At 39.2% G+C, this 72,089-nt stretch overlaps 1 protein-coding gene and 1 pseudogene across 1 annotated transcript; one reads left to right on the forward strand and one right to left on the reverse strand.

Annotated features, from left to right (window-relative positions):
* The first annotated feature begins 7,370 nt into the window (after positions 1-7,370).
* On the forward strand, positions 7,371-7,471 carry LOC129651884 (uncharacterized; annotated as a pseudogene).
* A 14,004-nt stretch (positions 7,472-21,475) lies between these two features.
* Positions 21,476-30,694, reverse strand: FAM240B (family with sequence similarity 240 member B). The gene is made up of 2 exons (XM_055580305.1): positions 30,552-30,694; positions 21,476-21,569 (listed from the first exon to the last, which is right to left on the reverse strand). Exons 1-2 carry the CDS (start codon positions 30,692-30,694, stop codon positions 21,476-21,478), a joined length of 237 nt encoding a protein of 78 aa, XP_055436280.1.
* Between the last annotated feature and the right edge of the window lie 41,395 nt (positions 30,695-72,089).

The following is a 72,089-nucleotide window of genomic DNA, read 5'->3' on the forward strand; positions in this document are numbered from 1 at the left end:
ATCCTTTTATCTGTGGGAAGTGATGTACTAATCTCATGGCAGCTGAGGAGAGGTCTGAAACCTAGATTGGCAGTCATCAAAGCCATGATAGACACTTTAAAATAAATGTCTAGAGGGGTGGTAATTTTAAAAAAAGATTTCATGCAACCAGAGCCCTCAAAAAGCCTTTGAAATCCTGCCTACCAACTGTTAATATCACTGGCTTTCTCCCTTAAGAGAACTTCAGAAAATTAAGGAGGTATAAGCCACACTAAAATACTTCTGCAGCTTTAATTTCGGAAAAATCAATCTTGCTATTAACTTTCATGTTCCATGGGATGATCCAATCAATGATTTAATAACAACAGTAATAAAAACAGAGCAATAAGCTCTTCTAGAATGTTCAGAATCCAAGGAGTAATGGCATTCTGGCTTTGATGACTTCTTGTTTACACAGCAAATGAGACTAGTATTAACAGCCTTTGGAAATATGCCCTTTCATATTTGACACTGATGTCATTTGGCTCAAATATTAATAAAAAAAACTTTAAGAAAAGTGAGTCTGTCTTCTCTAGAGGCTGTCATTTATTCTTTAAACATGTAGATTCCCTTCATTGTCCTGCTGGATCTTTATGTCATAGTTACCCTGGCATATATCCAGCCCAACTAGTTGCCCTTTTATCAGCCCTTTGGTTGGATCCACAGTTGCCTCACTTAGAAATGGGATCACCAGGCCTCTCTGTGCCCTGATGTCATTCCCCTCTGGTGCATTTGAATGTACTTTGCTAAATGGGACTTTGGTAAATGGAGACCAGAGACATGCTTCACCTGCTCACCACTGCCTGTGTATCTGGTCTCAAAAGCATCCTTGCAGAACACCTTATACTGTAAAAATCAATCTAACATCTAAAATGTGTACATCCTTCAGTGCCTTATATATGCTTTGTGTTTTTCCATTTGAAAAACAAATATGTTCTCAATATCTATTACATAAGGAGGTATTAGTAAATTGAGATTTGCTTGCTAATGACTTGAATGTCCAAGGCAGGGCCTTGCATATGGCAGTGGGAAACAGATGTGCTGATATGAATGAAATGACGATGCTGAACGATTTTCATCATTATTATTAGTCTTATGGTGGGTAACGTTTAAGACACTTGCCAAATTATAGAACTGTTTCCTTATCAGCTTTGTCCCAGTTTTATACCTTGTTACCTGAAACAGAATTCCTTTTTTTTAAAGACATGTCAAAATTTATTTGACAAGTGTTATATTGATAGATGTTTTGGAGCAGAATTTCTAAAATGTGAAAAAGTACATACATGGAGGTGGATAAAGAAGCAATTTGTTCAACCAAATGGCTAAATGCACTGTGATCAAGGCTCGGGATCTAAAAATAGTCATTTTTAGAACAGTCGCTTCAATTTACATCAAAGTAACATCTAAAGTTACATTAAGCCCTTGGCAGCGTTGCCATCTCTTTTGAGGGCCTGCACTACAACCCTCACCCTTCCCCACCCCCAAGCTATTAGATGCCAATATCTGACCGTGGACTGGCAAGAAGTTTGGCGGCTGTGGGGCTGGGTATTGCAGCTCTTGGATTTGCAAGTTGTTATGTATTTCAGATCTGGAAACCTCTAGGACAAGTAATCACAGAAACTGCAAAGAAGATATCAACTCCTAGCTTTTCATCCTACTATAAAGGAGGATTTGAACAGAAAATGAGTAGGTGAGAAGTAAGTCTTATTTTGGGTTGCAAGCCTATCTGCCAGCAAGGCCAAGATTAGAGCAGTTCACAGGAGAAGTATGACTTTGAATCACCCAGATAAAGGTGGATCTCCTTACTTAGCAACCAAAATTAATGAAGCAAAGACTTACTAGAAGCAACCACCAAACACTGATTGATGCTCAAGGACCACTCTGAAGGAGAAAAAGGAGGACTTTATAAAAAATGTCTTTTAAGTTAATCTAAACCATGGTCTTCATAATTTTCATATATATATATATATATATATATATATATATATAACCACAATCATTTCTTCCACTACTACAATATATAATAACAAAAGATGAACAATCTTTTTTTGATGAACAGTCAAAAAAATTACATTAAGCATGACACACCTGTTGCAGGAATTAAGAGAACACATAAAAAATGGCAATCCGTTGTCAACATGATGCAATGAAGTTTGCATGCCCTAAGTCCTGGATCAGGTCTCGGGTGCAAATGTTCTAGCCTGGGAGATCTTTGGCAAGTCACTAAATGTCTCTAAACCTCAGTGCCCTTATCTGTTAACCTCGTAGGGCTGCTATGAAGAGTAAATGTGACAATCAATTTGGAGACCACTTTGTCAGTGCTATTCCAATGTTCTTATTTTAAACTTTATTGCTTTTAGAGCTATATGTGCTGGGTGCTGAGACATTTAAAAATTCTTTACCACATTTGGTGGGCTTCAGAGAGCCCTGATTCATGTGATGCTAATTTGTAAATGGCAGCCACACCCAGCTTTGGGGTTGTGTGGTAGTCTGTGACAAGAACTGTCTTCTCCATGAGCTGTAGCTTCTGCTGCTGCTTTCCCTCTTCTTCCTTCCATTTCTCCCCAGAATTCCACCACCATCCCCCACCAGTAGCTGTGACAGTAACTTTGAGCACAAGGTAGATTAAATACACTTTTCTAGTTGGCTTATATAGTTAAGTGCCAAACATAATTAAGCTTCCATGTCAGAAAATCTTGCAGTTTACAAAGGACTGACAAATACATTTTTGAAGACTGGTATATTTGGAAATTGAAGACTGCTCTGGCAATTTTTTTTTTTTTTATGTGTAGACCTGGCATGATTTTTCTCTAAATTAGATAAGGGACATTTGCAGGTAAAGGCAATACTCTAGCTAATGTTTAATGTTTAGGAGCAAGTAGTAAAGTCATGAGCTCTGATTTTTCTTTACATGTCTATAGCCAAAACTTAACCAAATTAGGAATGGAACTTCCTTAATCTGATCAATATTATCTACAAACCACTTAAAGGTAAATATGGTGAAATATTGGGCTTCCTAGGTGGCTCAGATGGTAAAGTATCTACTTGCAACACAAGAGACCTGGGTTCGATCCCTGGAGAAGGGAATGGCTACTCACTCCAGTATTCTTGCCTGGAGAATCCCAGGGACAGAAGAGCCTGGTGGGCTACAGTCCATGGGATCACAAAGAGTCAGACACTACTGAGTGACTAACACTTTACTTTACCTATGGGAGTTGAGAACAAGACAAGGATGTCCACCCACATCACATCTATTCAACTGGAGGTCCCAAACAGTAGGGAAAATCAAAAGTAAAGGCAAGCTACAAAGATGAGACACAAAGAGCTAGAGATGTCTTTGTTTGTACATGGTGATTGTGTACATAGAAAATTCAGTGTAATTCACATAATGAAACTTTCTAAGATAATGCAAATATTATATATTATACACAACAAAAATCTATATTTTGATCTAGGTGGTGATCACATAGGTATATACTCATGTAAAACTACTCAGCTGTACACTTAAGATTTATGAATTTTACTTTACATAAATTGTACCTCAAAATAAACTATAAAGCTTTAAAATAATTTGCATCTCTATATAACCATTGATGATTTTAAAACATGCCTGCAAATTATAACATCTGTCCCTTCAAAATGTACAGCTTGATTCCCATCCCCTTGAATGCTGGCTGGACATAGTGACCTATTTCTAATGAATAGAAGTGATGTTATGTGACTATTGAGACTGGGCCATAAATAGGATATAACCTCCACCTCTCTCATCACATTTGCTCTGTGGGAAGCCAACCATCATGTCATGGAGATATTCAATTAGCTTTGTGGAGAAGCCCATATGGTGGAGAACTAGGTACCAACTAGGTAGAGGCTAGGTACCAACAACCAGTACCTGCTGCCAGCCACATGAATGGGCCAATATGCATGTTGGTTTTCCAGCTCATCAAGCTATCAGATCCTGACAGCCCTTGCCTACTACAACCTTGTGAGAGACGGAGAGCCAAAACCACCCTAAGTTCTTTTACCTCAAATAAACTGTAAGAGATAATAGATATTTATTATTAAGTCAGTAAGTTTTGGAGTAATTACATAGCAATAGATAATATATGTGTTCAGGGCCAGTGATTATGTTTCAGTACGATACCTCGTGATTGTAAATGATGGAAATCTTTGAGATTCTTTATATCTTATATTCTAAATGTCTTATATTCTCTATATTTTATATTCTAAACTGTAAAACCAGTTTTAAGTGCTATATATAAGGTATTACTTAACATAAATATGACTTTTCATACTGTTGATGGGGTTCTTGAGGCAAGGATACTGGAGTGGTTTGCCATTCCATTCTCCAGCAGATCACATTTTGTCTTTTAGTAGAAAGTTGAGACCACTGAAGTAAGAGATGAAGGAACCCTGGAAAGATTTCTTTTTTAAACAAAGGAGCTTTGGAATACCTAAGATGGAGATAGATAATAAAAGTTTGTGGGATGGGTGCATACATTGCTGAGTGAGTAAAGCTGAATTATTTACGTTCTGCTCCAGTTAGATTTCATTTATTTCTTTTTGGCTGTGCCGGCTCTTCAGTACTGTGTGTGGGCTTCCTGTAGTCGCGGCAAGCAGGGTCTACACTTAGCTTTCTCCCGTGTGGAACACGCACTCTAGGGTGTGGGGCTACAGTAATTGTAGTACGTGTGTTCCATGGTTGTGGCTCCCGGGCTCTAGAGCACAGGCTTGGTAGTTTTGGCACACACGCTTGGTTGCCATAAGGCATGTGAGATCTTCCCCAATCAGGGATTGAACCTGCGTCTCCTGCATTGGCAGGTGGATTCTTTACCACTAAGCACCAGGGAAGACCTCCAGTTAGATTTTTGACAGTTGATACTAAAAAAATGAGCTGTGGCCAAGGGGAGAGGAGGTAAGGGCCATAGGGAGCTGTGGGGAGCATGTGGCAGAGGTGACAAAAGGCAGATTTATAGATATGAAAAAAGGAAAACCTAACTGGGAGATGGGAAATGCCAGACTGAGGGACATTTTTGGTCACTGGAAACTTTGGCTCAGTGGGGCCAAGTATGAACATGGGTGGTGGTGGTGACGGGACAAGTGTCTGAAGGTTTTGGTCCATGACCTCATGACAGGCGCCTCTCTCCCTTTCAACACCTCTTCAGCCAAAAGCCAACAGGGTTATCTAAGCACGCTCTGATCCTGCAGTGGGAGAATTATGCATTTTGTTCTCACTTTGATCCAAGAGATTAGTGTGTTTTTCACCATGTTCTCTATGAAGAGGGTGGGAACAGGCAAGATTTAGAGGAAAACCAGCAGACCCAGCCTATCCGAGGCTGTGCTTGGAGGCAGATGGCATTAAGTGAAACTTTGCAGAATGCCAGGACAGGAAACAGCTTCAAGCCTGTACACAGTGGAATCAGAGCCTGGGAATAACTCATGGACCCAGAATTTTTAGGGTTTTGTGTGTTAACAAGCAGTCTTGATCATCATGTGATACCTCTAGACTTTTGATCAGCCAGTGAATCAAACACACTTATTGAATAACCACAAAGTGTGCAATTAAAGAGGTAGGTTAAGTCTTTGAGCACATTGTTGTTGTTCAGTCACTAAGTCATTACTGACTCTTTGCGACCCCGTGGACTGTAGCATGTCAGGCTTCTCTGTCCGTCACTATCTCTCACAGTTTGCTCAAACTCATGTCCACTGAGTCAGTGATGCCATCCAATCATCTCATCCTCTGTCACTCCTTTCTCCTCTTGCCCTCAATCTTTCTGAGCATCACGGTCTTTTCCAATGAATTGGCTTCTCATTAAAGGGCTTTATAAGTACAGGCCACATTTGTTTCTACTTTCTATGAATTCACCCATGGTGCAAAGTGGCCAGAGGAATTTATTTATACCATTTCTAGGATGCTGTTGGCATTGACCTTGCCTTTGAAAAAATGTGGTAGTTATTGACATATTGAGCAAAGTAGAGTTAATAAAGCAAGGGTTTAGGCATCAAAACTACACGCTAAATCTGACCTGGCTACTGGCTGAGGGATGTTGGACTAGTTGCTTGACCTCTGAATGTTTTCCCCTCATCTTTAAACTGAGGATGCTGTTGTTGATGTTGCTCCCTAAGAGCTCCTGATGTTATGAACAACCCATAAAGTATGAAAGGTCATGTGCATGTCAGCTGTTCTTTCTATAATTCAGGGCTGTTATCCTTGGTATCATGAAATCTCAAATCTATCCCAGTCTGGCCCATTGCAGGGCTTCTTGAAGTCAGGAATGACAAGTTCTCCATGAACTTGATGGGTGCAGACGTACCTCAGGTTCTAGAGAGAGCCATCTCCAGACCCCACTATGAGCCCCATTGAGTGGTGGGGACTTCTCTGCAGATGTGGTGGGGCAGCATCATGATGGGTATCTTTCAAGCTTTGGCAAAAAAAAGCTATAGTTTACATTAGTTTTTGTAAATTACAAACTCCTTCAGAAGTCTGAGTGTAGATTCAAGAAGTATGAAACCTTGATGAATAGAATCAAAGGAAAACCTACTGTTTAAAGAATATCATATGATATTGCTTATATGTGGACTCTTAAAAGAAATAGTGTAAATGAACTTATTTACAATATACACACTGTTATATATAAAATAGATAACTAATAAGCACCTTCAATATAGCATAGGGAACTCTACTCAATACTCTATAATGACTTATATGGGAAAAAATCTAAAAGAGTGGATATATGTATATGTATAACTGATTCACTGTGCTGTACAACAGAAATGAACACATCATGTAAGCCAACTCTACTCCAATAAATATTCAAAAAATAAGGATCTTATAGAAAAATGGATACAATTATAAGTATTCAATTAAATATATTCAATTAATATAAAAAATAAAGACTATCAGGTATTTTCCTCTTTTATGAGAGATAAAGTCTGAATTAATAAGTCTTCTCTTTGAGAAAAGGGGAAAAAACACACTTTATCAATGATTTTAGTTTTTCAAAAGTCAAGTTCTTTCTCTGGAATGGAGTTCAAGGCAATGTAGAACTACAGAGTTTTCTATAATGTCAAAGATGGTCTTCACTGAAGGTAGAATTGCATTTCTTTGTTTATTCATTTAACTAGGATACACTGAGCTTCCACTGTGTACCTAGCATTCGTTTAGACAATGAGAACTGCCTTCAAGGAGTTCATAGTTTAGTGAGAGAGAGCAGATGTCAATGGAACAAGCATAAAACTCACACTGGGTGCTGGGCAGTCAAGGGGATGTATGACTTGTGATGGCCCTGGTCTTGGAAGGCTTCCCTGAATAAACACAGGATGAGTCAAACTTTACGGTCAAAAGGGAGAAAGTGCTCACTTCAGAAGCACAGAGACTAAAATTGGAACAATACAATTAGCATGGCCTCTGTTCAAGGATGATATACAAATTTGTGAAGTGTTCTATATGTTTGCATAACAATGTGAAAGTGTTTAATGCTAATAAAGTATATACTTAAATTGGTTAAAACGGTAAATTTTGTGTTAGGTATATTTTGCCACAGTATAAAAAGGGGTATGGTGTTGGGATGGTTCCGTTGCAGACAGAGAGAACAGCAGGTACCAATGTCTTGTGGGAATAGAGAGCATGGATGAGAGGAAAGCCAGCAGGGCTGATATTGTAGGTGGACGCTTTATCGTCTGAGCCACAAAAGATTCCCCTTTCCATCCTAGTCCATGGCAATTTTTAAAAACATATTTCTGTTGCTGTCCTGTTGAAGGCTCAACAACAATCTCCCAGTGATCTCAGGACAAATATCAATATCCAGATTTTCTATGGCCTTTTCGCTGCCTGTGACCCCAGCCTCATCTCAGGCCATAAAACATCCTCCAAATCTTGACAAACCAGCCCTGCTGGCTTTCCTTTCATCCATGCTCTGTCTTCCCACAAGACATTTGTACCTGCTTTTCTCTCTGTCTGCAATGGAACCATCCCAACACCATACCCCCTTTTTATACTGTGGCAAAATATGCCTAACACAAAATTTACCATTTTAACCAATTTAAGTATATACTTTATTAGCATTAAACACTTTCACATTGTTATGCAAACATATAGGATGGAAAGTGGGTAGTGTGGCAGTGGATGTGGCTGGCCAGTTGGGAAGTGTCGGGGTTCTTCAGAAGAGAGATGGAAGTCGCTTGAACTAGGGTGTTGAGGCAGAGGTGGAGAGAAGTGGATATTAATAAATCTGAGAAAAGTCAGAGGGCCAATGACTGAACTTGTTGAAAGGTTGCTATGTGGGATGAGGGGAGAAACCAATCAAGAAAGATCTCCATGCTTCTGGATGGATGGTGGTGCCAGTGCCTAAGTCAGGAACCTCAGATAGAAGGAGTTTGGAGGGGTGATCATAATTCTTGTTTTGGACTTGTTGAGTTTCTGAGTCTCAGGAAGTTTGCAGCCGCCAGTGCAGGGGATCCTACACGTGGGGCATTGGTGCAGGGTCAGCCGAGGCTCACACTGATTTCTGGGAGGGTTTCTAGTGATACTCTCTGGCTCACAGCATGACTTGTTCTCTGAGGCACGTTTGTCATGGGACATGTGAGAACCCATGACCACTCCCAAGACAGAAAACAGGTATAATACCCAGTCTGCTCCACTTGGCAGCTGACAAAAATAACTTTTTCTTCTTCTGAAAGGCTGCTCTGTGAGAAAATCTTACTAAACCATACATGGTGTGGGTGGTAGATAAAATGGGATTAGGTGAATATAACTAGGAAAGCATCCATGTCTTCAACTCTAGTCTTTTAGACCCATGGATTACCAGTCTTCAGAGTGCTTCTGAAGCATCAAGCATAAAAGGCAGATGCTATGTGCTAATTCACTGCAGCTAAATGCCATGTTCAATCACAGTCCTTGAGTCTCTGAACAGCTGCCTTTTCATTTACTGATTTTGGAAAATCAAAAACATACACATTTGAGATCCACCCAAGGCAGAAGTAGCATCATATTTTTGAGCTTCTCTCCTCACTGCTTTAAACTTCTCTGTAATGCCTGCCACCATCCCAGTCCCATCTGAGGTAACACCATTCTTTATTCATGCCCCACCAGTGAAAGGCATGTAAAGGCTTCAAGTGAACAATAAAATGTCAAGAAAACACCATTTTAAAAGGTTCTAGCTTGTATAGGAGGTGATGGAATTCCAGTTGAGCTATTTCAAATCCTGAAAGATGATGCTGTGAAAGTGCTGCACTCAATATGCCAGCAAATTTGGAAAACTCAGCAGTGGCCACAGAACTGGAAAAGGTCAGTTTTCATTCCAATCCCAAAGACAGGCAATGCCAAAGAATGCTCAAACTACAGCACAATTGCACTTATCTCACACGCTAGTAAAGTAATGCTCAAAATTCTCCAAGCCAGGCTTCAGCATACGTGAACTGTGAACTTCCAGATGTTCAAACTGGTTTTAGAAAAGGCAGAGGAACCAGAGATCAAATTGCCAACATCTGCTGGATCATGGAAAAAGCAAGAGAGTTCCAGAAAAACATCTATTTCTGCTTTATTGACCATGCCAAAGCCTTTGACTGTGTGGATCACAATAAACTGTGGAAAATTCTGAAAGAGATGGGAATACCAGACCACCTGACCTGCCTCTTGAGAAACCTATATGCAGGTCAGGAAGCAACAGTTAGAACTGGACATGGAAAAACAGACTGGTTCCAAATAGGAAAAGGAGTACGTCAAGGCTGTATACTGTCACCCTGTTTATTTAACTTATATGCAGAGTACATCATGAAAAATGCTGGCTGGAAGAAGCACAAGCTGGAATCAAGATTGCTGGGAGAAATATCAATAACCTCAGATATGCAGATGACACCACCCTTATGGCAGAAAGTGAAAAGGAACTAAAAAGCCTCTTGATGAAAGTAAAAGAGGTGAGTGAAAAAGTTGGCTTAAAACTCAACATTCAGAAAACGAAGACCATGGCATCTGGTCCCATCACTTCATGGGAAATAGATGGGGAAACAGTGTCAGACTTTATTTTTTGGGGATCCAAAATCACTGCAGATGGTGATTGCAGCCATGAAATTAAAAGGCACTTACTCCTTGGAAGGAAAGTTATGACCAACCTAGATAGCATATTCAAAACCAGAGACATTACTTTGCCAACAAAGGTCCATCTAGTCAAGGCTATGGTTTTTCCAGTAGTCATATATGGATGTGAGAGTTGGACTGTGAAGAAAGCTGAGCGCTGAAGAATTGATGCTTTTGAACTGTGGTGTTGGAGAAGACTCTTGAGAGTCCCTTGGACTGCAAGGTGATCCAACCAGTCCATTCTGAAGGAGATCAGTCCTGGGTGTTCTTTGGAAGGAATGATGCTAAAGCTGAAACTCCAGTACTTTGGCCACCTCATGCGAAGAGTTGACTCCTTGGAAAAGACTCTAATGCTGGGAGGGATTGGGGGCAGGAGGAGAAGGGGATGACAGAGGATGAGATGGCTGGATGGCATCACCAACTCAATGGACGTGAGTCTGAGTGAACTCCGGGAGTTGGTGATGAACAGGGAGGCCTGGCGTTCTACAATTCATGGGGTCTCAAAGAGTCAGACACGACTGAGCAACTGAACTGAACTGAACTGAGCTTGTATAAAGTCCAAATTCTGGGGTAAGTTCAAAAATTTATGGCCCTGGAATTGGCTAGTCATAGTCAGTTTAAAAGTGGATACAAGTATGAGGTGAACCTGCAGGTTTGATGGTAAATATATATCAAGGGAAACCTGTTAATCTTCAAAGGTCAACCTAGATGACCTTTGAAGTATCCTCAAGAAAGTACAGTACAAATGTGAATGAGGCTACATGTAAACAAATATTACAAGTGTATCTAAGGAAAGCATTCCATCATGAAAATAGAAGGGTAATAGTATACCTGGAGTGAAAGAGAAAGGGTCAAAAAATGAGAATATAGGGCAGTTTGCCACTGTTCTGATTCCTTAGTCACCAAGCACCATTCTCTTGTTAATTTGGCCCTGAATGTTAGCTTTGGTCTGCAACTGGAAGAAGGCACCAAAAAGTTGGTACAATGATTTGAATCACCTAATAAAAACATTCAAATTGCATATTCAAAATATTCTAGTTGCAAAATACTGTATTGTTATTCAAATTTATATCACTTATTTGATAAGTTAGGTTAGTGCTAGTCTGTTTCACAGCCTCCAAACTGCTTTGGTCTCCCTCAGGAACACACAATCTGTGGGGTAGTCAGATGCTTTAGACTTGCCAGTAAACAGTGTGTGTGTGGTGGGGGGTGGGAGGGGCAGGAGTATGCACAGTCATGTTGGACTCTTTGTGACCCAATGGACTGTAACCCACCAGGCCCATCGGTCTGTGGGATTTCCCAGACAAGAATACTTGAGTGGGTTGCCATTCCCTGCTTAAAAGGACCAGGGATCAAACCCTGTCTCCTGTATCTCCTGTATTGGTGGGTGGATTCTTTACCACTGAGCCATATGGAAAGCCCTTACCAGTAAACAGTATTTTGGTTTAAACAGAACATTTTGGATTTGATCATATGGTCTATTTAAAGTTCCATTGCATATCAGGACTGGTTTAAATAGTCTCTTATCTATGGCTTTTAGACAAAAGCTCAGTCTTTGGGATGTCACCATCCTGTTTTTCCCCTTGTCCCAGAGTACGAAGCTTGTTCCTTATAATAGAGTTTGCCTGATCTTTGTCCCTGGGAAGGAGACTAAATCCTAGGAATTTCCTGAGTAATAAGAATATCTTTGTTATTCATGAGCCTCTGGGATCATACCAGAGTTTCTCCTAACAAGGTAACTCAGAATAGAGATTGGTCACCAGAAAGATGAACCATGTAATTAGAGGATTGAGGTTTTCAGCCAGTATGATCTCCTGGGAGGAGAGAGAAGCTGGAGATTAGGTTCAGTCACGTGGCCAGTGACTCCACCAATCATGGCTACACAATAAAATCCCAATAAAATCTCTGGACATTGAAGCTTGGTTAAGCTTCCTGGCTGGGGAACAACACAGTAATGTCTGAGGAAGGTGATGCACCCTGATTCCATGGGGAAGGGCATGGAAACTTTGTGTTCATAACAGTTTCAGATGTCACCCTATGTATCTCTTCTTTTGTCTCATCTGATTTGAATTCTTTTTAATAAGATTGTATTTATAAGGATAGTGCTTTCTTAAGTTCTGTGAGTCATTCAAGTGAATTGTTGAAACTAAGCGGAGTTATGGGGGCCTCCTGGAGTTGTAACCATTTGGTCAAAAGAATAAGTGGCCTGGGAATCCCTGAACTTGCGGCTGGCATCTCAAAGGGGGATGGTCTTGTTGGGGACCTGTGAAGTCTGATCCTAACTCTAGGAGTTTGCATCAGAATTGAATTGCATTGCCAAGCACAAAGGTTGTACTCATGGCAGCAGAAGAGATATATCTGCTCTGTCCTGGTGTCCTTGGGATTCCTGCTGGGGCACATCCCCCAGGTAACTTTGCAGACCTGTGATTAGCTTCCATATCTGCCAACACCAAAATCTATACACTTAACCTCTTGAATCTACTAACAACTTTGTATTTGAGTCTTGGTCACAGTCCTAGCAAGCAACACTTGAAAGCTAGACTTGTAGATTTCTGTTCCCTCTGTTATTCACTCTCCCAACCACTATTCCATCCAAGAGAGTTGCCCATTAATAGTTGACTGCTAATTATTAAATATTTATTTTAAAATACTGTGAATTTAATAACAGGAAGAGTCTTGGAAGAAAAGTATCATCAGGTCACACTTGGTAAAAAGTTAAGTTCAGTTCAGTTGCTCAGTCATGTCCAACTCTGCGACCCCATGAACTGCAGCACGCCAGGCCTCCCTGTCCATCACCAACTCCCAGAGTTTACCTAAACTCAGGTCCATTGAGTTGGTGATACCATCCTACCATCTCATCCTCTGTCGTCCCCTTCTCCTCCTGCCTTCAATCTTTCCCAGCATCAGGGTCTTTTCCAATGAGTCAGCTCTTCGTATCAGGTGGCCCAAGTACTGGAGTTTCAGCTTCAACAGCAGTCCTTCCAATGAACACCCAGGACTGATCTCCTTTAGGATGGACTGGTTGGATCTCCTTGCTGTCCAAGGGATTCTCAAGAGTCTTCTCCAACACCACAGTTCAAAAGCATCGATTCTGCACTCAGAATCGATGCTTTTTCTTTAAAAAGTTAGCCCCAGTTAAACACTCTTATTTTTTTAACCAAGTTTTAACACCCAAATTTTATTACTTGGCGTTGTCCTCCCACTCATAAGACCTGACAGGGAAAGGATAAAACATGATAATTCAAGTGGTATCTTGTGGGACTCTTTCATGTCCACTTATCATCACAGGGTCCCCTCCCTGAGCTGTATTTGGGGCACTTAGTTTACTGCGTGTGCTTTAGTTGGCAGGTAGACAAAACAAGAACGATGTCAGATTTGTGTTGTTTCACTCTATGTTCAATATGTGTCAGACTAGGACAGCAGAAATTAGAGAACTAGAAAAAGAATACCTAGTAAATACCAACCAAGGAAAACTGGGGTAGCAATATTAATATTAGAATAAATCTAAAGTCTGTGATTTCTTTGTTGCACATTTCCAACCCACTGAGCAGCCACATTATTCAATCTTCTGTACTCATCTAGAGGATGAATTCTTGCATTTTATTTTTCAACTAAGTCTTATAAGAAAGCTTAAGGTTCTTCTTGGTTGTGATCTGGACATGCTCTTAGTGCAAGGTCAACAAGAAAAGTTCAACTTTGACCTGACCTGGAGGCATCACCATTGATTCTGAGGTCTTACACCAAGACTAATTCCTCTGAGACCTGGCTCTGTTTTCAGTTATTTTACGACCAAATCTTCAGAGTCAGACTTGTGTTTTAAATTAACTTCTGGAAGGAGGAGGGGCACTTGTTGGTTGACCAGGAAACAGAGATAGATCAACATGAAGTTTCATTCACTGATAGTACAGGGATCCAGGCAGTGCTGTGGGGCTTCACTCAGCTGGGCCCTCCTGGAGACACCAGGTGCTGGTAAGGAAATGGATACTGCAGAAAAGTGCTAAGTATCTGGTCTTAAAAAGTTCAGCCTACTCTGCCTCCCTCTCTTATTTAAGCTAGAGAAAGAGGTGAAAAAGAGTAATTACAGAGGGACAAATAGTCAAGGGAACAAGGAAGGAAGGGAAAGAATCAGTGTTTAAAATGCTGATCTTTGGAGGACGTTTGATCAGTATCCAGGACTGGGCTTTCCCTGCTCTCGCAGCTCACTCACCTTCCTCTGCTGTGGGAGCTTCTGAGGAAAAGCTCTGTGAGGGAACATTCCTCAGTATACTGTGAACTTTTATCTTAACCATGGGTATAAGCTACTATTTTAATTTTTAATACAGTTGACATTTGAATAATGTGGGGGATATGGTCCAGACTCCCTGCAGTTGAAAATCCATTTATAACTTTACAGTTGGCCCTCTATATCTGTAGTTATGCATGTAGGGATTCAACCAACTGCAGGTCCTGTAGTGCTACAATACACATTTATTGAAAAAAATCTGAGTATAAGTGGGTCTGTAGGTTCAAACCTGTGTTGTTCAAGAATCAGCTGTACACTGAAATAAATGTACCCCTGCCAACACCTATTTAGAGCTCTGTAGTGACCGGGACTTTTCATAGACACGGATCAGAACAGAACAATAGAGATCTCCTGTCCTGGTTTTACACTGGGGAAGGGTCCCAAACCTCCACTGTTCAACATTATAGACACTGTTCTAACATAACTGTGTACCATCTGTCTTGTTATTTGTTTAATATTTTTTTAAAAATGTGCTCACTTTCTTTTACTTAAATAAATATATATAAATGTTTATAAATCTCACCCAGTTTTTTTTTTAACCAATATATACAAATACTTATGGGCTTCCCATGTGGCTCAGTGGTTAAAAAAAATCTAAAGATGCAGGAGATGTACCAGCACCATTTATTTTTTAAAAAATAAAAAAACTATCTTTCCTCTCAGGTGGCTCAGGTAAAGAACCCTCCTGCCAATGCAGGAAGTGTGGGTTCGATCCCTGGGTTGGGAAGATCCCCTTGAGTAGGAAATGACAACTGACTTCAGCATTCTTGACTAGAAAATTCCATGGACAGAGGAACCTGGCAGGTTACAGTCCATGGGATCACAAAGAGCCAGACATGACTGAATGACTGAACTGAGTGACTGAGCAGGTACACATGCACATAAATACTTATACACATCTATTAAGCATTTTTAAAAGCCTTTTACCATTATTTGTCTATCACATAGCAGGAGATACTGGTTGTGAGAAAAGACTCATTACCAGTTGGGATCAGGTAAAGAAGTCCTCTTTCATGCAGGGCTTCTCAGGAGTGGTACCACCTCCCTGAGGACGGATGGACTTTTAAGGAGCCAGTCTGTATTTATTGCACTGGAGTGACACCCTGGGCATCAAGGAAGTATCTGAAGACAAGAGAATGTTCCTTGTGGGAGGAACTATAACATACTTTGGTATCAACCCCAAATAAACAATGTTTAAAATATTGGCCTCATTCCTAATGTACCCTCTCCTGTCACATCAATGTACCCTGTTCTGTCATGGTCTTCCTTTGGGAAAGGCTTTGCTTCTCACCTGCACTTCAACTGTGCTTCAGTGCTCATGGTGTTTTGTAGGGAGGTGGCCCAGTTTTACAAACAATCCTTTGATTTATCCAAAGGTCACTGAGCTCATCTTATCTGAATGTGTAGGACAGTAGGTCTTTTTAAGCAGTGTCCACTTCCCACTCCATTCCCATCCACCGTGTCTCCGGTAGCAAAGCCTGTAAGTTCCATGTTGTCTACTGGCTGGACATGTATTTCAGCTAGTCTGCACCAAAAAAGTCAGTCTGAGGGCTTCAGCACTGATGTGGATGCTGACAGCTCTTCACAGTTTTACCACTTAATCGCTTTGTGAAAAGAGAGAACTGCTTTCATTTCTTCTGTCACTGATACTGGATTGTTTGTCCAAAGACAAAAAGATCTTTTATAGTTATTTATCAATCATAAATGAAGCTGTGGTTTAAATTCAGTAAAACCTTTTTGAGTGGTGCTCATCTCTAATCTGCTGCAATTCAAGATTTTACCATTTTCAGTGTATGTTTCCACATAACACATCACATGACACAGGATAATTAAAGGAAATGTGCTAATTAATTTTGAAATAAAAAGCTGTATGTTTAAAGGTGTTTGTTTTAAGTCAAAACATAAGGCAAATTAGTCATGTTTTGGTCTCTATAGTTCATCACTTAAGACCACATTCTTATTTGTACTTTCACTCACCTTGAATGAAGTGGAGATCTCGTAAAGGGTACATTTTCCAAATTAAATTATTTGGATAAACATAGTTTTAATAAAGACAATCCCTAGCATTTGTAGAGTGCATTTTCCACACTACTGCCAGGATTGTTTTATCAGTCACTAAGACAAGTTCTTAGCAAGTTACTGCCCTGCTCAAAAACCTTTGATGAGTCTCCATTGCCATTGGAGACTCATCAACTTTGGAGACTCATCAGCTCCTTAGCCAGCGTTTTAAGGGCCTCCTCATTTAACCCCAATGCATCTCTCCAGCTAAAATCTCAGCTCATTCCTCAGGAATGCTGTTCCCCATCCTTGAAGGCCTGATCTTGACCTCTCTATGAGACCTCCATGCCTCTTTCAAGCTGGATCCTTATGCCTTTTCTATGGCCTTACCATGCTGACTCAGTTTCCATCCCTCTTTCCTGAAATAAAATTGACAAATTATATATATTTAAGGTATACAACATAATGATTTGATACATATATATTTTGTGAAATGATTACCACAGCCAAGCTAATTAACATTTCCATCATCTCACGTAGTTACCTTATTTTGTATGTGTATGTATGCTGCGAACACTTAAAGTCTACTCTTAGCAAATTTCAGATACACAATACACTGTTATTAACCACAGTGGTTGCCAGGGGCTGGAGCCTGGATGAAATGGAAAGATGGTACAACGTTTCAGTTGTTCAGGATGACTAAGTTTTAGAGATCTAGGGTACACCTTGGTGATTGATTCAGTTTTGTTTGTCTTTCTCCATTCAATCCTGTCCCCTCAAGAGAAGCCATTCCCAAGTCTGGCTAAGCATCAGAATCTCCTGGGTAGCTCAAATGAAAATGCAATAATTCCTGAGTACCATACTAGACCAATAGAATTAGAATCTCTGGGGGTGGAGTCCAGGGATCCATAAACTTTAATAAAAGTTTTCTAGATGATTCTGACTGAGGCAGAAGGTAGATGCATCCCCCAGTGTGAGCAATTGGAGTTCATTCCCTGTGCACAGGAACTCCAAAATATTAATAGCAGGACAAATCTAGAGAGGAGGCTGGGCCTGCCAAGATAAGAGATAAGAGAACATGTATTTCTCATTCTCAAAGTCAGGGAGATCTTCTGACTAGAAAACTCCTTGGAAGTAAAAAGGGGAGTGATGCCAAGCTACCCATAGTCCTCTTCCCTGGAATCCATCCTGGCTAAGGATGTGAGTGCACACATAGGAGGATCCTGAGATATATAAAATGAGATATATCAAATGCAGACTCAGAACCAGTCTGCAGAATGACTGGCCAAAGGAAACCTGGAAGAAATGACTCGTATAAATGACAGACTATCACAAGGGCATGACTCTCTCTTTGAGTTTACCTATGTGTCTATCTACGTGTACTGAACTCTTTTTTTCTCTTCCTGATGAGGAACAGAGTACATCATGAGAAATGCTGGGCTGGAAGAAGCACAAGCTGGAATCAAGATTGTTGGGAGAAATATTAATAACCTCAGATATGCAGATGACACCACCCTTATGGCAGAAAGTGAAGAAGAACTAAAGAGCCTCTTGATGAAAGTGAAAGAGGAGAGTGAAAAGTTGGCTTAAATCTCAACATTCAGAAAACGAAGATCATGGCATCTGGTCCCATCACTTCATGGGAAATAGATGGGGAAACAGGGGAAACAGTGTCAGACTTTATTTTTGGGGGCTCCAAAATCACTGCAGATGGTGATTGCAGCCATGAAATTAAAAGGTGCTTACTCCTTGGAAGGAAAGTTATGACCAACCTAGATAGCATATTCAAAAGCAGAGGCATTACTTTGCCAACAAAGGTCCATCTAGTCAAGGCTATGGTTTTTCCAGTAGTCATGTACGGAGGTGAGAGTTGGATTGTGAAGAAAGTTGAGCGCCGAAGAATTGATGCTTTTGAACTGTGTTGTTGGATAAGACTCTTGAGAGTCCCTTGGACTGCAAGGAGATCCAACCAGTCCATCCTAAAGGAGATCAGTCCTGGGTGTTTATTGGTAGGACTGATGTTGAAGCTGAAACTGATGTTGAAGCTGAAACTTTGGCCACCTGATGTGAAGAACTGACTCATTTGAAAAGACTCTGATACTGGGAAAGATTGAGGGCAGAAGGAGAAGGGGATAAGAGAAGGATGAGATGCTTGGATGGCATCATGGACTCAATGGACATGGGTTTGGGTGAACTCTGGGAGTTGGTGATGGACAGGGAGGCCTGGCGTGCTGCAGTTCATAGGGTTGCAAAGAGTTGGACACGACTGAGCAACTGAACTGAACTGAACTGATGAGGAAATTAAACCAATAAACAAATGGAAAGAAATCCTCAACCACTAATGGTCAAAGAAGCAACATGATGTCACTCAACACTCCTCAGATTAGAAAAAAATTAAAAACAGCTATGATACATATTACTGGCAGCAATTTAGAAGGAGGGTACTCTTATAGACTGCTGGTTCACAGGGGATTTTCTCCAGCCTTTTTGGGATGTGTTCTAGTAACATTTTTAAAGTAGAAACTGCAATAATGTTTGCTTTAATTTCCTATTCCTCAAAATCAACTTACTTTCCAGTTCAAAACCACTAGAATAAAGGAACTGTATTTACTGCTGCATTGTTCAAATGGCAAAAACCTGGATGTAGCATGACTGTTTCATCTCTAAAGGAACTGCTGACTTTATTATGGTGCATCTGCACCATAATATGATCCCATTAAAAATATGTATTTAATATTAAATATGTATTAAAATATATTTTAATATATCAGGAACAGTTGAGTAAGGAAATCAAGATGCAGAAAAACTGAAATCATCTTATTTTGTAAATTGTTACCACACAAATATATTCACACAAAGTCCTGTAGATGTAGAGTGTGTGTAAGTGTGTGTTTGTTGTGTATGTGAGTGTGTGTGTTTGTACATGGCTATGTGAATACAGGAAAAACTACAGGAAGACTCATATTGGGTAATTAATATGGGTTAAGCGGTACAAGTGTTGCTGATGGTAGAGAGTACAGAAAAAAGGGAGGGAGCAAGCCAAGACAGTAAAAACAAGATTAATAAAAGATTAATAAAAACAGTAATAAAATCATATCAGCATGTATATTTATGCACTTCTATAAAATTATATACACATATATATGTATACCCAAAATTTGAAAAAATTAAAAATGCATATCTAATCTGTTCATTTCACTACCTGTCAAGGACTTCCTAATTCCCTGTAGATCAATACAGAATCTTTAGCTTGGTTGGGCTCCAGAGGTCCCTGCTCATATCTCCACCCTCCTATGAAATTCTGTGTCACATTCTGTGTCACAGACACGTATTTCCAGGTCCATCACTTCCCAGGACCCTCTCCTCCTCTACCCTGCAGTCCTGCTGCTCCTCTTTAGTTCTTCTTTCATGCTGTTTCTTTTCTTCTGCATGCCTCTTACTCATTTTTATAGGCCTCAGCTTAAACATCAGTGTCTCAAGGGGCTTTCTCTGACCCTCCGATGTAGTTAGGTACTCTGATGTTTATTCCCATGGTTCTCTGTCCTTACAAAATTTCCATTTTATTATTAGCCTCTTTCCCCAAACTTTGCTCAATTTTTCCCAGCTGTAATTTACTACTTATTAGTTGTATCTGGGCTTCCCTGATAGCTCGGTTGGTAAAGAATCTGCCTGCAATGCGGGAGATCCTGGGTTGGGAAGATCCACTGGAGAAGGGATAGGCTACCCATTCCAGTATTCTTGGGCTTCCCTTGTGGTTCAGCTGGTAAAGAATCTGCCTGCAATTCAGGAGACCTGGGTTCGATCCCTGGGTTGGAAAGATCCCCTTGAGAAGAGAAAGGCGACCCATTCTAGTATTCTGGCCTAGAGAATTCCATGGACTGTATAGTCCAAGGAGCTGCAAAGAGTCAGACACAACTGAGCAACTTTCACTTCACTTAGTTGTATCTGAATTGGATAAGAGGCTATAGCAAAGATTTGAGCATTGTACTCTGTATCTCATAACTGAGGGATTGTGGAATCACCTCTCTAGCCCTCTTGCCACCCCGTGACCCCCTCAGCCATAAGGATCTCTTTTAGTTTTACAGTGGAAGAAGTTTATGCCACCATATAGCATCTGTGAGTGCTGTGATACTCTCCCCAACACTGTGCGTGTCATTCTCTGGGTCCCTCTGGCCATTTGGGCTCTTTGGCTGGCTGGGCCTTCTCACTCTGCTCCTGTCCACAGTGAAGCATCCCTGGGTAGAGGAGTGGAGGAGCCCTAGTGCCTGTGACTGACAGAATCCCTCCTGATCTGTGACCATGATCATGTCTGGGCCCAAGAGGAGGCTTCAGTGAAAGTGACTTTAAATTCCAAAATGTGTGTAAAGGCAGCTGGAACTGACACTTGCTAGAGCTTCAGAGAACTAACCATGACAGGCATGAGGGAGTTAACACACGGCACACACCATTAGGGCACAACAACCAAGTTTATTAACATTCTCTTGCTTTCACTGCATGCTTCTAATTAAAAGTTCATAAAAATTTGTATGAGGAGAAAATAATTTAGTTCAGTTCATTTTCAAACCATAATGTTAAAAATTATTCTTTTTATAAGAATGATTTCTTTCTTTCTTTAGCTTTCTTTCTGTTAGCAGTAGCATTTCTGTCTTCATTTAGAAAAAGGGGGTGGGGACAGGAAACAAGATTGAATAACTCTGTTTTTCCAGAATACTTAGGGAAGCCAGGTTCCCAAACAGTAACTGCCCCTGGTAAGCCTGAATAAAATATTCAGATTTCAAAATGAGAAGAAAATGTGGAAATAAATTACATCACATGGATCTTTGAAACTTGGAAGTGCTAATTCCAAGAGATTTTTATATTAGATACCCCAAGCTTCGCATCCCATTGGCGGTCATCCTGTCCTCTGTGACAGGGAGGATTGAGATGGATAAAGAGTCCCATTAGCACTAGGGGAGGTTTCACATGTAAATCCCTTCACAAATGGGAGAGCAAATAAAGAGCGTCCTGCTTAGTAAGTCAACATAACTTGGGTGTTAGTTTTTTCTCCTAGAAAAGTGCCCTTGGTGGTTTGTCATCTTTGAAGGCGATGAGGCAGGAAGCTCTCAGCCCACAGTGTTTGCCTGCTTCTCCTTCCCATCAGGATTGTCCAACATCCTCAGCCTTTTCTCCAGTCTCTGCTTCCATTCTTCTCTGAGCCTGAGGAGAAGAAACAATATTCATGGTTATTGCATTTGTTTCCACATCTGCTGATCCAGTGAAGTTTATTTTCTTCTGAAGAATATTTTTAAGAGAAACAATTGGCTTTTACAAATTAATGAAGAAAATAATTAATAAGAGTAATGAACAGTCTATGAATGTGTAGTTTTCTCCAAAATTTACTTCTTCTGAAATCCATATGTGGATTCAGTGTAATATCAATCAAAATCTCAGCAGGACTTTTCTGTAGTTATCAACAAGCTGATCCTAAATTTTATATGGAAAGGCAAAAGAGGTTGATTAGCAAAACAATTTTGAAGTAGAAGAAAGTTGGAGGATATAGACTATGTGACTTTGAGGCTTAATATAAAGCTACCATCAAGACAGTGTAACATCAGTGAAGGAACAAACAGATCATAGAACAGAATAGAGTATAGATATAAATACACACAAACACAGACAATTGATTTTTGATCAGGGACAAAGACAACTCAATGGAGGAAGGATGTGTGAGTGCTCAGTCGCTCAGTCGTGTCCACCTCTTTGTGACCCCATGGACTGTGGCCCACCAGGCTCCTCTGTCCATGGGATTATCCCAGCAAGAATACTGGAGTGGGTTGTCATTTCCTCCTTCAAGGGATCTTCCCAACCCAGGGATCAAACTCACACCTCCTGCATTGGCAGGCAAGTTCTTTACCACTGGGCCACCTGGCACGAAGGATAGCTTTAAAAAAAATGGTACTGGAACATTATACATCCATATTAAAAAAAAAAAATATGGCCCTTGACCCACACTCCACATCTTATGCAAAATTAACTAAAAATGGATCATAGACTTGAAGGTAAGTAAGACTAAGGCTTCAACAAAAAAGCCAAAAAATAATATCTTCATGATCTTGGGATCAGGAAAAAATTCTTATATACAACACAAAAAAGCATGATTCATAAAAGAAGAGAAAATTTGGGACTTCATCAAAATTAAAACATTTACTCTGTGAAAGATACTGTGAAGAGAATAAAAGACAAGCCATTAACAATATTTGCACATAACATGTCTGATAAGAGACTTGTTTCTAGAAAGTATAATATTTCAAACTCAAGAAAATAATATAATGGATAAAATATTTGAATAGCCATTTTTCTAAAGAAGCTATATGAGTGGCAAATAAACTCACAAGACATGCTCAACATAATTAGGATGAGTGGCAAATAAACAGATGAAAGATGCTCAATATAATTAGGAAAATACAAATTAAAACCACGAAGAGGTATCACTCACTTGACAGAATGATCAAAACAAAAACAAAGCCAACTCTGTCACTCTCCACCTCCCCTGGCAAAACTAAAATTCAACCTTCACCCACCAAACCAAAAAAACCTTCACAACAAAACTCAAACCAAGCATTAGTCAACATGCTGAGTAACCAGAATTCTCTTACATTATTATTAAAATGCAAAATGGTGCAGTCAGTTTGTAAAACAGTTTCTTACACAATTAACCGTATGTTAACCATATGACCCAGTAATCTCAATCCTGAGAGTTTACTCAAGAGAAATAGAAATTTATGTTCACACAGAAATCTGCATGTGAATGTTTATAGCACTTTATTTATAGTCATCAAAACCTGGAAATAACCTAAATGTAATTCAGTGGGGGAGTGGATCACCAAGTTATGATACAGTCCTACCATAGAAAAGTACTCATCAATGAGAAGGAATGGATACACACAATTGATACACACAAGAAGAAGAAATCCCAAGTACATTGTGCTAAATGAAAAGAACCAGACGTAAAAGATTAGTACTGTATAATTCATTTATGACATTCTGGAAAAGGCAAAACTATAGTAAGGTAGAACAGATCAGTGGTTGTTATGGACTGGAAATTGGTACAGAGGTTGACTCAAAGCAGAAGCATAAGGGGATTTTTTTCAGAGTGATGGAATTATTCTATATCTTGACTGTGGTGATTACGTGATTCTGAGCATTTGCTAGACTCATAGATCTGTAGACAAAAAGAAAAGAAATGCAGGCTTATAAGTCAATTAAGAAGAAGAAAGTCTATAATAATCTACCAGGCACAGGCTATACGTATACAAATATAGTTTCCTTAGAAAAAAAATCCAGCTAGTTCCTATGCATATGAAAAGATCTCAACCACACTTATAATTAATTAAATTCAGTTTGAAACAGTGAGATGCCATTTTCACCTGTTAGATTAAAAGTGATTAAGAGTTTGACAACACACAGTATGAGTAACAGTAAAATTTGGCATTCCCACATTTGAGTGGAAGTTTAAACTAAAACAACCTCTTTGCAAGACAAGAGGGCAATAGTTATCAATATTTTAAACATTCATCCTTTGACATAACATCTTCATTTCTATGAACTTATCCCATAATATTATCCATGTATGAAAAACATATGTGTAAGTAGTCTTATTGCAACATTGATTGCAAAGTCCCCAAATGAAAAACAACCTAAACATCCTTCAAGGTGATTGGTTAAATTGTCACATCATTACAGTAGAAAACATTTAAGAACTGAAAATGTTTATAGAAAAACTTCCAAGAGTAAGTTAAAAAAGGAAGTTGCCAAAGAGTGAAGATTGTATAGGTCCCATTTTGTATAGAAATATAGCACACATATTTATTTGCTTATTAAAACTAAAGTTTTGGGGAGACATATATGAGAAATTGTTGATGGCTATTTTCTCTGGAGAGCATGTCAAGGAGCCTAACTGAGAAGGACACTGGTTTTCCAAGGTATACACTTGGTTAGTTTCTTAAGTTGGATAAATGCTTGTATTCATTTATGAGGGCAGCCATAAAAAAAAATAACAGACTGGTTGGCTTAAACAACAGACATTAAAAAAAAACACCAAAAAACAGACATTTATTGTCTCATAGTTTTAGAGGATGGGAGCTCGAGATGGAGGTGTCAGCAGGTTTGATTTCTCCCAAGGCCTCTTTCCTTTGCATGCAGGTGGCCTCCTTAATCCATCCTTTTCTCTGTGTTTGTGCATTCTTGGTGTCCCTTTGTGTATCAAACCTCCTCTTCGTATCAGGACAACACTTAGATTGGACTGAGACCTATCATAAAAGGTCTCATTTTAACTCTCATCTTTTCTAAAGGCGCTATCTCCAAATACAGTCACGTTCTGAGGTAGGACTGGGGGTTAGGACTTCCACATACAAATTTTCAGGGTGGGAGGCACAACTCATAACAATGCTAAAGCAGTGCATGATTATTATGGATTAATTAGAATATATAATAAAGAATAAAGAAAACTTGGATTCAGCTTTATTTTACAGTCTTGTAAATAACCCTAAAATGAATACGATAATATGTAATACTCTTTCTGTATACTAGTCTACTTTCATTGAAGAGATTCCCAGAGGTGAATAACGAGAGGGTGTAATTTTTTTTAAATTTATTTTTATTTTTGACTGCACTGGGTCTTCATTGCTGTGCTCAGGCTTTCTCTAGCTGTGTCTAGGAGGGGCTACTGTCTAGTCCCAGTGCATGGCTTCTCACTGCAGTGGCCTCTCTTGTTGCAGAGCATGGAATCTAAGGTGTGCAGGCTTCCATAGTCGTAGGGTGTGGGCTCAGTATTTGTGGCATATGGGCTGTCGTTGCCCTTAGGCATGTGAAATCTTCCCAGGCCAGGGATCGAACCCATGGTCCCCTGCATTGTCAGGGAGATTCTTAACCATTGGACCACCAGGGAAGTCTGAGGATATAAATATTTTGAAAGCTCTAGGCATCTATTACCAAACTGTCTCCAGGAAACTTCTTACTTAAAAGTCTGCTCAATTATGGGCTCAAGAGAGAATGCAAAGAATTTGGAATGTTGGCCTGTTGTTTGGTGGTAGTTGTTGCTTAAGCACATTAGCAACCAAGGATGGAAAGTTGAAATATTGAGAGAATTGAATACTGTAAAGACATTGGTTATCATTCTCATTCTGCTTCAACTTTAAATAGAATGAATGACACAAAGATATAACTTTCCAGTTTGAAAGGGGAGATAAAACTTGTAACTGATGCTTTTCTATTAGTGGGCACGTACCTTACACACGGACTTCCCTGGTAACTCAGTTGGTAAAGAATCCACCTGCAATGCAGGAGACCCCAGTTCGATTCCTGGATCAGGAAGATCCCCTGGAGAGGGTTGCCATTTCCTTATCAAAAGGATCTCCCCAACCCAGGGATTGAAACTGTGTCTCTGGCATCTTCTGCATTGGCAAGCAGATTCTTTACCACTGTGCCACTTGCGAAGCCCCAGTATCATGTAGGTTCATCATTAATTAAAGGGGCTTTAACTTTTCCTTTGTGTGGCGAGCATGAAAATGTGTTGCTCAGAGATCCAGCTGGCCAATTGCCTGTTTTTGGCAAACTTTTATCAGAATATAGCCCTGCGCATTTGTTGACATACTGTCTGTGACTACTTTCACACAGAAGCAGAATAGAATAGTTGCAACACAAGAGCATATGACCCACAAAGCTGAAAATATTAAGCATTTATTGTTTGTCTGATTTCATCAAATCATAGCTGAATTGCAATCACAGGTGGACTATAGACACAAAGGTTAGCAAAAGCCAATAGAAAGATGCTATGAGAATCCATTGGCTATATTAAATGTGTAATAAAAAGCATTGTATATTTTCTTATGATTTGTAAAGATTTGTGTTACACATCTTTATATCAGTAAAATTTATAATAAACTTATGTACATATATGTGTATATATATCAGTTCAGTTCAGTTCAGTCGCTCAGTCGTGTCCAACTCTTTGCGACCCCATAACTGCAGCACGCAAGGCTTCCCTGTCCATCACCAATTCCTGAAGCTTACTCAAACTCATGTCCATTGAGTCAGAGACACCATCCAACCATCTCATCCTCTGTCGTCCCCTTCTCCTCCTGCCTTCAACCATTCCCACCATCAGGGTCTTTTCAAATGAGTCAGTTCTTCGCGTCGGGTGGCCAAAGTATTGGAGTTTCAGCTTCAGCATCAGTTCTTCCAATGAATATTCAGGACTGATTTCCTTTAGGGTGGACTGATTGGAACTCCTTGTTGTCCAAGGGACTCTAAAGAGTCTTCTCCAACACCATAGTTCAAAAGCATCAATTCTTCGGTGCTCACCTTTCTTCATAGTCTAACTCTCACATCCATACATGACTACTGGAAAAACCAAAGCTTTGACTAGATGGACCTTTGTTGGCAAAGTGATGTCTCTGCTTTTTAATATGCTGTCTAGGTTGGTCATAACTTTTCTTCCAAGGAGCAAGTGTCTTTTAATTTCATGTCTGCAGTCACCATCTGCAGTGATTTCAGAGCTCAAAAAAATATAAAGTCTGTCACTGTTTCCATTGTTTCCCCATCTATTTGCCATGAAGTGATGGGACCAGATGTCATGATCTTAGTTTTCTGAATGTTGAGTGTATATATATACACACTCCACAGAGAAGTAGTTGTTAAATATTTACCAGCACACCATAACTTGCTTCCCATTTTTCTTTCACAGGAGCTTCCCCCAATAAATCTCATATTCATCTAACTTCATCTTGCCCTCTGCTTCTTGGAGGACCCAAATGAACACATTTGGAATGATTAATTTATTATAGGAACAGAATTTAGGAATCTGGGGTTTATGACACATTTATTCACTTTTTTATAATAGCTATATCACTATATATTACCAGATGGATGATAGATGCCACTATCCACCTAAATCCCCATTAAATCCTGTTTTATGAGTATTTGTACTGTTAACTGCCCCTTTCTGGTCACTATCTTTCATTACTGTGCTGCTTCTCTATCTTTGTGCTTTCAGTAATTTGGTGAATGGAAGTGTGTATATGGACCTTTTAGTCTGTAGTAAGAAAGGTCAATATGAAAAAGATAATACTTAAAAATTGGTATACAGAGTCAGATACAGTAGAAGAGTAATAAAACAGATATTAAAGCTTGAAGAGAAATTTTTTTCCCTTAAGCTTAGAAATATTGACCTCCCTTTTCAAATGGAGACCAAATAATACTTACTATTTATTGTTCTAGATTCATCTGATTTGTGGAGGAGTTGTAATTAATATCTAGGAATACAAATTCTGCCTGATTAGTATGGGTTTTGACTAGAAAGCAGGATTTGGTGAGGGGGGTGGTGAATCTTAAACCAGAATCCTAAGAATCAGAGATCAGTTGGGCACATAATTAGTGTTTTTCTATCACGTGCTTGCTAGGCCCAAATAAATGTGTTGGTTTGGGTCCTCCAAGAAGCATAATTGAAGGAATTACCTATGGAAAATAGAGCAGGGGCTGGGGGGTGGGGTGGGGAAGGAAGAAATGATTGGATAGGAAGAACCCTAAACCACAGCATAGTTGACATAACTGATAAGCAGGAATCAAAACAGAGGAAGGTGAATGGTCTTGGGGTGAGGACTAATAAACCCCTCTCATCACACAAGTCAACCAGATTTAATGTATATTGACATTGTGAGTTCTGCTAAATTCTGAATAAGAATTTTGAAGGTCATACTTATTGCATTAAAACATTATTTTTTTCATATAAGTATTATACAGTTACTCAAATATAGTTTCAGCCTGGTTATTTAGACTTAGATGTTCATGTAAGTTATCATCTAAATTGAGATTCTTTGGAAAATAAAAGGGAACATAATACATGATGATAACAAAATGATATACATACATCTGGACTGTCCCAGCACACCAGGAGATTTGTTCATTATTCCCACAGTACGCTTGACTTCTCTCAGATTGCCTCAACGGTTATTTCAAACCCGTTTTCTACTTCTCCAGGGGACTGACACCCACTGTGTTGCTTCTTTTTAGCCAGACTCAGAGAGAGTAAGAGGATTTCTAGTTCTGAGACCACCCACTTTGCCTTGTGATCTCATCGCCAGGACCTCTTCAACTCACATGTGTTGCCAGGGTAATTGGATTTCTGCAGCTCTGGATGCATTCCTCCCCATCAGTGAACCCATAGGCGTGTACTAATAAGCATGTCCATGGTAAAACACCTGTTTCCACTCTACCCAGATTTGGCACAGGGTCTTGCTGGTTAGCTCAGCTGGGGAACAGAAGGCATTATTGGCTCTGGCATCGGTGAAAATTTTTGAGATTTTTTTTTTTTTTAGATTTTTGTCTTCTTCCGTTCATTTAGAACATTTCTTGATTGCACAGTGGCTTGAATTTGCTACTTTTTTAAATGGAGGGTAAAATTTTTTTTATAGTGTTGGTGTTATATGTTTGTTTGTCACCTACATATATGCATTTTGGAAAGTCATAACCCAGGGGGCTGAAATAGGAACCCAAGTGTTTATGCTATTCATTGGTCTGGTCAAGTGTACGCTGGAAAATAATTATTCTAGGACAAAGTTTCAAACTGTATGGTTACATTAGCAATATATAAACAAATATTCTGACATTTTGTTTTGATTTCTCTGGGTACTGAGAGGCTATTTCCCCTTAGGAGCTGAAGAAGGGTTTTAAGAAGTTAATGTTGGTACAACACAATACATGTGAATTATATGTGTTTTTAGCTCAGCATACTCAGAAACATGGAGGCACATGCCTTGTTGTCCCTCAGAACACAGTTGCCATTACACTTGTGAATAAGCATCTTAGCAAACAGACAGCTTGGCTGGGCTAGTCCCATTTCAGTGATGGAGAACCCAGACAGTCCCTGAAAAGGTGAGCTGATTCGTCTGCTCCAAGGCACTACACACGTGAGGGCAAGTGCTGGCCATTTCAGTCAGAGCAATGTTGACACATGTGACACATGTCTTCTCACATAAATAAATGTTCCCCTCTCAGCAGACTGTTTTAGCTAGAACAAGTTCAACTGCCAGTGAAGGGAAGACCACATTATCCTCCCCACCCCAGATCTTAATATGTAGGATCTCAAAGGTGGGATCTTTCACACTTTTACACATCTGTTGATCTAACTCTGAAATTCAGTGTAACCTTGTGTCCTGGGGATTGCAACAGAGGCAGGGTGAGGAACAGATTTTTTTCAGTTCATTAAGATATAAATAACAGAAACTCAATTTTGTTTATACCAAAAAAAAGCTTGTTCATATCTATATCATTTGTTCTCAATCAGGGTCGACTCTGTCCTCCAGGGGACATTTGGCAATGTTGGGAGATAATTTTGGTTGTCACAATGGGGGAGGGGAATCCTACCAGCATCCAATGTTTTGAGGGATACTGCTAAACTTCTTACAAAGCACAGGACAGCCACTCCACTAACAAAGAATTACAAGGCCCTAAAAGTCAGTAGTGCTAAAAAGTTGAGAAATCCTGATATAGATAGTGACATGAGTAGATGAATAAATCATGTCTGTAATTTTTTATATTTTATGATATTTTGACATCTTAGAAAGCTTAATGGCCACAGAAAAGCTGCCTTTCCCAGGGCTAGCCCTTTCTTTTGCATGCCAACCAATCCTGAGTCTGTGGCCCCTAACACCTCCTTATCTCTCTATCATACATAAAGCCATATTTCTTCTGCCCTATAGCATCCCAGGGCCAGGACAAGCACCAGACAACTAGAGACCACCCATAAATCCCAAAACCCCTGGGCATTATTCAAACTAGCCAATCCTAAGCTGTTTACTCTGCCTTGACTTGTCTTTTCCTTGGAAATGCCAATAAAGGCTCTGGCTTAGACTTTCCCCTTGCTTTCATCTTCTGTCACCTGGCCAAAACCTGGTGCTTCCCCTGTGGCACTGCATGGCATGCAGCGATACTCTCACTGAAAGCTGTGAATATAATAAACACCTTCTTTCTAAGCCTTGTTCTCCTTTTGATTTGTGGCTGCACTGGCCTAACAATATCGCTTCCAACATTTGCATCATTAGCACAGTGGGTAATGAAAATAATTCAGCTTCTCCATCTTCACATCTGGTATATTTCTGGGGAAATCTCCCTTGAAAAACAGTGAAGAAACAATTCACATACTTTCTCAGGGCACTCCTTCCCTGGCGATCTTCCTCCAGTTCCCGGTAACAGGTCTGTTTGCTAATTTCCTTCTCCCAGAAGCTTTTGAGCTCATGACAGGTTTCACAGCAGAAGACTTCTCGACGAATGTATTGATTGTTCATCCTCTAAAAATAAAAAGAAAAACAAATCCAAGTACTTAAAATAAAGCCACTCTAATTTTGGAATGATGAAAGATGTTTGAATCCATACACTGCTATTTACAGATTTTGTGACCTCATGGATTATAGCCCTCCAGGCTCCTCTGCCCATGGAATTATCCAGGCAAGAATACTGGACTGGGTAGCCATTCCCTTCTCCAGGGGATCTTCCCAACCCAGAGATAGAACTCAGGTCTCCTGCACGGCAGGCAGATTCTTTACCATCTGGTCCACCAGCGAAGCCCTGATTGCCTAAATATGTGGGGTTTTTTAAATTCCCCTTAAATCAGTTTTAGTATCTTACTAATTTTGTCATTAAATAAAGTAAAAAATTTGATACTAGTTCATCTCATATTTGTGAGAGTCATGATTTTAACTTAAAAAATTATCCTTTAATAGTTATTTCCCAACTCTGTGTGTGTGTGTGTGTGTGTGTGTAGATTGAGATGGTATGTGCAAAACTCTAGATGCAATGCATGGCAAATAGCAGGCACCCAACAAATGTTATGCTCTTTCCATCCTTCCTCACAGAATAAAAATACCATCTACCATTTACAGATATCAAAGGAACACTTCATGCAAAGATGGTCACAATAAAGCACAGAATGGTAAGGACCTAACAGAAGCAGGAGAGATTAAGAAGAGTTGGCACGAATACACAGAACTATACAAAAAAAGTTCTTAATGACCCAGATAACCACCATAGTGTGATCACTCACCTAGAGCCAGACATTGTGGGATGTGAAATCAAGTGGGCTTTAGGAAGCATTACCATGAACAAAGCTAATAAAAGTGATGGAATTCCAGCTGAGCTATTTCAAATCCTAAAAGATGATGCTGTTAAAGTGCTGCACTCAACATGCCACAAATTTGGAAAACTCAGCAGTGGCCAACAGACTGGAAAAAGTCAGTTTTCATTCCAATCCCAAAGAAGGACAATACTAAATAATGTTCAAATTACCACAAAATTGTACTCATTTCACATACAATAGCAAGGTAGTGTTCAAAATTCTCCAAGCTAGATTTCAATAGTATACAAACTGAGAACTTTCAGTTCAAGCTGTATTTAGAAAAGACAAGGGAACCCAGAGATCAAATTGCCAACATCTGTTGGATAATAGAAAAAGCAACAGAATTTCAGGAAAACACCTACTTCCGCTTCATTGACTATGCTAAAGCCTTTGACTGTGTGGATCACAACAAACTGTGAAAAATTCTTAAAGAGATCAGAATACCAGACCACCTTATCTGCCTCCTGTGAAACCTGTATGCAAGTCAAGAAGCAACAGTTAGAATCAGACATGGAACAACAGATTGGTTCAAAATTGGGAAAGGAGTACGTCAAGGCATATATTGTCACCCTGCATATTTAACATATATGCAGAGCACATCATGTGAAATGCTGGGCTGGATGAAGCACAAGCTGAAATCAAGATTGCTGGGAGAAATATTAATAATCACAGATATGCAGATGATACCACCCTTATGGCAGAAATTGAAGAGGAACTAAAGAGCCTCTTGATGAAGGTGAAAGAGGAGAGTGAAAAAGCTGTTTTAAAGCTCAACATTAAAAAAACTAAGATCATGACATCCGGTCACATCACTTCATGGCAAAGAGATGGGAAAACAATGGAAACAGTGACAGACTTTATTTTCTTGGGCTCTAAAATCACTGCTCATGGTGACTGCAACCATGAAATTAAAAGATGTATGCTCCTTGGAAGAAAACCTATGACCAACCTAAACAGCACAGACATTAATTAAAAATATTAAAAAGCAGATATTAAAGATATTAAAAAGCAGAGACATTACTTTGGCAAAAAAGGTCCATATAGTCAAAGCTATGGTTTTTTCAGTAATCATGTATGAGAGTAGAACCATGAAGAAGGCTGAGTGCCAAAGAATTGATGCTTTTGAACTGTGGTGTTGGAGAAGACTCTTGAGAGCCCCTTGGACTACAAGATCAAACCAGTCAGTCCTAAAGGAAATCAACCCTGAATATTCACTGGAAGGACTGATGCTGAAGCTGAAGCTTCAATATTTTGGCCAACTGATGCGAAGAGCCAACTCATTTAGAAAAGACCCTGATACTGGGAAAGATTGAAGGTGGGAGGAGAAGGGGACAACAGAGGATGAGATGGTGGATGGCATCACTGACTCAATGGACATGAGTATGAGCAAGATCTGGGAGATGGTGAAAGACAGGGAATCCTGGCATGCTGCAGTTCATGGGGTTGCAAAGAGTTGGACAGGACTGAGCGACTGAACAACTACCATTTATTGAGCATATCGTATATAATAGGCATTTCTTACACATTGTCCCATTTGATCCTCACAACAGTTCAGACAGAGGGATGTATAAATGTCTTAAACTCTCTAAGTTTCTCCATCTGAACCATGAGTTCAGAATCAATTCTGAATTCATGTTTCAGATGGAGAAACTGAAAGACAGAATTTGCCTATAGCCTCATAACTGAACATAACTGAAAGAGCAGAAATTTAGATCTTGGTCTGTCCATCTTAAAAGTGTATACCCTCTATTTCTATTAATCCTCATCACAAGAAATGTTGACTTTTTTGGATCTGAGCATATCCAGAGCAAGTTCATGTAGCATATGTGTGTATGTCCCATGAAAGTATACATGTTTAATACTAAAAAACATTTACTTTTTACCTAAACTTTGCTCATTTTTCATCTTAGTGGCTTTTGGGGGCAAGTAGATTCAAAGACTGTAAAACAAATCCTTTTCTACTTACTGGTGAGTGCCTACTCAGAAAAGCTGTGTCTCCAGCTGGAGATTAGAAAGGACCTTGACCTTCACTCCCTCACTACAGAGTGCCAGTGATCCCATGCAAGCTGAATTGCCTAGGTGGGCAGCCCAGAGGATTGAGAGTGAGAGAGAAGTTTAGAAAAAGTTTCAGGGAATAAGTAATCCATTTATTATATAGCATTTATCAGTTCAGTTCAGTTCAGTTGAGTTCAGTTGCTCAGTCGTGTCTGACTCTTTGTAACCCCATGAATTGCAGCACATCAAGCCTCCCTGTCCATCACCAACTACCGGAGTTCACTCAGACTCACGTCCATCGAGTCAGTGATGCCATCCAGCCATCTCATCCTGTCGTCCCCTTCTCCTCCTGCCCCCAATTCCTCCCAGCATCAGAGTCTTTTCCAATGACTCAACTCTTCACATGAGGTGGCCAAAGTACTGGAGTTTCAGCTTCAGCATCATTCCTTCCAAAGAAATCCCAGGGCTGATCTCCTTCAGAATGGACTGGTTGGATCTCCTTGCAGTCCAAGGGACTCTCAAGAGTCTTCTCCAACACCACAATTCAAAAGCATCAATTCTTGGGCGCTCAGCCTTCTTCACAGTCCAACTCTTATATCCATACATGACCACAGGAAAAACCATAGCCTTGACTAGATGGACCTTTGTTGACAATGCTATCTAGGTTGGACATAACTTTCCTTCCAAGGAGTAAGTGTCTTAATTTCATGGCTGCAGTCACCATCTGCAGTGATTTTGGAACCCAAAAAAATAAAGTCTGACACTGTTTCCACTGTTTCCCCATCTATTTCCCATGAAGTGATGGGACCAGATGCCATGATCTTTGTTTTCTGAATGTTGAGCTTTAAGCCAACTTTTTCACTCTCCACTTTCACTTTCATCAAGAGGCTTTTTAGTTCCTCTTCACTTTCTGCCATAAGGGTGGTGTCCTCTGCATATCTGAGGTGATTGATATTTCTCCCGGCAATCTTGATTCCAGCTTGTGTTTCTTCCAGTCCAGAGTTTCTCATGATGTACTCTGCATAGAACCTAAATAAGCAGGGTGACAATATACAGCTTTGACATACTCCTTTTCCTATTTGGAACCCGTCTGTTGTTTCATGTCCAGTTCTAGCTGTTGCTTCCTGACCTGCATACAGATTTCTCAAGAGGCAGGTCAGGTGGTCTGGTATTCCCATCTCTTTCAGAATTTTCCACAGTTTATTGTGATCCACACAGTCAAAGGCTTTGGCATAGTCAATAAAGCAGAAATAGATGTTTTTCTGGAACTCTCTTGCTTTTTCCATGACCCAGCGGATGTTGACAATTTGATCTCTGGTTCCTCTGCCTTTTCTAAAACCAGCTTGAACATCAGGAAGTTCATGGTTCACATATTGCTGAAGCCTGGCTTGGAGAATTTTGAGCGTTACTTTACTAGCATGTGAGATGAGTGCAATAATATAGAATAATTATAATTTTATGATATAGACTTATATAATTATAATATTTAATATTATAGAATATGCAATTTATTAATAAAACATAATATTTAAATACAGAATAATTAAGAATATTTTATTTATATTTATAATAGTAGACTGACACCTGTACCAGTCAGTCTTCCCTGGTGACTCAGAGGGTAAAGAATCTGCCTGCAATGCAGCAGACCTGGGTTTGATCCCTGGGTCAGGAAGATCCCCTGGAGAAGAGAATGGCAACCCACTCCAGTATTCTTGCCTGGAGAATCCCACGGACAGAAGAGTTTGGCAGGCTTCAGTCCATGGGGTCATACAGAGTCAGACACTACTGAGTGACTAACACTCTCACTCACTGTACCAGAGAGGTGGCAAGACCTTCCCACTTAGAGGGATGTATAAATGTCTTAAAGTAGAAAGAAACTTGATTTTTCTGGAACTGAAGGCAGCTTTAAGTATTCCATAAAGTTTTTTTCCAAATCCACTCCTATTTTTATTCCTAGACCCATCTTCTAGTCATCTGGTCATTTCTGTAGTCACAAATGACTCAGACAAAACTGTGCCAGGAGCATGAGGGAAGGTGCTGTACCCTAGAGTCTCTGCAGATTCTCTCTGACCCTGAGTCTTAAGAGTAGAGCAAGGCCCATCCTGCAGCCTGATGGGAGCATGTTCTGTTTTATAAGGGTGTATTTCCCATTTGTTTTCTGTCCTTGGCTATAGGATTTAATGCACATATTTCTGATAAATTCCTGGTCATTTGACATTAAAAGAGTTGTTAATAAAAGTATATATCAGATTTTAACAAGTATATATCATATCAAATTTTCATTCATAGAATTAGAGTATAGAATGTGTGCAATTAGGTTTCCTATGAATTTAGTTCATACTATCTAAGGCCTCTTAGTTTCTTGATGTGATTTCTGCCTCTATAAGCACTAGATAAGAAAATACCACTTGCTTTTACCTGGGAGGAAAGTCTTAATGCAGACTTGCAACTAAAGTAGACAAAAAGTAATGCAAGATTTATTCACACATTCTTTTATTACAAAATGTCCCCCAAAATTTCAAGTTTATATTAGGTATCTGGTATTCAGAAAAAGGATAGTTTGTTCACTACCTTCTTTTCTTGATATTTAGAATATTTTTTCTAAAGAGATTTTTATTTTTAAAAAGAGGCCTATGCATGAACATAGATTGCTCACATCATCATGTCATTTCACATTCATTCCATTCAGAAAAAAAGGTGCAATTTGAAGATTTATTTCAAAAAACATTTCAGTTGTGTAATTAAGAGTTAGGTTAAGAGAAACAGCTGAAAGCAGGGTGATATCTACACATCCAAGGAATAAATTAAGTCAAGGTGAGCCTTTGGGAATTCAAGCAGCAGAAGCCCTAGGAGGGCTAATGGGAAACCTAAGCATTGATAGTTACTTTCTCTGCATCCTCACATGTCTCATCAACTACATCTGTAGTGCTGCCCCCGTAGGGGCTCCAATGAGACTGAAAAAGCATTACTTTCCTAAGATGTTCTCTGAGTGGAGTCAGGAAGAAGGGAAAACCACTGTAATCTACTATGGGACAGATCGGTATTGCTTATATAGTCACAGGGATAAAAAATGCTAAGGAATGTCCGGACACATAAACTCATTAGGTAGCTGAAAACTCCTGAGTCATTTTGAAAGATCTTTGAGATTAACATCTTATCTTTTACTGAGAAAATTTTCAAACTCAGTTGTTTCCATTATGTTCTTGTGAAATTGATTTTTTTTAATAAACCCAAATTTAGATCTTTACCCTCATCCCTTTTATATTTCAACTTGCTACTTTCATCCCGTGGTGTATGCAGATTAGAGAGGAATAGACCCTTTAGATGAATCTATGTGTGTGCTCTTAAAGTCTTTTTAAATTCTCAGTAGGGTTTCCCTAGTAGCTCAGTGGTAAAGAATCTGCCTGCTAATGCAGGAGACATGGGTTTGATCCCTGGGTTGGGAAGACTCACTGGATAAGAAAATGGCAACTCATTTCAATATTATTGCCTGAAAAATCCCAAGGACAGAGGAGCGTGGCAGGCTACAGTCTATGGGGTCACAAAACAGACAGAACCTAGCAACGAAACAACAACAATCCTGAGATTCTCTAAGAATATAAGACAATTACTTTTTCTTGACACCTAGAGGATTTCCCTGGTGTCTCAGATTGTTAAGTGTCTGTCTACAATGTGGGAGACCTGGGTTTGATCCCTGGGTCGGAAAGAGGAAATGGCAATCCACTCCAGTACTATTGCCTGGAAAATCCCATGGACAGAGGAGAATATAAGACAATTACTTTTTCTTGACACCTAGATAGCTATGTTTCCCCCACCCCCAATGGCTCGAAAATCAGGAGCAGCAAATTTAAATAGCTATCATGGCCATGTTGTGCTGTGCACAGCCATATCTGACGCTGTGACCCCATGGACTGTAGCCCCCCAGGCTCCTCTACCTATAGGAGGGGTTGCTATTTCCTCCTCCAGGGGATCTTCCTGACCCAGAGATCGAACTCTCATCTCCTGTATTGCAGTCAGATTCTTTACCCACTGAGCTAACTGGAAATGTTCACATAAGAGTTATTTTTTTATAAGAAACTCTTAGGAATAAGTGATTCCCAACCTTTAAAAATATATATCAGGTTTACTGTATTGATCTTTTCATTTTCCAAATGTTGATAAAAACATGGATAAAGAGAAATAATTCTCCTCTTTAACATAAACAATAGAATAAAATGCATTGGTATTGGAAATTAAAAAGCAAGCGAGTTCCAGAAAAACATCTACTTCTGTTTTATGGACTATGCCAAAGCCTCTGACTGTGTGGATCATAATAAACTGTGGAAAATTCTGAAAGAGATGGGAATACCAGACCACCTGACCTGCCTCTTGAGAAATCTGTGTGCAGGTCAGGAAGCAACAGTTGGAACTGGACGTGGAACAACAGACTGGTTCCAAATAGAGAAAGGAGTACACCAAGGCTTTATATTGTCACCCTGCTTATTTGACTTATATGCAGAGTACATCATGGATGAAGCACAAGCTGGAATCAAGATTGCCAGGAGAAATATCAATAACCTCAGATATGCAGATGACACCACCCTTATGGTAGAAAGTGAAGAAGAACTAAAGAGCCTCTTGATGAAAGTGAAAGAGGAGAGTGAAAAAGTTGGCTTAAAACTCAACATTCGGAAAGCTAAGATCATGGCATCTGGTCCCATCACTTCATGGGAAATAGATGGGGAAACAGTGGAAACAGTGTCAGACTTTATTTTTCTGGGTTCCAAAATCACTGCAGATGGTGACTGCAGCCATGAAATTAAAAGACACTTGCTCCTTGGAAAAAAAGTTATGACCAACCTAGATAGCATATTAAAAAGCAGAGACATTACTTTGCCAACAAAGGTCCGTCTAGTCAAGGCTATGGTTTTTCCAGTAGTCATGTATGGATGTGAGAGTTGGACTACAAAGAAAGCTGACTACCGAAGAATTGATGCTTTTGAATTGTGGTGTTGGAGAAGACCCTTGAGAGTCCCTTGGACTGCAAGGAGATCCAACCAGTCCATCCTAAAGGAGATCAGTCCTGAATATTCATTGGAAGGACTGATGCTGAAGCTGAATTCCAGTACTTTGGCCACCTGATGCGAAGAGCTGACTCATTTGAAAAGACCCTGATGCTGGGAAAGATTGAAGGTGGGAGGAGAAGGGGACGACAGAGGATGAGATGGTTGGATGGCATCACTGACTCGATGGAGTTGGTGATGGACAGAGAGGCCTGGCGTGCTGCGGTCCATGGGGTCGCAAAGAGTCAAACACAACTGAGCAACTGAGCTGAACTGATGATATTTGGGTCTTAAGAAAAGGCATAGGTGAAATAAAAGGCTGCCTGGGACGGTACAAGTGAATTCTGAGATAGCTAACGATTTTAAGTAAGAGAAGACTAATAAGAAAATAACACTTGTATTGAATGTGTTCATAAAAATTCAGTCCTCTTGTTTCCCCTGGGACTTATCTGAATTAATTGGAATGACAGTAAGTCATGCAGAAGGAATACCAATAATTATTAGGCAAGTAGTTAACTAAATACAGAAGTGGCCTTGAGTCCATATAACCCTGGGAAATTTCTACAACCGTTCTAAAACTTAAAGTTCTCATACCAAAAAAGATTGTTCTGATAATTAAATGAGATTAGATCTAAAATACTTAACATAATAACTGGCTCATGGGAAAACATCCTCATCATTTTCATCTATATTCAGATTATCCATCTGCATCAAGTACAGTACCAAATGTTGTCTCATTTAACCCACAAAATATTGTCGTAGGTTTTATTATTTCTGTATTTGTGGATAAGAAAGTAAGTCTAAGAAGTTTAGTGACTTACCCCCAGCCACAGAGTTAACAACGGGGTTAAGTCATGAATCTACCCCTGACCTGTGGATTTCATGGTCCCTGGTCTGTTCATTCATCAGATTTTGACATCACACAGAAGTAGCAGCAGGTGATGAATCATGCGTTGCAGTTGCTAATGAGATCTGGAAAATTATCTGATTTAATTATATAAATAGCCCTAGGAAGTAGATCTTATTTCCTGTTATCAGGCAAAAAAAACAGGTTTAGAAGGTTTAAGTTTTTGTTCAAATCACAGAACCAGTAAACACTGGCGCTGAGCATTGAACCTATGCTGTCTGATCCAAAAGTCCTGCCATCACCTCCAACAATTTGAACCACTTTCCTCACTCATTTAGGGAAAAATTCACCTACCCTAGAAAAAATAAAGACTACTTAGTTTCTGTCATCAGAGAATATAATTATTCTCTGCAAGGGCATTGGTCGGACTCACCTAGGTCCAACCTATGCTCTCAATCCTGAGAAGCCCTGTGTCTCTGTGGGCTTAGACTGGGAGGCTTGGTAACTAGATCAAAACTATTCTTGTAACATTTCACAATCTTGACATTTTTTTTCCAAATAAGATGTTAAAAAACTAAAAATTACTGCTCTCTTTCTTTCAAGAGAAAAATTGCCACTGGGGTCTCAAAGAGTCGGACACGACTGAGCGACTTTCCCTTATTCACTCACCTTACTTCTCTCACGTTTACCACACTGCCTTACCAACTTCGTATGCAGAGCACTGACCTCTGGTAAATAAACCTTAGATACATGTTACCTATTAAAATCCCTGCTACTGAGCATTTTGTAATGCCAAAAAGTAAGAAAAGTCTTTTAAAAAGTGAAGGGAATTGCAGAAAGATGGAAGACCAACTTGAAAGAGCTCCCAATATCCAAAACTGGGAACAATTTGAGCAACAAAATAAATAACATGATATTAGTTATAACCCAAAGGATGAACCTCATATAAATTAGTGAAATAAATAAATGGGATAGAAGGGAAAATCATCCCTTTTAGAAGAATTCCAATGAATAAATGTAGAAGGAATGAGGGGAATTGAAATATCACCATAAGAATACCACATAGCTGCCTCAGGTGGAATCCTTTGATGAATGATAAAATTAGTGGAGGAAACTTTAAGAAACAGGGTATTTGTATAGCCTCAAAAAACTGCTCCAAAAATTTAGTAATTATTGTGGTAATTTTAACTTATGACCATAAATTGTTGATTGCTATTGCTATTGCTATTGCTAAGTCACTTCAGTCGTGTCCGACTCTGTGTGACCCCATAGACGGCAGCCCACCAGGCTTACCCATCCCTGGGATTCTCCAGGCAAGAACACTGGAGTGGGTTGCCATTTCCTTCTCCAATGCATGAAAGTGAAAAGTGAAAGTGAAGTCGCTCAGTCATGTTCGACCCTCAGCGACCCCATGGACTGCAGCCTTCCAGACTCCTCCATCCATGGGATTTTCCAGGCAAGAGTACTGGAGTGGGGTGCCATTGCCTTCTCCAATAAATTGTTGATTACTCACCCCCAACCCGAGAATGAAGCTGAATTCCACTACCCTTGAGTTTTGGATGACTTGGTGACTGAGGAGAAAATAGTAAATTTACAGTAGAGAAATAAATAGCATCCTTAGCCATATGAACAAGGTTCACATCCCTAGTAATAAGCAGTGTTGATATCACATGTCCTCTTATATAAGACAGAGGGGCACATCATCTCTGTGGTATACTTTCCTTAACTCCAGACAGTTCTCCCTGTCTAGTCACAAGAAAACTGCAGACAAATCAAATTCAGGAACACTCTACAAAATACCTGACCACTTCCCATTAAAAATGTTAAGGTCACAAAAGATAAGGAAAGACTGAAAAACTGTTACAGACTGGAGGAAACTAAGGATATATATTTACACACACACGCATATATACATATATCTCATCTAAATTACATGAATACAATGTAGTGTTTTGGATTGGATCCTGAAACAGGAAAAAAAAGCATTAGTGGAAAAATTGGAGGAATCAAAACAAAATCTGCAGTTAATTTTATTGTACCAATTTTTATTATATAGTTTTGGTAACTGTACCTGATTATGTAAGATGTTAATACTAGAGAAAACTGGGTGACAGATTCACAACTTCGTCTAAATCTAAAATGGTTTCAAAATAAAAATCTAAAAAAAGGGTTTATATTAAGCAGATGCATTTTCCTGACACTATTGACAGTTGTGAATTATGGGTCATTCTCTCTCAGAGGAGCATTTTCAATGAGTTTAGAATTAACCCCTTCAAGAGCACAGCCTAACCTGAGTCATGGAAAGAACCCTGAACTACGAATTAGGGCATCTCTACATTCCACTTGGGCAAGTTACTTGAACCAAGTCTGTTTTTTCATCTGTAAAATGGAACAATATATACTTCTGCAAGATTAGTAAGTTTACCATTGAAAAAACTGCTGTGATAAGCATTCAGCACCCAACTACAGTGGTGCTTAATAAAATCCTGGGTTGTCTATTTATATTTGTAATACTGATTGTGAATGAGGGAAAAGACCCTCATGCTGGGGAAACTGAAGGCAAAAGGAGAAGAGGGCAGCAGAGGAAGAGATGGTTAGATAGCATCACTGACTCAACAGACATGAATTTGAGCAAATTCTGGGAGATAGTGGAGGACAGGGGAGCCTGGTGTGCTGCAGTCCATGGGGGTTGCAAAGAGTTGGATGTAACTTAGTGACTAAACAACAACAGCAAATGCTGATTGCCTACAAATCAAGGGCTACAGACTCAGAAGCCTGCAGATCCAGGTTTGTTTAGACAGCTCTGTAACAAATTCTAGAATACATGGCCCATTTAAAGGAGATACTGTGACTTAGCTCTAACTGACTTTTGCCAGCAGTGCCTGGTCCCAGAGCTGCCAAAAGTTTTTCAAGTGAAGCTGAAAACTCTGTTTTAAAAATATGTAATCTCCTTATTTTAAAATGTTGATAGTCAATTTAAGACATTTTAAGCATTGTGTAAATATCTGAACATGTCTGTTGGCCAGATTTGGCTCTTTGGTCACCAGTTTTTGAGTCCTACATGGTCTAATGGGAAAAACCACGGAGTTCTCCATGGGCTATGTAGCTATGCCTTAGTGTGTGAGTCACTTAGCTGTATCTGACTCTTTGCAACCCCATGGACTGTAGACCCCAGGCACCTCTGTCCACGGAATTCTCAAGGCAAGAATACTAGAGTGGGTTGCCGTTCCCTTCTCTAGGGAGAAATATACACTCAGCACATGTAGAGTTAAAATTAAAAACTGCAAAACGAAAGCAAACAATTTGGCCTCCTGCACCTTTGTGATCATTGCTAACCACTGTAGGTTTACATTGGCCACATCTAGACTGCTGCTCCATTGATGTCTAGTCATCTGATTGGGGTTGAAAGGGAACTGGGGAGCTATAAAGCCCATCCTGCCCATCACAGAGAAACCCTGGGTCTGCATTTGCCCAACTCCATTGAAGCACAGAGAACCTCTATGCCTGGCTGTGTTGGGACCAAGAGCCAGGTCCCAACTCCATTCCCTTGTCCCATTAACTGTACTCTAAACGCTGTAGGCCAAGTACCTTGCTTAATACAGCACCCTTCACTCAGTGCATCATAAACTTACCTGTCCAATGGGCAGAATGCCTGTGATTTCCTCATGATGATATCACTCATCTGGTAAGCCAAAATTCTCCAACGAATTTTGAGTTATAAGTGATAGCTCCTCTAGCAAATTTTATATTTTTTGAAAAAGCTTTAAAGGTAAGTGGTAAGATAGCTAAAACAGAAAATCTGACTAAAATATTGTTCTCCCCCATCGTCACCAACCCCACCCCAGCAAATTCTAGCCCATTGACTATTTGACTGTCACTAATCAATGTTACTTTTTTCTGAACAAAATATGAACTGAGCATCTTCTTTAAAAGAGTGGGCATTAGAGTCTGATTTCAACCAGAGTCTGATTTCTCAATATAGCTGTGTCCAGAAACATTTTTTTTCTTTTAGAAAATGGAATATCTGGAACAAACCTCCTTAATCATCTTTATTGCTCTGTTGAGGGAGAATAAAAATCAAGATGGTTGTTACTCACATTTTTGCACCATAGATGATGGTTTCTAAATAAACTGGATCATTGTGATTAATAAAACATAATTCATTCGAAAATCAAGAGATGTAAGAGAGGCAGCTGTGTCTAAACAGAAAAAGTCAGGAAGATTGGAGTGTGAGGAGAAAACAATGAGCAGGGATGACAAGGAGAATAAACACATTTGGCACACTTCGTGGTGATATTGATGGAGATAACACATTTGAAACCAAAATATGGAGACTTAAGGAAACATTTGCTCTCCTTTTTCTCTCTGAGTATTGTAGGTCCGTTTAAATTTTTTTCCCTTTCTTGTGACCATCCATATATTTGGGGATACGTATGAAAAGTATTGCATGCCATAATTTATTCAATATTTCTTGTCAGAAAAACCCCCAAATAATTTGATCAACAAATTTCAAAATTTTACACTATTAGCAAAGATGCTCCTTGAAGAATATGAAAATATGGTAGTACACAGCAAACCATTTCAAAAAGTACTAAAAGGATATAATACTCAAAGTCTTCTCTTTCCTTGCTGCTGCCAGATATACTTTTCAAAGATATCCACTGTGAATGATGTCTAAAGTATATTTCCATTTTTATGAAACCACGTGTGCATGTTTTTTCACAGGTAGAACTATACTAAATACACTGTCCTCCATTTTTCATTTTTCACTCTAAAAAATATTTCCTTTCCAGCCTGTACTGTTTTTATGGTCAGCATTTTTAATAGATTTGCTATAATTTATTTAAGCATGCTTATATGGATGGACCGGAGAAGGCAATGGCAACCCACTCCAGCCTAGACTCCAGCCTAGAAAATCCCATGGACGGAGGGGTCTGGTGGGCTGCAGTCCATGGGGTTGCTAGGAGTCAGACACGACTGAGCGACTTCACTTTATTTTTTCACTTTCATGCACTGGAGAAGAAAATGGCAACCCACTCCAGTGTTCTTGCCTAGAGAATCCCAGGGACGGGGGAGCCTGGTGGGCTGCCATCTATGGGGTCGCACAGAGTCAGACACTACTGAAGTGACTTAGCAGCAGCAGCAGCAGCAGCATATGGATGGACATTAAGTTAATTCCTATTTGGATCTATTACAAAAAAATTATAGAGTGAATTATTCATTTTGTTCACAAGTTTATATGGAGCATAAACTCCTAGAAGTATAATTATAGGTCAAAGGCTATGTATTATTAAATGCTGAAAGTATAATTCCATATTGTTCTGCAGTTATGTGAGTGTTGGAATGTTTATATACTTAGAAATTCAATTGTGTTCAAACATAAAAAGAACTCATCATTTAAACAAACATAAATTTCAACAAGTTTAATTGCATTCTTATGCTAATCAGAAAGACACATATTTTGAGATAATTTTTTTAAATGTTCAGAGTTCTCGCAGTAGGTAGATAATCTAAATGGCCAATTATTGCTTTCTATTTTTCCTATTTTCTTTTGATGATATGTGGTCTCTAGTTATCCCAACTGTATTATGATTAACATATTCATTTCTTAAATATATATTTAAATGCTTTTTATTTGTGAGTTTCATTCACTTTGCTTACAGAATTTCCTTTTAGATTTTGGCAAGGACACTTCACTTCAGTCACCTCATCGTGAATTGAGCTATTTGGTTTAGACGTTCACCAAGCTTCCCTTCTAGCTCTAATAGTCAGGGAAATCCATTAGTATTAAGTTCAAGGGAATAATCTGTACTTTCAGCATTATAGGAGCTTTGTATTTCAATTTATATCTTCCAAATGAGGATATCTGTTTGCTTTGCACATATGCGAAGGGAAAATATCAACGATTAGACAAAAGGCACTGTAGCAAAAGGGAACTATTCTTTGCCAAATGAGCAGTTCTGTTCCTCTTCCTCTCCACAGCAAAGTACTTTTTACTAAAGTTTATATCTATTAAAATAATTAGTTTTATTTGCAGCAACTCAATACCAATTTGGGAAAGTCACAGTTCCTTTGGAAACTGGTAAATTTGCTAAATAACTTATACTGAAAGAGTACCAGAACTTCCTTTAAATAAACATCAGTTTAATCAAATAACATTTATTGAACTTTGATTTTGTTTGAGGCTCAAGCACTTATGTCATCTCATGAGAGGCAAGGCAATGGTGAATTATATAAACTAAAACAAAAAAACTTCTACAGTTTAATTACCCAAGTTCCAGGTAATTCAGTCAAGTGAAAAACCCAACTAAAGATTAATTCTCCTGACCTTCAGCTTTCTGAGAAGCCTCCATGCTTCTGGCATTCACAATCAATGTTTCATTGGGACTAAGTTATCCATTAATCAACATGAAATGTATTCTGTATTTTATTTAATCTTAAGAAAGCCTTGCTCAGTCAGATAAAAAGCTAATTTCTGCTTTCTCACACTCTTTAACTTGAAATTCATGCATAACTGACACGTAGAAATCAGAGACAGAAAAACTCTGTTGGCCTAACTCTATTTCCAAACTGGTGCAGAAGAGGGTGAAAAAAATGAGTCCAAGTGGCCAAAAAAGAACACATGTATAAGAATTGGGATTCAACTCCCAGCTCCAGAGGTAAGCTGTTCCCACACCTGACAACACAGAGCTGAACACACTGTACCTTAAAGATGAATTTGCAGGTGAACTGATATCCTGCTGGGTTACAACAGAGGGCAAGTCTCCCAGTCCCACTGCTGGATCCTTAGCTCTGATTTGTGAAGACTTCAGGTGCTGCCCTGAAATCTCATTGTTACAGCCCTTTATATATGAGGAGTTACACAGAAATCCCTCAGTTTTTCAAGGTCATCAGAACCAAATTAGTAGCAGAATTAGACAGTATCTTTCCAGGGACATTGTAGCCTTCCCTAGTGGTGAGAGATGTCTCTAAACAAATTCCATCTCTTGCTACCCCACCCACCCCAGGACAGGGGAGCTTCTGTTTTGGCAGATCCCACAAGTGCCATGACTTGGCCTGAACCAAACGAGATGATTTAGAACATGAACCGGATTATTCATGTGCCCTGTTTCTCTGAGACTTGTAAAAAGCCATCCTCTGCCACTCAACTTGCAAAGGGGGCTGGAATGGTGGGACAAGTCACTACTGGGTGTAACATTACAGGAAGACTTAGAGAGGCATCTTGCTCTTTGGAGCCATTAATCCTTGAATGGAATCTGGTGATGACATATCACGGTCTGCCCAGTTCTCCACCAGTTGAAACAGGAACTGACCCTTACTGAGTGTCTTCCAATAAAACACATCCAAGTGAGATGACTTCTCATTTTAGAGTGGCTCTTATCCCATTTTGGAGGCGCACACTTTGTCCTTAGGGAAAAACATTCAGAATACTCACTCATCTGATAACAAAAATAGCTCTGGTTTTCAGCAAATCCTTCTACTGTGCTATTAATTGCATGCCCATTCATTCAGTGGGTTATAATTGTTCAAACTTACATTACATGTGACAACCTTATCTAACATTGATGTTTAAATTTTATCTTATTAAAGTGTAATATTTAATATTGAGTCTATGAAAGTACTTTCAGTTCATTTTTTCAGCTTATTTGTGTCTGACTCTTTTGGACCCCATGAACTGCAGCACACCAGGCTTCCCTGTCCATCACCAACTCCCAGAGCTTGTTCAAACTCATATCCATCAAGTCAGTAATGCCCTCCAACCATCTCATCCTCTGTCATTCCCTTCTCCTCCTGCCTTCAATCTTTCCCAGCATCAGGATCTTTTCCAATGAGTCAGTTCTTCGCATTAGGTAGCCAAAGTACTGGAGCTTCAGCTTCAGCATCAGTTCTTCCAATGAATATTCAGGACTGATTTCCAGGATTGACTGGCTTGATCTCTTTGCTGTCCAAGGACTCTCAAGAGTCTTCTCCAACACCACAGTTCAAAAATATCAATGAAATTACTTTAATAAGACCATTTACTTTAAACTGAATGCCTACTTTAATAGTGGAACCAAATTTTACAGGAGAAAAATTTTTTCATAGGGAAAGAGAGGAATTAATTCTGAAACCATATTGAAGATTACCACCAATACAAAAACAACAATTTACAGTAAGAAAAACTCAGCAAAAATGTTTCCAATGAGCACATTGAAACCTCAGGAAAAAATACAGTGAAGCTGAATAACTAGCAGATGACAGATTACTTGATGACAGTTTCTTTCTCTCCCTCTTGATGAAATAAAATTCATATTTTATGGCAAGATAGGAAAGTTTTATACGTAAGATTTTTCTTTGATCATTTGGGCTTCCTCCCTCCCCTTTAGTGCCTGTTGTGCATTTGTATTAACCAGACCTCCTTAGGAGATAACATTCCTTCTTAAGCTCATCCAGGGTCACAACTACTTAGGAGGTAATCTTTTGTCTTCATCTTGTAAGGGGCTATGATGACCCATGACCTACCACTTGCTTTTTACATGTAGATCTGGACTGTGTAAACTGTTAACAGTGCATCATTTGACATATAACCCTTTATCTCAAACTTATTTAACTGTGTTTTGACCTCTAATGGGTAGGAACAGTCCTCAGAGCTTTATGAAAGACTGTCCCCTGGGTTGTAATCTTCAGGGTGGTTTGAATAAAATTTTCCTCTTTTTTCTTAGGCCTATTGATTTTTTTTTTCAAACATTCATAATGTAGCCAGTAGGATATCAGAGATACCCACGAGAGGGCACCTAGGGTTTCCCCAAACTAGTGCTTAGAGCAAAGCAGGGGCCCATTGAGCCTCACTGACTTCTCAGTACTCCTCAGGAGTTCTTGTGAGTTATCCTGGCATCCAACTTTCATTGTTTCAGCAGTGATCCTGAAAGTTTTATTCAAGCTGTTTTTACTTAAGAAAGACTTGGAATCTTTTTTTTAATTTTATTTTATTTTTAAACTTTACAATATTGTATAGGTTTTGCCAAATATCGAAATGAATCCGCCACAGTTATACAAGTGTTCCCCATCCTGAGCCCTCCTCCCTCCCCATACCATCCCCCTGGGCCGTCCCAGTGCACCAGCCCCCAGCATTCAGCACCATGCATTGAACCTGGACTGGCAACTTGTTTCATATATGATATTATACGTATTTCAATGCCATTCTCCCAAATCATCCCACCCTCTCCCTCTCCCACAGAGTCCAAAAGACTGTTCTATACATCAGTGTCTCTTTTGCTGTCTCATATACAGGGTTATTGTTACCATCTTTCTAAATTCCATATATATGTGTTAGTATATTATATTGGTGTTTTTCTTTCTGGCTTACTTCACTCTGTATAATAGGCTCCAGTTTCATCCACCTCATTAGCACTGATTCAAATGTATTCTTTTTAATGGCTGAGTAATACTCCATTGTGTATATGTACCACTGCTTTCTTATCCATTCATCTGCTGATGGACATCTAGATTGCTTCCATATCCTATTGGATATTGGCTATTATAAACAGTGCTGCGATGAACATTGGGGTACACGTGTCTCTTTCCCTTCTGGTTTCCTCAGTGTGTATGCCCAGCAGTGGGATTGCTGGGTTGTATGGCAATTCTATTTCCAGTTTTTTAAGGAATCTCCACACTGTTCTCCATAGTGGCTGTACTAGTTTGCATTCCCACCAACAGTGTAAGAGGGTTCCCTTTTCTCCACACCCTCTCCAGCATTTATTGCTTGTAGACTTTTGGATCGCAGCCATTCTGACTGGTGTGAAATGGTACCTCATAGTGGTTTTGATTTGCATTTCTCTGATAATGAGTGATGTTGAGCATCTTTTCATGTGCTTGTTAGCCATCTGTATGTCTTCTTTGGAGAAATGTCTATTTAGTTCTTTGGCCCATTTTTTGATTGGGTCATTTATTTTTCTGGAATTGAGCTGTAGGAGTTGCTTGTATATTTTTGAGATTAGTTGTTTGTCAGTTGCTTCATTTGCTATTATTTTCTCCCATTCTGAAGACTGTCTTTTCACCTTGCTTATAGTTTCCTTTGTTGTGCAGAAGCTTTTAAGTTTAATTAGGTCCCATTTGTTTATTTTTGCTTTTATTTCCAATATTCTGGGAGGTGGGTCATAGAGGATCCTGCTGTGCTTTATGTCGGAGAGTGTTTTGCCTATGTTCTCCTCTAGGAGTTTTATAGTTTCTGGTCTTACGTTTAGATCTTTAATCCATTTTGAGTTTATTTTTGTGTATGGTGTTAGAAAGTGCTCTAGTTTCATTCTTTTACAAGTGGTTGACCAGTTTTCCCAGCACCACTTGTTAAAGAGATTGTCTTTAATCCATTGTATAGTCTTGCCTCCTTTGTTAAAGATAAGGTGTCCATATGTGCGTGGATTTATCTCCGGGCTTTCTATTTTGTTCCATTGATCTATATTTCTGTCTTTGTGCCAGTACCATACTGTCTTGATGACTGTGGCTTTGTAGTAGAGCCTGAAGTCAGGTAGGTTGATTCCTCCAGTTCCATTCTTCTTTCTCAAGATAGCTTTGGCTATTCGAGGTTTTTTGTATTTCCATACAAATTGTGAAATTATTTGTTCTAGCTCTGTGAAGAATACCATTGGTAGCTTGATAGGGATTGCATTGAATCTATAGATTGCTTTGGGTAGTATACTCATTTTCACTATATTGATTCTTCCAATCCATGAACATGGTATATTTCTCCATCTATTAGTGTCCTCTTTGATTTCTTTCACCAGTGTTTTATAGTTTTCTATATATAGGTCTTTAGTTTCTTTAGGTAGATATATTCCTAAGTATTTTATTCTTTCCATTGCAATGGTGAATGGAATTGTTTCCTTAATTTCTCTTTCTGTTTTCTCATTATTAGTGTATAGGAATGCAAGTGATTTCTGTGTGTTGATTTTATATCCTGCAACTTTACTATAGTCATTGATTAGTTCTAGTAATTTTCTGGTGGAGTCTTTAGGGTTTTCTATGTAGAGGATCATGTCATCTGCAAACAGTGAGAGCTTTACTTCTTCTTTTCCAATTTGGATTCCTTTTATTTCTTTTTCTGCTCTGATTGCTGTGGCCAAAACTTCCAAAACTATGTTGAATAGTAATGGTGAAAGTGGGCACCCTTGTCTTGTTCCTGACTTTAGAGGAAATGCTTTCAATTTTTCACCATTGAGGATAATGTTTGCTGTGGGTTTGTCATATATAGCTTTTATTATGTTGAGGTCTGTTCCTTCTATTCCTGCTTTCTGGAGAGTTTTTATCATAAATGGATGTTGAATTTTGTCAAAGGCTTTCTCTGCATCTATTGAGATAATCATATGGTTATTTTTTTTCAGTTTGTTAATGTGGTGTATTACATTGATAGATTTGCGGATATTGAAGAATCCTTGCATCCGTGGGATAAAGCCCACTTGGTCATGGTGTATGATCTTTTTAATGTGTTGTTGGATTCTGATTGCTAGAATTTTGTTAAGGATTTTTGCATCTATGTTCATCAGTGATATTGGCCTATAGTTTTCTTTTTTGTGGCATCTTTGTCAGGTTTTGGTATTAGGGTGATGGTGGCCTCATAGAATAAGTTTGGAAGTTTACCTTTCTCTGCAATTTTCTGGAAGAGTTTGAGTAGGATAGGTGTTAGCTCTTCTCTAAATTTTTGGTAGAGCAGCTGTGAAGCCATCTGGTCCTGGGCTTTTGTTTGCTGGAAGATTTTTTATTACAGTTTCAATTTCCATGCTTGTGATGGGTCTGTTAAGATTTTCTATTTCTTCCTGGTCCAATTTTGGAAAGCTGTACTTTTCTAAGAATTTGTCCATTTCTTCCATGTTGCCCATTTTATTGGCATATAATTGTTGATAGTAGTCTCTTATGATCCTTTGTATTTCTGTGTTGTCTGTTGTGATCTCTCCGTTTTCATTTCTAATTTTATTGATTTGATTTTTCCCCCTTTGTTTCTTGATGAGTCTGGCTAATGGTTTGTCAATTTTATTTATCCTTTCAAAGAACCAGCTTTTGGCTTTGTTGAGTTTTGGTATGGTCTCTTTTGTTTCTTTTGCATTTATTTCTTCCCTAATTTTTAAGATTTCTTTCCTTCTACTAACCCTGGGGTTCTTCATTTCTTCCTTTTCTAGTTGCTTTAGGTGTAGAGTTAGGTTATTTATTTGACTTTTTTCTTGTTTCTTGAAGTATGCCTGTATTGCTATGAACTTTCCCCTTAGGACTGCTTTTACAGTGTCCCACAGGTTTTGGGTTGTTGTGTTTTCATTTTCATTCGTTTCTATGCAAATTTTGATTTCTTTTTTGATTTCTTCTGTGATTTGTTGGTTATTCAGCAGCGTGTTGTTCAGCCTCCATATGTTGGAATTTTTAATAGTTTTTCTCCTATAATTGAGATCTAATCTTACTGCATCGTGGTCAGAAAAGATGCTTGGAATGATTTCAATTTTTTTGAATTTACCGAGGCTAGATTTATGGCCCAGGATGTGATCTATCCTGGAGAAGGTTCCATGTGTGCTTGAGAAAAAGGTGAAATTCATTGTTTTGGGATGAAATGTCCTATAGATATCAATTAGGTCTAACTGGTCTATTGTATCATTCAAAGTTTGTGTTTCCTTGTTAATTTTCTGTTTAGTTGATCTATCCATAGGTAGGACTTGGAATCTTAAGGGACATTTCCTAGACAGGGTCTTAGGAGGATGTGAGCAGAAGGCTGAGGAAAACAGGTGGCTGGGTTTTTGTTAAATTTGGCTTTGAAAAAAACCCAACAGCTTGAAACCTAAATGTTCATTGATAGGTGAATGGATAAAGAAGAAGTTATATATGTGTGTGTGTATATATATATATATATATATATATATATATATATATATGAAACTAAAGAGCCTCTTGATGAAAGTGAAGAGGACAGTGAAAAAGTTGGCTTAAAGCTCAACATTCAGAAAACGAAGATCATGTCATCTGGTCCCATCACTTCATGGGAAATAGATGGGGAAACAGTGGAAACAGTGGCTGACTTTATTTTGGGGCTCCAAAATCACTGCAGATGGTGACTGCAGCCATGAAATTAAAAGACGCATCACTATGAACAAAGCTAGTGGAGGTGATGGAATCCCAGTGAACTGTTTCAAATCCTGAAAGATGATGCTTTGAAAGTGCTACACTCAATATGCCAGAAAATTTAGAAAACTCATCAGTGGCCACAGGATTGGAAAAGTCAGTTTTCATTCCAATCCCAAAGAAAGGCAATGCCAAAGAATGCTCAAACTACCACACAATTGCACTCATCTCACATGCTAGTAAAGTGATGCTTAAAATTCTCCAAGCCAGGCTTCAGCAATACGTGAACCGTGATCTTCCAGATGTTTAAGCTGGTTTTAGAAAAGGCAGAGGAACCAGAGATCAAATTGCCTACATCTGCTGGATCATCGAAAAAGCAAGAGAGTTTCAGAAAAAACATCTATTTCTGTTTTATTGATTATGCCTTTGACTGTGTGGATCAAAATAAACTATGGAAAATTCTGAAAGAGATGGGAATACCAGACCACCCTACCTGCCTCTTGAGAAATCTGTATGCAGGACAGGAAGCAACAGTTAGAACTGGACATGGAAGAACAGTCTGGTTTCAAGTAGGAAAAGGAGTACGTCAAGGCTGTATATTGTCACCCTGCTTATTTAACTTATATGCATCATGAGAAACGCTGGGCTGGAAGAAGCACAAGCTGGAAACAAGACTGCCAGGAGAAATATCAATAACCTCAGATGTGCAGACGACACCACCTTTATGGCAGAAAGTGAAAAAGAACTAAAAAGCCTCTTGATGAAAGTGAAAGAGGAGAGTGAAAAGGTTAGCTTAAAGCTCAACATTCAGAAAACTAAGATCATGGCATCTGGTCCCATCACTTCATGGGAAATAGATGGGGAAACAGTGGCTGATTTTATTTTTGGGGGGCTCCAAAATCACTGCAGATGGTGATTGCAGTCATGAAATTAAAAGATGCTTACTTCTTGGAAGGAAAGTTATGACCAACCTAGACAGCATATTGAAAAACAGAGACATTACTTTGCCAACAAAGGTCCGTCTAATCAAGGCTATGGTTTTTCCAGTAGTCATGTATGGATGTGAGAGTTGGACTGTGAAGAAAGCTGAGTGCTGAAGAATTGATGCTTTTGAACTGTGGTGTTGGAGAAGACTCTTGAGAGTCCCTTGAACTGCAAGGAGATCCAACCAGTTCATCCTAAAGGAGATCAGTCCTGAATATTCACTGGAAGGACTGATGTTGAAGCTGAAACTCCAATACTTTGGCCACCTGATGCAAAGAGCTGACTCATTTGAAAGGACCTTGATGCTGGGAAAGACTGGGAGCAGGAGGAGAAGGGGACGACAGAGGATGAGATGGTTGGGTGGCATCACTGACTCAATGGATGTGGGTTTGAGTGGACTCTTGAAGTTGTTGAAGGACAGGGAGGCCTGCAATGCTGTGGTTCATGGGGTCGCAAAACGTCGAACACGACTGAGCAACTGAACTGAACTGAACTGAGTGCAACACTTTTACAGCATCGTCTTTTAGGATTTGAAACAGCTCAACTGGAATTCCATCACCTCCACTAGCTTTGTTCATAGTGATGCTTCCTAAGGCCCACTTGACTTTGCATTCCAGGATGTCTGGCTCTAGGTGAGTGATCACACCATCATGATTATCTGGATCATGAAGATCTTTTTTTGTATAGGTTTTCTGTGTATGCTTGCCACCTCTTCTTAATTTCTTCTGCTTCTGTTGGTCCACACCATTTCTGTCCTTTATTGTGCCCATCTTTGCATGAAATGTTCCCTTGGTATCTCTAATTTTCTTGAAGAGATCTCTAGTCTTTCCCATTCTGTTGTTTTCCTCTATTTCTTTGCACTGATGGCTGAGGAAGGCTTTCTTATCTCTCCTTGCTATTCTTTGGAACTCTGCATTCAGACACTTATATCTTTCCTTTCTCCTTTTGTTTTCACTTCCCTTTTTTCCACAGCTATTTGTAAGACCTCTTCAGACAGCCATTTTGCTTTTTTGCATTTCTTTTCCATGGGGATGGTCTTAATTCCTGTCTCCTGTACAATGTCATAAACCTCCATCCATCGTTCATCAAGCACTTTGTCTATCAGATCTAATCCCTTGAATCTATTTCTCACTTCCACTGTATAATCATAAGGGATATGATTTAGGTCATACCTGAGTGGTCTAAGCAGTTTTCCCTACTTTCTTCAATTTAAGTCTGAATTTGGCAATAAGGTGTTCACAATCTGATCCACAGTCAGCTCCCGGTCTTGTTTTTGCTGACTATATAGAGCTTCTCCATCTTTGGCTGCAAAGAATATAATCAATGTGATTTCGGTGTTGGCTATCTGGTTATGTCCATGTGTAGAGTCTTTTGTGTTGTTGGAAGAGGGTGTTTGCTATAACCAGTGTGTTCTCTGGGCAAAACTCTATTAACCTTTGCCCTCTTCATTCTGTACTCCAAGGCCAAATTTGCCCGTTACTCCAGGTGTTTCTTGACTTCCTACTTTTGCATTCCAGTCCCCTATAATGAAAAGGACATCTTTTTTGAGTGTTAGTTCTAGAAGGTCTTATAGGTCTTCATAGAACCATTCAACTTCAGCTTCTTTAGCATTACTAGTAGGGGCATAGACTTAGATTACCGTGATATTGAACGGTTTGCCTCGGAAATGAACAGAGATCATTTTGTCATTTTTGAGATTGCATCCAATTACTGCATTTCGGAATCTTTTGTTGACTATGATGGCTACTCCATTTCTTCTAAGGGATTCTTCCCACAGTACTAGATACAATGGTGTCTTCAGAAGCAATCAAAAGCCCATCAATCGTTTTACCACTCCCAAAACCTCCTCTATTTATCTTAAGAGGCTGGTAAGTGTTAAAAAATTTTTTTCTGGCCCTAAGAGAACTAAGACTTCCCCGGAGGGACTTGCCTTTTTCCTCCTGTGCATTTGATATGCAAATATTCTAACTCGTCTCCTCCAGAAGACGAGTTTCTTCTCCAGAAACTCTTATGTTTAAAATACAAATTTCAAAAAGGTAAAACAAAGGAGAGATAATTAGGAACTTGACTTGTCAAGGACAGAAAGAGATCTTAAGTGTCTTCTCCACAAGTATTAGTAAAAAGGATGTAGCCATCTGGACAGGTAACCTTGATTTGTTTCATCTGCCAGAAACCCAATTTGAATCCATCCGCTTTTGTAACTGATGAACCCATCAGTTTATATTATTGTAACCAATTCATGGATGTAATTTTGTGATGGTAACTATGGGGTGTCTGTTTGTGTTTTTATATACGTGTATTGTAGATGTATGGTATTCTCAAAAAGTTAATTTGTAAAAGAGCTCTATTTAATTGGTTTATAGGAAATTAAGCATTTATATAAATACTCAGAAATATAAAAGAAACTGGTCAGCATGAGTTTTTGAGTTTGCATAATCTGGGAAATATTTAGTACTGTGTTAAAATCTGGTATTAAAGATATTGTTTCGTTGGCTTAATTATTAAGACATGTCTTTAGAGTTATCAACATTGTCAACTACAAATTGGCACTTGCCATATATCCTTACAGGGATTAAACTATGTGATGTTGCAACTGGTGATTTTCAACACTCCCTGAAAGGAGTCCAAGGTAGAGAGCAGAAGCGAGGCACTCTGTCCTTGGGAAAAATCTGTCAGGACAGAACTTCAGATATTTAGATATATTCAGGATCTGATGTTATGAGCCCAATTCTTGTATCTCCTCATGTCTAGAAATGCACTGAAATCCTTCATGGTGATAATTGTTTCTCATGACTAGCAGAAATCTGGAAAAATATGTGCTTGATTGCATGTATTTCCCCATCACCAGACTCACATATACACTGACCTTCCCCTTGGCCTCTTTGGAGCAGTTTCTCAGAGCTATTTGAGGTCTTGTCTCCCAGGCTGCAGTCCTCATTTTGCCCCAAATAAAACTGACCTCACAGCTCTCACGTTGTGCATTTTTTCTAAGTCAACATTAAATATAATACTTTTATTATACCCAGGTTTATTAGAAATCAAATAAGATATTATTCCTGTTAAAAATTTTGTCAGCAAGAAAAATAACTTGGTATGATGAAATTTTTAAGTAAAAGAAGAAAGGTAAATGAGATAAAATGTGTTAGATAAACTCTTCAGGAATGATTACATTTTGGGAGTAACCTTTTAAAAATAGTCTCTCCAGATTTTGGTAAGTTGAGTTTTGTTGGAGTAAAATGATGGGACTCCATTAAAAATCCAGGCCATTTCCAAATAAGATATTGGAACGTTAATTGCTGAACACTGACTTCCTTTTACAGAGAAACTAAAGATCTTTATGAATATTAATAAATATGTTTGGTGCCACATTAAGAAAATTTCTATTTAAAGAGCATATATTTTCTAGAAACTGTAAGTAGTATTTATGTTTGCTAAATCTATTTAATGCTAGACAGTTCATAATTGAAAAGTAAAAGACATTGAAGCAGTAAAAGACAGTTCATACTTGCTTACTTAGTTTTTTAAAGAAACCAGGTTTTAAGATGAAGAATTAAAATATATGCTAAAAAAAACTACTAAAATAGTATGGGAAACATTTCAGTATGTAAGGAAAATAGGAGGTGTGTTTTTAGTAATAGAAGATGTGAGAAATGGAAATGAGCTCTATTTAATTGGCTTATATGAAATTAAGGGAAAAGAAACCCTGAAGGAAAAATTTTGTGCATAATAAATATTGGTTAATATTATATTGACTGATTAAGTAAATTTTGATATTAAAGGTAAAGTGATACAAAATCTGACTCTGGTTTTCTGTTAAAAGGATAAATATTTCTTAAAATACTGATCTGCTTTTGATAGCAGATTGCAAAGTTTCTCTGCCTTTAACTGGCAATCTATTATGACTTTCTGTATTTTCTTTCAAGATCTTTTATTGTCACTTTCATTAAGTGAATAAGCATTGTTCCATAGTAACCTATTTGACCAAGTGTTTTGAAACCTCTTGACATTTTTTTTTCCAAGAAGTTTTTCTGTTTGTTTTAAAATATTTATTTGTTTGTCTTCTCTGAGTCTTACTTGCAGCTCTCGGGATCTTTGATTTTCCTTGCGGCACACAGGACATTTAGTTGCTATGTGTGAACTCTTAGTTGTGGCATGTGGGATCTAGTTCCCTGACCAGGGATCAAACCCAGGTCCCCTACATTGCAGGCATGGAGTCTTAGCCACTGGACCACCAGGGAATTTCCAAACCTTTTGATATTTTTGACAAACTTCCCAATACCAAATTCTAATAATATTTTGACCTCTAACCTTGGGATGTTTAACTCTTTTTCTCAGAGACAGAAATATTAAGCTAATTAGGCTTATTTGGTATGTTAAATTACATGGGAAACATTGTCAAATGAGTAGTGATAAACAGGTTACATTTTATGGGTAAATGTTACTAATATAGATTTCTAAAAATAATGTGGAAATCAAAAAAATCAGGTATGTCCTGGTAGAATCTTGCTGTTGTTGATATTCAGTTGCTAAGCCATGTCCAGCTCTTTGCAACCCCATGGCCTAGAGCACACCAGGCTTCCCTGTTCTTCACTATCTCCTGGAGTTTTCTCAAGCTCATGTCCACTGAGTCAGTGATGTTATCTAACAATCTTATCCTCCGGCCGCCCCCTTCTCCTCTTGCCCTCAGTCTTTCTGGACCTCAGGGTTTTCCCAGGAGTCAGCTTTTCCCATCAGGTGGCCAAAGTATTGGAGCTTCAGCTTCAGCATCAGTCCTTCCAATGAATATTCAGAACTGATTTCCTTTAGGACTGACTGGTTTGATCTTCTTGCTGTACAAGGGACTCTTCTCCAGCATCACAATTCAAATGCATCAATTCTTGGGCACTCAGCCTTCTTTATGGTCCAACTTTCACATCCATTTGACTAACATAGCTTTGACTATACAGAACTTTGTCAGCAAAGTGATGTCTCTGTTTTTTAATATGCTGTCTAGGTTGGTCATAACTTTTCTTCCAAGGAGCAAGTGTCTTTTAATTTGATGGCTGCTGTCACCATCTGCAGTGATTTTGGAGCCCAAAAAAATAAAATCTGTCACTGTTTCCATTGTTTCTGCATCTATTTGCCATGAAGTGATGGGACCAGATGCCATGATCTTAAGTTTTTTGAATGTTGAGTTTTAAGTCTGCTTTTCCACTCTCCTTTTTACCCTCCTCAAGAGGCTCTTCAGTTCCTCTTTGCTTTCTGCCATTAGAGTGGTTTCATCTGCATATCTGAGGTTGTTAATATTTCTCCCAGAAATCTTGATTCCAGCAATCTTGATTCTACCTGTACTTCAGCCAGTCTGGCATTTCGCATGATGCACACTGCATGTAAGTTAAATAAGCAGGCTGACAATATAAAGCCTTTACATACTCCTTTTCCAATTTTGAATCAATCCATTGTTCCATGTCTAGTTCTAACTGTTACTTTTCGACCTGCATACAGGTTTCTCAGGAGGTAGGTAAGGTGGTCAGGTATTCCCATTTCTTTAAGAATTTTCCACAGTTTGTTGTGATCCACACAATCAAATGCTTTAACATAGTCAATGAAGCAGAAGTAGATGTTTTCTTGGAATTCCCTTTCTTTTTCTTTTTTTTTTTTTTCCCTTTCTTTTTCTATGCTCCAAAAATGTTGGCAATTTGTTCTCTTGTTTCCTCTGCCTTTTTTTTTTTTTTTAAATTTTATTTTATTTTTAGACTTTACATAACTGTATTAGTTTTGCCAAATATCAAAATGAATCCGCCACAGGTATACATGTGTTCCCCATCCCGAACCCCCCTCCCTCCTCCCTCCCCATTCCATCCCTCTGGGTCGTCCCAGTGCACCAGCCCCAAGCATCCAGTATCATGCATCGAACCTGGACTGGCAACTCGTTTCATACATGATATTTTACATGTTTCAATGCCATTCTCCCAAATCTTCCCACCCTCTCCCTCTCTCACAGAGTCCATAAGACTATTCTATACATCAGTGTCTCTTTTGCTGTCTCGTACACAGGGTTATTGTTACCATCTTTCTAAATTCCATATATATGCGTTAGTATACTGTATTGGTGTTTTTCTTTCTGGCTTACTTCACTCTGTATAATAGGCTCCAGTTTCATCTACCTCATTAGCACTGATTCAAATGTATTCTTTTTAATGGCTGAATAATACTCCATTGTGTATATGTACCATAGCTTTCTTATTCATTCATCTGCTGATGGACATCTAGGTTGCTTCCATGTCCTGGCTATTATAAACAGTGCTGCGATGAACATTGGGGTACACGTGTCTCTTTCCCTTCTGGTTTCCTCAGTGTGTATGCCCAGCAGTGGGATTGCTGGATCATAAGGCAGTTCTATTTCCAGTTTTTTAAGGAATCTCCAGCTTGTACAACTGGAACTTCTTGGTTCACACACTGCTGAAGCCTAGCTTGAAGGATTTTGAGCATTATCTTGCTAGCATGTGAAACGAGCACAACTGAACAGTAGTTTGAGCATTCTTTGGCGTTGCCCTTGTTTGGGATTGGAATGAAAACTGACCTTTTCTAGTGCTGTGGCCACTGCTGAGTTTTCCAAATTTGCTGGCATATTGAGTGCAACACTTTCACAGCATCATCTTTTAGGATTTAAATAGCTCAGATGGAATTCCATCATCTCCACTAGCTTTGTTGTTAGCACTGCTTCGTAAGGCCCATTTGACTTCACACTCCAGGATGTCTAGCTCCAGGTGAGTGACCACACCATCAAGGTTATCTGGATCATTAAGACCTTTTTTGTATAGTTCTTCTGTGTATTCCTGCCACCTCTTCTTAATCTCTTCTGCTTCTGTTGGGTCCATACCATTCCTGTCCTTTATTGTGCCCATTTTTGCATGAACTATTCCCTTGATATCTCCAATTTTCTCGAAGAGATCTTTAGTCTTTCCCATTCTATTGTTTTCCTCTATCCCTTTGCATTGTTCACTTAAGACCTTTTTATCTCTCCTTGCTATTCTTTGGAACTCTGCATTCAGATGGGTATATCTTTCCCTTACTCCTCTGACTTTTGCTTCTCTTCTTTTCTCAGCTATTTGTAAGGCCTCCTGAGACAACCATTTTGCCATGCTGCATTTCTTTTTCTTGGGAATGGTTTTTGGTCACCACCTCCTGTACAATGTTACAAACCTCTGTCCACAGTTCTTCAGGCACTTTATCAAATTTAATCATTTGAATCTGTGTCACTTCCACTGTATAATTATAAGGGATTTTATTTTGGTCATACTCGAATGACCTAGTGGTTTTCCCTACTTTCTTCAATTTAAGTCTGAATTTTGCAATAAGGAGCTGATGATCTGAACCACAGTCAGCTCCTGGTCTTGGTTTTGCTGACTGTGTATAACTTCTTAAACTTCAGCTGTAAAGAATACAATCAATCAGTATTGACCATCTGGTTCAGTATTGACCATCTGATGATGTCCATGTTTAGAGTTGCTCTTGTGTTTGCTGTAACCAGTGTGTTCTCTTGGCAAAACTCTGTTAGCCTTTGCCCTGCTTCATTTTGCACTTCAATGTACAAAATGAAGCTTATTTTGTACATTGTACAATGTAGCTCAGCTCAGGTCCTTCAGAGACCCGATCACTTCTGATGCCCTATCTGTGTAAGCACAAGTAATGTCTGTGCCTGCATTGTACGGATGATGCTCCAGGTCTGAGGCACCCTTTCCTCTTAGAGTTGAGCTTTTTCCTCAGCTTCAGCAGCTCTTCCTCTGGTGTGGAGCTGTGTTGTTAAGGGAGTGGGACTAGCATAGTTGTTTTCCTCAGGCTGGGGTGTGTGCCAGAGTGGTCAGGGGAAACTGGCCAGTAACCAGTGCAGTTCTAGTTGCCTCTCTCTGTCCTGTTTCGGGAGTAAACAAGCAGGCACCTGCTTCCCTCAGCTGAGTCCAGGCTTCCCACACCCCTTCTATTAGTTGCTCCAACCAACCAAGCAGACTGGTTTTCCTGATATTGGATCCCAGAACGGGGGCACCCAAAATGTGACTTGAACCACTCACTCCCCAGTGAGGATCTCTGCCCATGTTATCTTCCTCCTCTCCCTCCTACCAAGGGCACAGGTCCCAACCTTATCACTTCTAGTCCCTTCCTGCCCAATTGCATGTGATCTTTCTCACAGAATTGGTTATAAAGAAATCTTTCTGCTAGTCTTCAGTTAGTATTAAGTGAGAACAGTTCCATAAGTAGATATATTGTGATGTGTTCATGAGGGAAGCAGAGTTCCATGTCCTCCTACTCCATCATCTTTATCTCCTTCTCTTTCTTCATTTTTTTCTTTCTATCCCTAACACTCAATATCCATTTGTCCTATCTTCAGGTTGGCTAATTCTTTAAACTTCTGCCTGCTTAAATCTGCTAGTATATTCCTCTTGGGAATTTTTCAATTCATTTCTTGTACTTTTCTGCTCCAGAATTTGTTTGGTCCTTTTTAAAAAATACTTTCTATTTTTTGTTGGTATTCTCATTGCCATATAGTTTTCTTGATTTCTGTTAATTCTTTTTCCTTATTGTCCTTTAGTCTTTTGAATACATGTAAAGCAATGGTTTTAAAATATTTCTTCTGTAAATCTGATGTTTGAGCTTCCTCAGAGATGATTTCTGTCAATTATTCTCTTCCTTTGAAGGGTCGTGTTTTTCTGTTAATTTGCATGCCTGTGATTCTTTTGTTGAAAGCTTGGCTTTGCAGCAACTATGGAAATCGAATTCACCCATTCCCCAAAGTTTTTTTTTTTATTGTTGAAGGCTGTAATACTAGGTTTTGTTTTGAGAATTTTCAAAAGTATTTTTTAAAGGCTGTTACTTTTTGTTTTTTATTACCGAAGTCTCTCTTACATTAGCTCATGTTCAGCTAAAGTCTGGACAGATGTACTTGAATGGTAGGGCCCCTCTGAATTTCATGTATTAGCTCTGTTCTGGAGCAATCCTTCAACACTTAGCTCTGAGCCTAGGCTAGCTTTCAGCCCAAAGTGAAAGCCTGAAGTCTTCTCAGGTATTTTCTGAGCATGTATCTTGCCTGGGCTTGTGCATAGTTTCTAAATTCTCCAGTATAAACCACTGATTTTGAATGTCCTAATTTCCCAAACTGTCTCACCCTAACTCCTCCTTCCTCATATGATCTTTGGTATGTTTTCATCTGGAACCTCTTGCTCAATTCACTATGGGTCTGTATAAGCCGTGCCTATCATTTTTGTACCTGAGTTCTCAGTTAGGCAAAAAAGAGATGAGCATCTTGTATCAGCCACTGAGATATCCCTAGATAGGTTAGAATAGATGTACACAATAATATGCAACAAATTCAGCTTCCTGTGGTTGACAGGGAATAACTGGGAACTGTGATGCTACCGTGTAGACATAGGAACTGCCACTGTGTCAGAAGGTATTGGCACAAGGGCGAGTAAAAATGCCACATAGTTTTCCTTACATTTTGAAGATGATTTTTCTTAATTGGGCATTTTCTTTGTTATTATAAATCTTTCACTGTTTTCCAGAGCTCTGACAAAGTTGTTTCAGTTTCTGCTTTAAAAAACAAAAAGTTTCTATGAGACAATGAGAGCTTAGAGCTTTTGAGTCTGCCATTCTGCTGCCATCCCCTTTGAAAACAAAGTTTTAAACAAAACGGTATATTGCATGAGGAATCAGGGCAAGAAGGTAGGAAGTGTGGAATCTGAATTTTATTCATGAAAGAGTGGCTTGATAAATTATTTTAGGTGTTGAGAAAAAAAACAGAGTAAAATGAAATTCTTAGTTTAAAATGGGAGAAATGAAGTTTTATTTAAAAGGGATTGAAATAAAAAGATTTGCTTTCAATTTTGACATTATAGTTTTCTTTCAGCCTTCTCACAAGTGTTATTAGGTCATTAAATTATTGAAATTGGTCAAATGCCCTTCTCCAAGAAGAGAGATGAATGAGACCCTCATCATCACTAGAGAAGCTGCTGACAACACTCTCTTGTTAGCATTAATCTCACAGTAATCAAAATTAAATAAGTTGCCCTGGTAGAGACAGGCCAGTTACATATGCTGTAAATGGTAGGTAGACATAAACTTGAGGTTGACATACACTTTGGAAGAATAAAACCCAATGTATGTAAAGAGGAGTTCATGAAGAAATTCTTTAATTAACATTCAGTTTGATAAGCGCTCCCAACCCAGGGATCAAACCTGGGTCTCCTGCATTATTTACCATCTGGGCCATCAGGGAAACCAAGATTTGTTGTGATGCTTAGAAAGATAATGTATTTATTACTTTTGAAAATTTAAACAGATGGGCTAACCCAGGTCTAAAGCAGTGATTTTTAATGCTGACTTAACTTTGGAATCATCTGAGGAAACTCAAAATTATGGCTGACCAGAGTGATCAGAGGCTTTCCTGATGGCTGAATTGGTAAAGAATCTGCCTGCAATACAGGAGACCTGGGTTCAATCCCTGAGTTGGGAAGATCCCTTGGAAGAGGGCATTACAACCTATTCCAGTATTTTTGCCAAAGAATTCCATGGACAGAGGAGCGTAGTGGACTGCAATTCTTGGGGTCTCAAAGAGTCAGAGATGACTGAGCAACTAACGTTTTCAGAGTGAACCACAGACTAAGTCAGAATCTCTGGAGATTTTTTCAAACATATTTATTGAGGTATAGTTTACATAACATAAAGTTAACCTATTTAAAGTCTACAGCATAATGATTTTTAAAAGTAAATTTATAAAGATGTATAATTACAGTGGCTCAGATGGTAAAGTGTCTACCCACAATGTGGGAGATCCGGGTTCGATCCCTGGGTTGGGAAGATCCCCTGGAGAAGGAAATGGCAACCCACTCCAGTACTCTTGCCTAGAAAATTCCACGGATGGAGGAGCCTGGTGGGCTACAGTCGGTGGTGTTGCAAATAGTCAGACATGACTGAGCGACTTCACTTTCACTTTCACTTTCATAATTATTAGCATGATCCAATTTCAGAACATTTCCATCATTTCCAATAGATTTATCTTGCTGGTTTGCTGTTAATCACCACCTTTTTCTGGAACTTTCATAAAAATGGAATCATACAGTATGTGGTATTTTACATCTTAGTTCTCTCTTCTTACGTTACACATACATTCATGTATGTTGTTCACCTTTTCACATTAGATTGCTTAGCATATATATTGCAGTTGCTTTAAATTCCTGGTCTGATAATTCCAACATCTCTGCTACATATGAGCCTGGTTCTGATTCTTCCTCTGTCTCTTGACACTGTGTGTTTTCTTTTAGTATGTGTATAATTTTTTTTTTTTTTTTCCCGAAAATGAAACAGGCTGTTAGAGTGAGGTTTCAGTTGTCTGGCTGGAGTTAGGCTGAGTTTAGTGTTTGCTGTAGCCGTAGGTGTCAGGGGCTAAAATTTTCCTCTGGTGTCCTTGTTTTTGTCCTTCTTACTACCTTTAGGTTTTCCTAGAGACTTCTGATGGAGAAGGCGATGGCACCCCACTCCAGTACTCTTGCCTGGAAAATCCCATGGATGGAGGAGCCTGGTGGGCTGCAGTCCATGGGGTCGCGAAGAGTCGGACACGACTGAGCGACTTCACTTTTACTTTTCACTTTCATGCATTGGAGAAGGAAATGGCAACCCACTCCAGTGTTCTTGCCTGGAGAATCCCAGGGACGGGGGAGCCTGGTGGGCTGACGTCTCTGGGGTCGCACAGAGTCAGACACAACTGAAACAACTTAGCAGCAGCAGCAGCAGCAGCAGCAGAGACTTCTGAAATGAGGTTTGAGACATGCAGTTTTTTCGATTTGGACCTCTTGTTACTTAACAAGAGCCTTATTGATGTGGCAGTAAATTATGAGGGTGAACAGGGAAGTAGTCTATAGGCTTATGCTTAAGTCTCAGTCTTTTAGTGATCCTGTGACCATGGGCTGTGACCTTCACAAGTGCTTCTCAGTTTTTTCTTTAGGTGGCAAAGGTATACTAGAGAGCCTGAAGTTGGATATTTTCCTTCTCCCAACTAGTTGAAGGCTAGTTGGAGCTGGAGTTGGGTACTTTTCTTACCCTGTTCAATTAAGCCCAGTTAGTTAAGGTTTTGCAGAGTAGTTTCTCTTGATAAAGCATATTATTGAAAATACAATGCTTTGCATGCATTACAAAATTACTCCTTTCCCCCCTCTTCTTCCCAGAAGCATAAGGAAACTTTTCTCAGATATTCACTGTGAGAGCCCGGTTGGCCTCTTAGAAGTAAAACACAGAAGTTGTGGGGCCTCCATTAAGACTGGTTTGCCCTGGCATTTTTAACCTATCAAATTTGTCCACAGTGAGCCTCCAACAATTTGTCAATTACATTTTAATTTTTTGGTATAGTATAGTCAAAGCTATAGTTTTTCCAGAAGTCATATACAGGTGTGAGAGTTGGGCCATAAAGAAGGCTAAGCAACCAAAGAATTGATGCTTTTAAACTGTAGTGCTGGAGAAGACTCTTGAGAGTCCCTTAGACATCAAGGAGATCAAATCAGTGAATCCTAATGGAAATCAATCCTGGATATTCATTGGGAGGACTGATACTCAAGCTAAAAGTCTAATACTTTGGCCATCTGATGCAATGAGCTGACTCATTGGAAAAGACCCTGATGAGGGCAGGAAGAGAAGAGGGTAACAGAAGATGAGATGGTTGGATGGCGTCATCAACTCAATGGACATGAGTTTGAGCAAACTCCGGGAGATAGTGAAGAACAGGGAAGCCTGGCATGCTGCAGTCCATGGGCTCCCAAAGTCAGACACAACTGAGCAACTAAACATGATATGAAACCATTTCAATATTAAAAGTTCCAAAATTTCAAACAAAGTAAGTACCCTTGACCTATAAAATGAAAGTTGCCAAAAGGGGGAGAAAATAAGCAATAAGGAAAATATAGAAAATAAAGCATAAAATAAGATGACAGAAATAGATCACAATAGAACAATAATTAAATAAATCAAAATAAAAATTGTCATACGATTTTTAAATCTCAAAAGAAATAAAATAATATTGAAAATAAAGTAATAGAGAAAACTTAGAGAGCAAATGTGAATGCAAATTTAGACCTAAGTCTAAATTTTGATAGAAGGTTGAATTAGTGATAAGAATATTATAAAGAAGGAAAAGACTGTTGACTATAGGAGCAACAATTGAAGTATACATTCATTGCAATATAGTTAAATAAACCCACAGGCCCACGTTCCCACTAAAGCTATATGAAAACATTATAACCCACAAATAGAGAAATACACGTTATTTAAAACCTCCATGGAGCATTAAGACAAATCTACCATGTGAATCCCTCATTGGATCCTGTGTTACTAAGGGTTAGAGAATTGCAACAAAAGGGAATTTTGTATAAGACTCAAAGCTCCTTCTCTATATAGTTCAGGCTAGACTTAAAGCTTCAGGAGGATGCAGTGAGGGGAATGGTAACGCACATTCAGAAAACAGAGTATGTACGTAACATTCTAGGCCTGTCTGAAGAGGCTGCTTAAAAACAGACTCAGCCCCAAGGGTTTGACCCCTAGTCCTACACTTCACCCTACTGCCGTTTAAGGTCAGTACCTAAGCTCACCCTAACTCATTCCTGGCTTCTGGGTATGGCACAAGTGCACATGTCTGAATGTTCATGTTCCCTAAAAATTTAAATGTTGAAATCCTAACTCCTAAAGCTGGGAGGTGAGGACATAGGAATGTGCTTATGAGCTTTCATGAATGGTATTAGTGCCTTATAAAAGAGCTTCCTCCCATCATGTAATAATACAGAGAGAAGACTCTGGCTTTGAACCAGGAAGAGAGGTCTCACTAAGGTGACCGTGCTGGGTGGGAATTTGATCCTGGATTTCCCAGCCTCCAGAACTGTGATAAATAAATTTCTGTTGTTTTTAATCACCCCAGTCTAAGATATATTGTTATAGCAGCCCTAACAGATTAAAACAACATGTTCCAAAACTTATGTAGAGAGTAGGGACTGTCTTATTGTTACAAACTAAGAAGTTGTGGACAAGGAAATGGCAACCCACCCTAGTAGTCTTGCTGGGAAACCCCATTGACAGAGGAGCCTGTTTTGCTACACAGTCCATGGGGTTGCAAAGAATTGGACATGACTACTAAACAGCACTAAACAGCAGCAGCAAGCAGTTGAGTAGAGACAACATATGACAGGTTTTAAAATGAAAATTATGGGTTATTAGATTTGAAAGTACTGGATTGATTAAGGAAAGATGAGTGTATGTGTGTAAAAGTGTGTTTGTAGTATGTCCCAAAGCTCTCTGTGCAGTTTAAAGCTTTACTAACTCCAGAATTATAAATGCTTCAAACTTACAAAAATATCATCTGAAGGTTTAACTGTTACCAGAGGCAAGCATGTGTGTGCCCATTTTAAGCAATATTGAAACGTCAGAGTTTGGAGCAGAGAAAGGTTTATAGCAGGGCCATGCAAAGACACAGGTGGCTCATGCCCAAGAAAAACCCTTGAAGCCTTTTAGAAAACCTTTTTAAAGGCAAGGTGAGGGAGGAGGATGGTTAGATGTTGCAAACTACTGTTTGGATCCTTTGTTCTAGCAGCTGTCCAGGTAGGTCAAGTCACAGTCATGTCATATTCCTGTAAACCTCCAACAAAACAAATGTTATTTTCTGTTCTGCAACTTTTTATCTCCATATGAATGAGCTTTTAAAAGTCAATGCCATGAGAATAGGCTATCCTGTATGTTTCAAGCTATAGACAACATTCTTCTACAAAAAGTACAAAGCCAGCATGACTAAACACAGTTTACGTCTGTTTACAAAAGATGCAGAGCCATTCTGCAGTCCAGGGAATGGGTGAGGTCAGCCTGGAGTCACAGGGATGGGCAGAGTCAGCATGAATAAACAAAAGCAACAAAGCACAAAGATTAAAGTAAAAAGGAACAGATCTAATGTGGAGTCAGATATGTTCTTCCTTATTACATAACTACTTATAATTCTTTCATGTTTATGAATTTTTAAAAATAAATTAGTTTTGCATTTGCATGTTGGTCTGATAGAAAATGGGATAAAACATATACTAGTCAAAATTCACAAAACTAAACAAGTCTCTAGGTTTACATAAGACACAAATACGTGGGGAAGTTGGAGTTGAGGATAAAAGAATTTCTGAGTGCAAAAATTGCGGGCCAATAGCCAAACTTTCAGGGTCAACTTCAGATTTTTAAGGGTTCTAAAACTGGTAGGCCTTGGATCAGGATCTCTAATGGATGAAGGAACCCAGTAATATCTGTATTCCACGTGGAATGAATAGAAAATTGGCTAAGGTCTCTCTGAGTGGATGAGACTAGTGGGAAGGAGGGATCTAGAAGCCTCAGGAGGGGGCAGGGATCTGTGCGGCTCGGCTCATAGAGAAGGAGCCATGATTGCGCCTACTCCTCTTCCTGCCCTTCCCCCACCCTTAGGACCCCCTTTGTGACAAGGCCGGAGCTCTGTGATGCAGGTTTGAGGTTCCGACCTCAAGTGAACTCCCAGTACTCTGTTGCCTAAGGGCAACAGTGCAATTCAGAAAATGGAGAGTTTCTTTTCTTTGAAAAGCATTATTGCTACCTTGCTGAGATCCAGCTCAACTTCCTGGTTGACTGATATCATTCTTGCGTTCCTCTGTGGACTGGGGCTCTTCCTTCTGTTACTCCCATGCTTGCAGAGTAATCCATACTTACCACCATCTAGAAAACATAGAAACATCAGGAAGGTAAGAAACCTTTGCCTCAATCCCAAAAGAGATTATCTCTTTTTTTCTAATTCTTATATCCACTTTTTTTTTCAAGTCAGAGAAACTTTTTTTTTCTCGTTTCATATATGATATTATACATGTTTCAATGCCATTCTCCCAAATCATCCCACCCTCTCCCTCGCCCACAGAGTCCAAAACACTGTTCTATACATCAGTGTCCCTTTTGTTGTCTCGTATACAGGGTTATTGTTGCCATCTTTCTAAATTCCATATATATGCGTTCAGTTCAGTTCAGTTCAGTCGCTCAGTCCTGTCCGACTCTTTGCAACCCCATGAATAGCAGCATGCCTGGCCTCCCTGTCCATCACCAACTCCCGGGGTTCACCCAGACTCACATCCATCGAGTCAGTGATGCCATCCAGCCATCTCATCCTCCGTCGTCCCCTTCTCCTCCTGCCCCCAGTCCCTCCCAGCATCAGAGTCTTTTCCAATGAGTCAACTCTTCGCATGAGGTGGCCAAAGTACTGGAGTTTCAGCTTTAGCATCATTCCTTCCAAAGAAATCCCAGGGCTGATCTCCTTCAGAATGGACTGGTTGGATCTCCTTGCAGTCCAAGGGACTCTCAAGAGTCTTCTCCAACACCACAGTTTAAAAGCATCAATTCTTCGGGGCTCAGCTTTCTTCACAGTCCAACTCTCACATCCATACATGACCACTGGAAAAACCATAGCCTTGACTAGACGAACCTTTGTTGGCAAGGTAATGTCTCTGCTTTTGAATATGCTATCTAGGTTGGTCATAACTTTCCTTCCAAGGAGTAAGCGTCTTTTAATTTCATGGCTGCAGTCACCGTCTGCAGTGATTTTGGAGCCCAGAAAAATAAAGTCTGACACTGTTTCCACTGTTTGCCCATCTATTTCCCATGAAGTGATGGGACCAGATGCCATGATCTTCATTTTCTGAATGTTGAGCTTTAAGCCAACTTTTTCACTCTCCACTTTCACTTTCATCAAGAGGCTTTTTAGTTCCTCTTCACTTTCTGCCATAAGGGTGGTATCATCTGCATATCTGAGGTTATTGATATTTCTCCCGGCAATCTTGATTCCAGCTTGTGTTTCTTCCAGTCCAGCGTTTCTCATGATGTACTCTGCATATAAGTTAAATAAGCAGGATGACAGTATACAGCCTTGATGTACTCCTTTTCCTATTTGGAACCAGTCTGTTGTTCCTTGTCCAGTTCTAACTGTTGCTTCCTGACCTGCATACAGATTTCTTAGGAGGCAAGTCGGGTGGTCTGGTATTCCCATCTCTTTCAGAATTTTCCACAGTTTATTGTGATCCACACAGTCAAAGGCTTTGGCATAGTCAATAAAGCAGAAATAGATGTTTTTCTGGAACTCTCTTGCTTTTTCCATGACCCAGCGGATGTTGACAATTTGATCTCTGGTTCCTCTGCCTTTTCTAAAACCAGCTTGAACATCTGGAAGTTTATGGTTCACGTATTGCTGAAGCTTGGCTTGGAGAATTTTGAGCATTACTTTACTAGTGTGTGAGATGAGTGTAATTGTGCAGTAGTTTGAGCATTCTTTGGCATTGCCTTTCTTTGGGATTGGAATGAAAACTGACCTTTTCCATTCCTGTGGCCACTGCTGAGTTTTCCAAATTTTCTGGCATATTGAGTGTAGCACTTTCACAGCATCATCTTTCAGGATTTGAAATAGCTCAACTGGAATTCCATTACCTCCACTAGTTTTGTTCATAATGATGCTTTCTAAGGCCCCCTTGACTTCACATTCCAGGATGTCTGGCCTAGGTGAGTGATCACACCATCGTGATTATCTTGGTCATGAAGATCTTTTTTGTACAGTTCTTCTGTGTATTCTTGCCACCTCTTCTTAATATCTTCTGCTTCTGTTAGGTCCATACCATTTCTGTCCTTAATCGAGCCCATCTTTGCATGAAATGTTCTCTTGGCATCTCTAATTTTCTTTTTTTCTTTTTTTTTCTTTTTATTATTTTTTTTTAATTTTATTTTATTTTTAAACTTTACATAACTGTATCTAATTTTCTTGAAGAGATCTCTAGTCTTTCCCATTCTGTTGTTTTCCTCTATTTCTTTGCATTGATCACTGAAGAAGGCTTTCTTATCTCTTCTTGCTCTTCTTTGGAACTCTGCATTCAGATGCTTATGTCTTTACTTTTCTCCTTTGCTTTCTGCTTCTCTTCTTTTCACAGCTATTTGTAAGGCCTCCCCAGACAGCCATTTTGCTTTTTTGCATTTCTTTTCCATGGGGATGGTCTTGATCCCTGTCTCCTGTACAGTGTCACGAACCTCATTCCGTAGTTCATCAGGCACTCTATCTATCAGATCTAGGCCCTTAAATCTATTTCTCACTTCCACTGTATAATCATAAGGGATTTGATTTAGGTCATACCTGAATGGTCTAGTGGTTTTCCCTACTTTCTTCAATTTAAGTCTGAATTTGGCAATAAGGAGTTCATGATCTGAGCCACAGTCAGATCCTGGTCTTGTATATGCGTTAGTATACTGTATTGGTGTTTTTCTTTCTGGCTGACTTCACTCTGTATAATAGGCTCCAGTTTCATCCACCTCATTAGCACTGATTCAAATGTATTCTTTTTAATGGCTGAGTAATACTCCATTGTGTATATGTACCACAGCTTTCTTATCCATTCATCTGCTGATGGACATCTAGGTTGCTTCCATGTCCTGGCTATTATAAACAGTGCTGCGATGAACACTGGGGTACATGTGTCTCTTTCATTTCTGGTTTCCTCAGTGTGTATGCCCAGCAGTGGGATTGCTGGGTTGTATGGCAATTCTATTTCCAGTTTTTTAAGGAATCTCCACACTATTCTCCATAGTGG

The sequence above is a fragment of the Bubalus kerabau genome, chromosome 4 (assembly GCF_029407905.1).
Source record: "Bubalus kerabau isolate K-KA32 ecotype Philippines breed swamp buffalo chromosome 4, PCC_UOA_SB_1v2, whole genome shotgun sequence".
Classification (NCBI taxonomy): domain Eukaryota; kingdom Metazoa; phylum Chordata; class Mammalia; order Artiodactyla; family Bovidae; genus Bubalus; species Bubalus kerabau.

Coding starts and splice junctions, on each gene's coding strand:
- FAM240B (XM_055580305.1), bottom strand. CDS start 30,694: ATGAACAATCAATACATTCGTCGAGAAGTCTTCTGCTGTGAAACCTGT. Junction 21,570..30,551: donor GGAAGGAGTGCCCTGAGAAA/GTATGTGAATTG, acceptor TCTTCTCCTCAG/GCTCAGAGAAGAATGGAAGC.